This window comes from Myripristis murdjan, chromosome 18, assembly GCF_902150065.1.
Source record: "Myripristis murdjan chromosome 18, fMyrMur1.1, whole genome shotgun sequence".
In the NCBI taxonomy this organism is placed as follows: domain Eukaryota; kingdom Metazoa; phylum Chordata; class Actinopteri; order Holocentriformes; family Holocentridae; genus Myripristis; species Myripristis murdjan.
Genome location: NC_043997.1, coordinates 14179329 through 14251417, shown reverse-complemented (window position 1 = coordinate 14251417; position 72089 = coordinate 14179329).

The following is a 72089-nucleotide window of genomic DNA, read 5'->3' as shown; positions in this document are numbered from 1 at the left end:
TCCCCTCTGTTGGGAAGTTTTTTCCCCTACTCTTCCCAACCTCTGCAACTCAGCAAGCCTGCATACATCTGTGTGTGTGAGTGTGAGTGTGTGTGTGTGTGTGTGTGTGTGTGTGTGCTCTCGCACTTGCCTGACCATGTCAAGCCTCAGCCCATTGATGTTGCTCAGCTTTCTCCACAGCCAAAGGAGCACACAGCTCCTCCAACATCCAACTGTCTGTATCCACTTCAAAGGCAGACGAGGCTAAGACAGCTGAGCTCAAACACCGGCGCAGCCTGGATACAGGCCTGCCTGTGGGTTCTCCCATTCAAAGACCCTGACCTGATTGTGGGTGTCTGTGGGTTTGAGAGAGAAATAGAATGGGCATGCTCAGCATTAACATGTGTGAAAAGCACATACCAGAGAAATAAGGTGTCAACAACATGAAACACATTTTTGAGCGTACTCGGGGTCAGGTGGAGGGCTGGATGAAGGGACAAAGGCAAGAGGACAGTCTGATAGTGTGAAGGTGATCTCCGAGGGGGTGGGGGAGGGGGGTATGAAGGATTCTCTTTCGATGGTGTGCTCGTGAAAAGTCAAAACTACCCCGCCCAGACCATCCCTGCACCTGATTGGATGAACACACAACCTGCTGCGATGTCCTTGCTTTTTGTGTTATAGTTGTCACTTTTAGAAACATGGTGGCTATTCGGAACAAAACACTGGCTTTCACCGCAACTATCCACTAAAATCATGTCAGGTGAGAAACAAGCCTTGCAGTTGCTAAATCTTGCATCATTTTTAATTAACACCTGCGATGCCAATTTTACACAGCTCTTCATGATGCTGATGAGCATCAGCATCAGTGCTTGCTGCCTGTGATTTGAATAAAGTTAATTCCAATTAATTTAATGCAAGTACAGAAATACTGACGTGCTGCACTGCTTGTGGAATGTCATTACAGCGCCTAGCTGTTGCCATGACTGGCAAGTGTGGAAACTGTTTCCCGTATGTAAATGTACCATTATGCCACGTCCAGCGTTGGACAGTGAAAGCATACAATTTGACAGCCGAGACTTTCAGTGTTCTCCATTATTTTCACCAGTTTGTATTTGTAACTTTTGGTAGAGGCACTATGTCGTCATTTGGCCACACAAACGACACCCTTGGGTTCGTTATCCGACTTCATTTTCCAAACATTTTTATTCGTATCTGGACTGTATTTATAAAACCATGCCAGGCACTCTTAAGCTTCTTTGCATATGCTTGTTTAGTGGAGACTTGTGCATTTCAGCTTTCTCACATGTACAGAAATGCTTTAAAAAACACTACCATATGGGCCCATTTTTTTCTTAAATAAAGTTGCATTTTCAAAAATATACATATCCAAGTGGGCCTGGCCTCGTGCACTTGCCACTTTTATCTACCTTGGATGATCCCTGCAGAAAGCCTGTTAACATTCAAAACAATAACAACAAAAAGTCAGTTTTCAAAGCATCTGAACAGTCTCTCTGCAGGAATCACTGGTATTGTTTGGGTTTTTAGTCATGTCATGTACTGCAATGTTTTGTGTAATAGAGCATTTTCTGCTCATATTCTGTATGCATATGCATATCCTTGAAGGGTAGTGTGTGTTTGTGTGTGTGTGTTTGTGCTCATGCCCAGGTGCATCTCCTTCTTTGCTAACAGATGTGCAGTTGTTAGCTTTAACTGGTTTCTTCTTGTCCCTCTGATTGTCCCCAAAGGCTATCAGGAGAGTGTAAGGTGCACATAGTCTCTCTCTCTCTCTCTCTCTCTCTCTCTCTCTCTCTCTCTCTCTCATACACACACACACACACACACACACACATACAGATACCACTGTTTGTACTCAGTGCTTGTGAGGGCATCTTCAGGCGGCCAGAGTCTCTGCTGACACACACCTCCTGACCCACCACATACTGCATCTGCCCTCAGAAACATAGCCAAGCAAAGTGAATTATTATTGGAAGATGCATGTGTATCAACAGCGTTACTCTCCACTTTGCCTTGTTGACATCCAAACAAGCCATTATTGAGTTCTTAATGGGATAAAAGGGAGCAAAATCCAATCAAAATGGCATTTTGAGTTACAGTGGCCCTGTTTCGTCTTACTCCTCCATAATAATTAACATTACGCTAAAGCCCCAGCAGACGAGGACCTTGTAATGAGGATAGTGAAGTAATGATATCCCATTATGACATGCAGATCCCTTGTTGAATGCCATGCCAGTGTTGCTGTGAGGTGGGCTCCTTCTCCAGAATACATACAGGCTGCAGGAGTTGAGTCCTTCATCCTCCTAAAGCTCAATTTAAAAATGTCAATATGACCAAAGGCACCAGTAAACACAATTGGTAATTGAAGTAGTAATCACATCCCACTAAGGGCCAGGTAACGTTCATCGCCGTGCTATTGAAATTGATTTTTGATGTTCAGGGGAGACAATGCCAAGGATATCAGCGCTCATGGGGAAAAAATGCAAGTGTGAGAGGTAGCCATAATGTGAGGTCACTTGGGTAATTCGTACACCAGTTCATTTGATTCTTTTGATGCTCTTTGTTAAGCGGCTAAAGGTGGACTAGAGTGGAGAAAAGCTGTTACTGAAGGAGGACAGCGATAGGAGAGATCAGCCATTTTTACAATGTCCTCTCAAGGGAAGAGCGGGGAAGCGTTGAACACCTGGACAAGACAGGTGTGTCTTGCTACTGGGAGCCTCAACACACACAGTCTGTGTCAGACCAAGGTTGCACAGAGGAGGACCCTAATATGGATCCAAAGAAAACTGACATGAAACTCTGTTGTCCTCTAATACAAGGTAATACAACCCTCCTCCACAAGCCAAGGAATAGGATAGGACCACTAAAATATGTAATTTCCCATTAAACCTATTTTTATTGCCATATTGGGCATATCATGAAACTGTGAGAATCTTAAGTTCTTTCCTGCAGAGAAGGTTATCAGCTGATTTCTCCTAAGGATTAAAAACCCTCACGCCAAAGAGTGGAGCAATCCAATCAGGACACAACCTCAGGTTTTATTTTTCCCGCCCCCATTTGATTGACTCCTCAACAGCAACTGTTATTGTTCGCCATGCTCAATGAACAGTAGTGACAGCATGTGTTTGCTCATTAGCACAGCAGTGGGCAATATAAATCCACTATTTTACTGAGAATTAGTCAACCAATTGAACATTATATCAGAAAAGGTGAGGGCTGGCAAAGCACTTCAAGTTGTTATGAAGAGGTACCTAACATTGGCATCAGCAACTCTCCTACTGCAAGCTTAAAGTGAGTTCTACAGCAATGCCACCCGACCTTGCTGGAATGTATTTCTGTAGAAAATGAAACCCCTAAAACTCCATTTTATTGTAGTTACTGACTTTTAGAAACCATCTAATCAAAATGAAGGTAGTACTCAAGAGTAGAAAAACATGTTTTTAACTGGGTTTACTCCTTTTTAGTGAATTAAATGAAAGAAAATAATCTATAATTTCAAAGGCATAATATACTTACATATGCTTAATATGCGCTTTATGGCTAATCTGTGACTAAATAATTTCAATTGAAACTGTGGTAGTTGGTGTTTGGTCCACTCAGGAGAAGAGACATTGCTGGTTCATGCTGGCAAACATGATTCACGATGGCTTGATCAAAAAGGATAGGTATTACAATCAAATTACACAAATCAACAGACTCCATATCACAGGAATGGTGTGGCTCTGGAGATGCAGCGGTTTCCTGGTAGTCAGAAGGCTCCTGGTTTGATTCCTAGTGTGTTCTTGATCAAGACAGTGAATCCCTAACTGCTCCTGATGGGTAGCTTGACATGTTGCATGGCAGCCACTGCCATCAGTGTGTGAATGTGTGTGTGAATAGGTGAATGTGAGGCAGATATGTAAAGCGCCCTGGACAGTAGACAAGAAAGGAGCTGTGGAAATTCAGTCCAATTACCATTTACCATAACTCCACTGTAGCCATTTTTAGACCATTTCAAGCCGTCTGTTTTTGACAGTGAAGCCTCCTTAGTGAACTGCTCATAGGTGTAATTACATGGTTCATCTTCTTTACTGGGTGGTTATAAGTGCAGGTGTACAGCAGCCCTGCCACTATGGGCACAGTGAGGCACTCAATGGCAAGTGTTAATATGTGACACTATTTAAGATGTTGAACTTTGCTACTAGATTAGTCTCCTCCCCAGCTCTTAAATGAGCTCATATAATTGGTCGTGCCTGCTGCAGCACTTCTATACTTCTACATCAATTATAAATCTATAGAGAAATGCAAAGGATGGGGACAAGAAAGTCCTTTTCGCTGTTTGGTTTACATGGCACGGTGATTTAAACAAGCCACCGGAGGAATTACATTTGATTTAGGAAGCCTGAATGTTTATTGTGGGTTTTTAGTCAGGAATGAACAAAATTAGGTATTCACATTTGAATACAGTCCCGAGTGTTCGGAAATAGAAAAAAAAATTACAATAGACTAGCATGAAAAGTAGAAGTGCCTGCTCACTGTTAATTCTCCATATTGTACTGTCCGACATTTCCAGATTGTTGCATATGCAAACGATTCACAATGCATTTCCATCTCTGGGAGTTTTGACCATGCCCAAGCTCCCCTTTCTGCTTATCCTTTAATAACACGGTTTTCGGCCTTTCACCATGCATGCCACTGCTGATAGCGTTCTGTTGGGTTTTATGTTCTGCGCCTTATCAGGTTGGGGGGATTCCACTGAGAAATGGGGGTATTGTTGGCACTGACCTCCCCAAAAGTCACACAGAAAGGAACTAAATTGAGCGGGGGCACATAGAAAGCTCCAAGGAGACCCCATTTGCAATTCAAAGACAAATTAGCAAATCAAACACTTTGTCATTGCCAAAGGAAATTGATGTTAAAAAATTGAGTGACAAGTGTTAAATATTGAAAACTTCCCTTAATCAACACATTGTCAAGTAAAAGGAAATAGCACTTGAGTGGAGGTAATATTCTGACCTTGGAGGATTTTCAAACGCAACATCATCTGCATTAAGAGAGATCTTGAGGTCATCAATGTCATTTCCAATCTGTGGAATGACTAGTCAGGATAAATCAAATTACAAAGATATCAATGACAACTGCCCTTGTACGACGTCAGCTCTTTCATCCGTATTTAGTTAAGTTTTCTGCAGTAATCAAGTGACAGGGGTCTCACAAAGTTGAAAGTGCTGTGAATGATAAATGAGGAGAATGTTAAGATTCAAGACACGGGTAGACGCTCAACTGTTTAGACAGGACATTGTCAGGCCCATCAGAGAGTATATCATCATGCATCAATCACACCATCTATCATCAGACACACTTAAACACACTTTCCTCCCAAAGGATGGAGGACATCTTCAAAAAAAAATCTTTTAACAGTCTGTTTGAGAGAGCATGCTTTTACGTCTAGTGTGCCTCTGCTGTCTTTATATTGCCGCGTGCGTTGTGTGTGATCGCTCACGTGTAACATCTTCCATGAACCGCCCGCCATCATCTCCACTAGGCTTTGACTGATGATGATGGAAACCCATGACTGTAACTCAGGTTCACCTCAGGATCCCAATCAGCAAAGACACAGACAGTGCAAGGAGTGAGCTATTGAGTAAGAGAGGGTGTGTGAAAGAGAGGGAGAGAGAGACACACACAGACAAAGAGAGAGAGAAAGAGAGAGAGAAAGAGGCAGCAGCTCCTCTTGTTAAATGAGCTCATGTCCACGCGGGCGACCTGTAATTATAGATAAAAGCCCTTTGCATCAGACCATCATCTGCATCATTGACTCCTCTGCTCTCACTTGGACTCTTAAATCACTTATCAAAAAGGAGCTGGCACAATTCCCCAGCTCCTTGTCTATGTTCGCTGCTTCTTACCAGACCTATTTTACATATGCTGAAAATACTTCATATCCACATACTATGAACGCTCCTACACCTTGACTCACCTTGGAAAAGTGTTTTTCGCCCCATCAAAGCCACTAATTTTGTTGAAAGAGTGATAGTATTAATGTCTCCTGGCATCACTCTCTATAATGGCAGAAAGACCCAGAGAGATGAAGATGGTGGGTGGGAAGTGTCTGTCTTTGCAAGTTTGTGTGTGTGTGTGTGTGTGTGTGTGTGTGTGTGTGTGTGTGTGCGGGTGTGCGTGCATGTGTGTGCACCCGCTTCCGCCCACATAACCCTTGCCAGATAATAATACTAGGAACAGGCACAGGCTCAGCAACACTCCTTCGCACCATATAGCACCCACCTCCCTCACCTGTAAACCAGCCCACTGGATCTTGTGTCACAGAAAAAAAAAATGTTTGAAAAGAAGTCTACCGTCTGAAGTGGAGATTGTTGTTACAGGGCCGCGGATCATAGCTGACAACCTGGCTAGCTGATGCGACTAGAGTAGCTATTAGCACATCTAAATGCAGTATTACAACCATTAACTGTTGTTTAGTTCAGTGGTATTTCACAAGATGCTCATTCCCTTGAGACTGTGGCTCAATCTGAGGTAATTGGCGAAGCTTTGATCCCAAGCACGCCAGCTTTGCATAAAAGGACGTCATAAACAAGAAAAGGAAAATTTTAACAGGGAGCAAAATTCAGAAAGGCAAGGGAAATGGAAAATAGATCACAAGTGATGCCTTGATAATACATTTGATTAATCAGTCATTTAACTGTGTCTGTATGCATGCGTTTGCGAGTGTATGGGTGTGTGGGCTTGTGTGTCTATTTTGATGTCTTCTGACAGTGTGTTTCCTTTGTTTCTGAGTGCTTTATCTGTTGTGAACAAATGGGATCCATTTTACTCGCGTGCCTTGTAATTAAACTTCTCGTGGGGGTTACTTAGTAAAACATTAAGTTACCACGAGTCGCCCATTGCTTTGCTGTAGTCTCGTGTGTCTGAGAGCGTTTTGCACAGTGATTTTAAGAAACAAAACAGATACCTTCTCATATCGGCGACTTGGCCTTTTCATGTTGTTTCAAAGACACTGCCTGCGATAAATGCCGGGCTGCATCCTCAAAGGACTTTAAAAGCCAGAGGGGAAAGGTCCAGGGCTTTGATCTGGCATTCTCCAAGTGTTTGTAGAAAGAAACGGGTGTGAGAGAGCATGCACCATTGACGTTATTGATGGGGACCAACCACATAACCCTCTGTGAAGCTGGATGCAAATGGTTAGGCTCCCCCTCAGTGCCTGCATGCTGCAGCCTCTTACTGTAGCAAGCCTCTTTAAGCAGTAAAACGTAACAGAGTGGTGGGCAAGCCGCTGTTTGAAGTGAAACACTCGATCAGCAGAGGGTGATGCTCAATAGAGTATGTGCCTATAACACCAGGGATGCTGTCTGGAATTTAGAGCTGAATGTCATTTAATACTTCAAATTAAATGAGCACTTCCCTCCACTTTACCAGCTAGTATAGAGAATTTTAAAGAAACTATCTGATTAAAATACCAAAAAACACTTACAGTTACCCCTGTGGCAGTCTCTCCATCCAGATGTGTGATTTGGTGAGGTTTCCAGTCTGTTAGGGTTAGGGTTAGGGTTAGTCTCTCCATCCAGATGTGTGACTTGGTGAGGTTTCCAGTCTGTTGTGGCCTTTCCCGTCTCCTCTCACCCCAGTACAAAATGTCTTTGCGCCAGTAGATTGTGGATTTTGCCAACTATCCGTATCGTTGTCTTTGGAAAGAACTGTTGCAGTTTTTTCACATTTACTTTGCCTTTTTGGCAAACTGTTCCTTTAATACCTTTCCTGGCCACCAACAAATATCCATATGCTACTGTTTGTCTGATGTGACATCGATAAATCTTTTTAGAATTACCTAGGCAAACAGTTTGTTGAATCATGAGGTTAATGTCGGATGGTAGCAAAAACAATGGCCCAGGCACATCCAAACAACTCTTTTGGAAGTTCACTAATCACATTGTAATTGCAGACATTGTGCGCACAGCATGAAAGCCCATCACAGAATGCATCATCTCTGCGTTGCATGGCAACAGCTGAGCCCAGGTAGCAGGTGTGAGCATTATTTTTTTCAGGAAGTGTGTAGCCCCGTGCTGGCATCCATAATGGAGCCGATCCTTCAGGGCTGCATGTGGATCTTTCAGCAGCTTCAGTCCTACACGCCGAGGTGCTTTCGCTAACACGGGGGTTAATGAAACCCCTGTGTTAACGAAGAGTTCTTATGTTGGCAGCTGCCAGATGGGAGCTGGGATGGTAGGATGGTTCACATCATAACATGATGTGGCAGGTGTTGTGTGGGGAGGATCCTGAGCACTTAATGTTATTGTAAGTGGGGAGGAAGGGGGTGCAGATAGAATGAGATGAAGCAATGGTTTTCAAATCCCTCTGGGGAGTAAAACTGTTACACACATTTTGCATCTCAAGATGGACTTTACGACTGTGTTTTTGTTTAACATCCTGTTGGTCTACACCCTTTAATACGTTCCTATTGACTTTGCAGTGGCTTTGAAATGCTTTAGTAATAGACCATAACTGTTTATATCCAATTTCTCTGAAATGGGATTCTTTGTCATTTTATTCAGTTTTGCTACACACTAAATTTAAGAGAAGAGCCTGTTCATACAGGGAGAGTCCACAATAACCGGGGTCATCATGTTATTCAAGTCATGGTCACAGTAAAGCCCTTTTCAGACATGCAGCCTGTCCCATTAATAAGCTGAGATAGGGATCTTGAATGAACACCAGCTGGTGTTGAAATATCACCAAATCATTTGTGCCATTTTCATGGTTCCAATACCAGTAACACACCAGTAGTTTTCTGTAATGACCATACACATATGTATGAACATGCCCTGACTCTACAGACAGGCACAACCTTAGATATAAGACCAATCATGCCTTGTAAAATAGCTTTGATATAAAAAAAAAAAAAAAAAAAAAAAAAAAAAACATGTGGAAAGGATATGATGAATGACAGATGTGGAAATAAGTGATCTCTTCAGCATGCAGGCAGATGAAAAGATCTGCCAGCAGAGTCTGTTAAGTTAAGGTGAAATCATAGGCCTGTTTTTGCACTGAAATGTTGCAAAAATGGTCACATGAGCCATTTAAAACACAGGAAGGTAAATACAGAAAAAGTTTTATTTTATAAAAATCATTATCAGATACATTTATTTTCAAGTAAAAAAAAAAACTCACAAATTGGTGTAGATCTTGTGTAAGCAAAACACTGTCACATACCATTAAAACTCTATTTTATTACAGCAGTGTTAAAACAGTTTGCAATATTTTCCTCCAAACAACATATATAATTACATGACAATCCTCCAGTGTTTCACTGACCCTGAAACCAAGTCAGAGCAGTGACAACCGTAGCGAAAGACTCCAACAATAAATACAACATTGTTAGTTCAGGGACACTCCACAGTTCCCTGTACTTATAACATCATGGCTCCATAAAGTGATCAGGTCAGTGTTAAACCGCCTCAGCTCACATTTAACTCTCTCTCAGCCTTTTCCCAGACTCCTCTTCAGGCAAGTTATTTCAGACACCAACTAATTCAATTCTGTGGATCTAATACTGTGTATGAAAGCCACTGCACAGACATAATTTAGCTGTTGCATGTATGAGAGTAATGTATAGCCGCCTCATTCTCCCCACTGTCAATATTTACACGGTAGACAGTGGTCAGCGTTCATCCTAGACCCTCTCTCCTAAGAGCTGCAGAGATTAATTTCCCCAAGGAAATTAGCTACTGATGCGCAGCAGTATAAATTTCTCGTGTATGGTGAATTGAATTACCCAGCCTCCATCAGTATTTACAGAGAAACATATATTTTATGGCCGTGCCAATTATAATATATTTTGAATTATGGAAGGTAGCTTCTTGGGGAGGGGGGAGGGTGCGCTGGTACAATTTATTGCCGGACCTGCCATTACATTGAGAAATGGGCAAGCCATTTGCATTCCATATGCATTTTCAATAACACATTTTATTCTATTTGGATAACACTCTAAATCAGGATTGAAGGGCTTTATGGTAAGGAGGCAGCTCTTTCAATTTGGAGTGGTCTCTAGACAGTAGGATGTGACAGTGACTTTCAGATGAATCTCTAGCATATGACAACCCATGTCTTTACATCTAATAATATGGGTGACTCATGGTCTGCATGCATGTGTGTGTGTGTGTGTGTGTGTGTACTTGTTACCATGGATATTACCATGTGCACAAGGCTGTAGATTAGCATCATATGGAGCAACACTAAGCTAATCTCCAATGCATTTAAATCTATACATAATAGATCAGAAAGTGGTGGTTTCAGTTGTTTGACTGAGTGCGTAAACTAATGGTGCCTACTGTGTATAGGCCCATCTGGACTCCCGTCATCAAAACAGAATAATTTTTTATCAGCATGTGCATGATACATGATACAACAATGCAATGGTTTATTAATAAATAAAGTGTTTTCCAGGAAATAAATGATACAAAAACATCAGGAAAAGTGTATATTGTATATAGGGATTATATACTATATACCCCTCTATGTGCACTATATACATTCAGTATTCGGCTAATTATTCTGAAACCCTATGCTACATGATGAACTTTGGTAAAGTTGACCTGTCAGTCCTGCTGCTCAGTGCCCTTCGCCGGTATTTCCCAGCCACTAATAAGGATACACTCCTCCAATCATATTACAGTAATTACGTTATGCTGTGATCTTAATCGGGAAAATGCAAATGGCTTTTAATGAAATTATTGTTTTCATGATTCACCCCTCTGTAGGGGATCTAATTAGTGGTAACGGGGTGTGTCAGAGGAATGCTCTTCCCTCCCCCCGTGAAGTTGGAGCAGATCCTTCATAGCCATAGACTGGGCTCAGTGCCCGGGCTGACGACTGGTACAACAGTGAATTTTGATGGCTTGAGTCTGCACAAGACACAACTGTAAGATTTTCCACCTTGTGATTGCAATTAATCATCGGAAGGCGAGTTGGAGAATACTTTGCTGTCTTGGAGTGATGTCAAACAATATTCTGTTTGAGTCAACTCAATTAATTTGGGCCATGCTCTCTTGGTCTTTTAAGGGCATGTTTTCTTTTCATGGACAGTGACATCTTGCAGTAATTTCTTACTGGAAATGAGACTAATCCCGACTTTTGACCAACTGCCCAGCAATCAAGTTTTTTATTCATAAAAAAAACAACAATAGTCAAGTTTTAATTCATAAAAAAACAATAATCAAGTTTTTCATTCATAAAAACTAACAATAATCAAGGTTTTCATTCATAAAGAAATAACAAAAATATGTAATAATTTATTCATTTATTTATTCATTTATGTTAAATCTCATTGTCAACATGGAAAATCAATCAACATCAACTACATAAAATAAAATAATATAAAAAACTGAATACAAAAATAAAATGTGCATGTGTTACAACTATTATTTTATTTATCTGTATTTAGTTCTATTAAAAATCAATGATATAACACCCTGACATTACAAGGAGTCAACATGAAATTAAATCAAATTAAACTGAATAAACAAATAGTCAAAATCCCAGTTTTCATATTACTAAACCAAATCAATAAACCAGTGGCGCAAATAGAAGATGTAAAATTGTAAAATCAACATTTTCTGAATTTCTTCTCACAGCTCCTGCTTAAACTTACTAATTGCCCAAAAAGAAAACAAAGAAAAAAGAAAAACAACTAAGGCCAACATCCTTAACTTTGCTGAATTGTGATCACAAACGTGTTGTCAGAGTCGGTAAAGTGCAGATGTACAAGAGAATATGGACAAAATGGTGTACAAAATGTCAAAAGGTCACAGGTTACATTGGAGCAGGAGCAGTCCAGGCCTAATCGGTGTCCTGCTGGAGATCCGGTGCCGCCGCGGCTCCGGCAGCGCTGCTAGTGATGCCACTTGATCTCTCGTCTCATCGCCAAGTTCCAATTTGTGGCGGGCTCCCTTGTGCACACAAAACAGAGCTCTTGCACATATTTGTTGATGTGTCTGGTGAATCGGACGACACAGACATATCAAAGGATTTGCCGTTTTCCCAGAATCCTGCAGCCATCTGCTCCCCCTCCTCAACCAAGATGCTCCAACTGGAACGTCCCAGCCGCTAAAAGCCCTGCATGCAGTGCACGGCATTCATCTGTGATTTATACTCTTTCACAACTGAGACATTGTGTTTGACTTTGAAAAAGATTTTTTTTTCTTTTTCGAGTGCAACTGCATGTTTATTTCATGCATTAGGTTGCTGTATGTGAAGATTGGCATGTTGACTGTAGGCACTTGAAAGGCTGTGAATTGGACAAGAATGTGAGCAATGCATTTGTTAACAGGAATAAGTTACATTTGGTCTCTGTCTCAGAAGGAAAGTATTTTAGTTTTAAATAAGATGGGCAAATGAAACAGAATAAACAGAATAGATAAATAATCTGTGAATCTCCTGAAAAAAAAAAACAGACTATAAAAAAGGTTAATTATTCATTAAATGCAGACAGAAACAGAATGACAGAAACTAATAACCAGCAGAAACTAAATGTCAAGTTAGGTAGGCTGTTGCTTATTATAGCCCATGCTTTTAAAAATGAACATCATTTTATAGCAGTAAAATCTTATTCAGTACTTTAAAGTAAACCATATACCCACCAATGCAGTAAAACAGCATCTAAGATGCCATAAAAATGCCATTATGTTGGTAAACAAGTCCACCACAATAAATTACAAAGTGTGTTGCAGTCACAAAAATACAGACCTATTGTTTAAATTTTAAAAGCTGGCAAAATAACCTATGAACTGGAAGGGAGCATTGTGAATAATTAATATCTCTACACCAAAATATGAACTGCCATGGAGCTAAGCTGCTTGTTCTGTAACATCCACACTTGACCTAAAAATGTTCCTAAAAAGCCTCTGATGGACATGTTAAATCCCCTAATTCTGCGTCCGGGTGACTTTTTCCTCCTTTCTCTGTCTTGTTACACTCCTTATAACTTCAGTGATGTTGGATTGCGTCCAGACCCTTATGACAACAATAGAAACTTGACCACTTCAAAATCTGGCTCACAGATGTCTCAGCGTGTGACCTTGTGTGAGAAGATGATTAAACATAGCCTTGAAGCGCCAACTGTAATGCAGCTTCTGTATGTTCATTTTACAGAGAGAAGCAGAGAATGCTTGTCTCTGTAGTATGTCTTTAGACTGTTTTCTTGGTGCACTTCAGTATAGGGCTGGTATGTTTGAAGGAGACTGTCCTCTGGCAAACAACAGCTACGATGTAATTGTCACTGCCAACATACTTCCATGCATCCTTTCTGTTATCGTCGATCTTAAGCAATAAATCCACTAGAGGGCATCTCAGAGTCAAAAGTTTCTGACAACAACAACATGGCAACGATGCAGGAGGTCGTAATAATGCACCTGCTACAAAGAGACAAAAGCGCAGGCAGCGGTGCAATATTATCAAAAATTTCTTCTTTGTGTCTCGCTCATGGACCGGTCTCTCTTGAACTATTGGCTACACTGCTGCCACGCTTTCCGGTGGTACTGCGCCGTTTCGTTCGTGTCCATCAGCTTTCTGAAAATGTGCACAAATACGGGCGAAATGAATGCAGAGCACAGATATGGGGCTCTGTCCATATCTGTTTTTCATGTTGAGTATAAATGAGGCTTTACAGGGCTGGAGCAGATGACCTATGTGGTCGTTTGGATCGAAGGACTTGATGGAGAGAAAAGAACAGCAGTTTTTTGGATGTTTGCCATGACTTAGTTTGAAATGTTTAACAGGACAATGTGCAGTAATATCAAATTCATCAACACTGTATAAGTCACATACATCACACTGCAAACTACACACATATTTAGGTCTAATTCAACAGCCTCTGCGTGTGTGTGTGTGTGTGTGCAGCCCTTTTGAGTGGGCAGGGTCCAGTCACTGTGTTGCTGTCAACATATGTAAATGTGACTCTTTATTAATGGGAGGGCAGTGGCTCTGCACCAGTGGCTGTCGATGTGTCGATGGGGGCCAAACCTCCCTCGTGTCAGGTCTGATTAGTGGTTTGTGCACCGGGGTCACTTCGGAGCCTCTGCTACTACAGAGGGGCACCCGGTGTTAAATGACAATGCTGCTCACCTTTCTCTGTTGACCTCGCTGAATGCACAAAAGGGGAGAAACGAAGGAGAAAAGAGGGAGATGTTCAAACAAGAGGGGAGGGACAGGGCAACTGGGCTGTGTCGGTGGATAAGAGTCAGAGAAAGATTAGAATATTAACTTGATGGTTATTAGGGCTTGGTGTTGGCAAGGACCTCTCGATACAATATGTATCACAATACATGGGTTATATATTGTAATACTGAACAGTTTTGATTAAAAATGGGTTTAAAATGCAACCTCTACTGCCTAAAACCTTGGCAGACTACTTACATACACAACATATTAAAGGATAAGTCAGGCAATAAATTGACTCAAAACATTTTCATTCCAGTTTCCCATTTCAAGAGAATTAGCACAATGCACTTACTTAACACAGTGCTTTAAAATGGCTATGTTCTCCCCATTCACTAAGGCTATCTGCATTGCTTTGAAATGTATGTGTCATTACACAAAATGAAGTGCATTAGTGATCCAAGTGGCTAGAGAGTCGATACAGTATGTGAGAAATAATCTTGCAATACTCAGCTGTATTGTCATATTTTTTTGGTATTATTTGATAGGGTTTTTTTTAATGTTTATGTGGTCCTTCCTTCATCGTGGGTGTCTGTATCCTTCCTATATCACAGCTTCACATGAAAATGGTTTTAAAAGAGTGAGTAATTTGATTAATAAGTGTGTGAAAGCCAATTTATCCGCATCTGTTTATAGAAATCCAGATTGCATGCTGTTTATGATATTACTGCATGAAAAGGAAAGGGATGTTGGCATTGCGACGTTGTCATTTTCGGGTCTAAAACGGCACCTGGGGCCACGCAGTGTCCCTCCAAATGCTCTGACACCAAGACAATAGCTGACAGCTTGGACGGGGAGTGTGACCATACACAGCTCTGATTGGAGGGCCAATAGAATAATCAAGTGTTTTAGCTCCTGTTCCAGAAGCGCTGTTTGTAACTCCACTCTAATTTACTTTCTTTCAAATGTGTGTGTGTGTGTGTGTGTGTGCGTGTGTGTGTGTGTGTGTGTGTTTTCCCCTAGCCTGTGATGAGTCAGGAAGCTTTTCACTGGAGATGAATGTTTTCCAAGATAGGATTGTTTTTTAATCATTCAGTCTGCTGTGGTTTGGGTTTCTTGGCTTTATCCCACTTTCATAGTTGACCTAGGAAAAAAAAAATCTTTATGAATGCATCAGAAGATCTTAATGTGAACATTTAAGAAGTTAAGCATAAGCCAAATCCAAAGTGCTCAGCGATCGGGAGGCAAAAAAAAAAAAAAAAAAGTGTGAAATTCTACAAAGTTGGACTGCTTTGTTTATTTCAAAAGCTTCCCTCTCTCTGGCAGGGATTTCTGAATGTGATCTTAATCTCTTTATTATCTTTGAAGGCATTTCACCTATAGGACCTTGTGAATAAGCCTAATCTGAGAAAAATAGCGAAATATTGAGTTCTGGCTGTGACTGATAAAACATGCTTTTTTGTTGCTGTGTTCCTTTCTCCCTTTTGAGGACAAACAGTCTCCTTTTAAGCAGCTAAAGAGCGCAAACCTTTAATCATGAGGCAAGGTGACCGCACATTCTGGTTATCAGGCTTTCTCAGCAATGCACCCGCCATGCACGCCCACGCATCTGCACGCACACACACACACGCACACACGCACGCACACCCATATACACTGATACATGCATGCTCAAACATTCACTCACACACTCGCCATAACCACAAATGCACAGCCTCACTCCCACACAGGCAGTGGAAAATGTTCACACAAATGCATATACAGTACCCTGACACACACACACACACACACACACACACACACACACACACACACTGACAGCAACTCCTCTAACAAATGCATGCATACACACACACCTGCCAAAAGCACACGCACACACACACACACACACACACACACACACACACAGGTTCTACATTGTTTTTTGTCAGAAACTTTGACTCTGCATGCCTCTCTTATTATACCACACAGTCACTCTGTCCTCAGCCCCATCCATCCATATACACCAGGAAACATGCAGGCACCTAAGATAATATTTCCTCCTGCACATTGAAATTCTTTAGATGGCAGTTCAATATTTCCCTTTCCTGCTCACTCACAGCATTTCAAAAGATTGTCCCCAAGTTCAGGAAGGGAAGGAAATTGCTTTTAAGGAGAGGTTTGGGGTTGAACATAAACATAGTGACGACTTTGATTTGACATTTTTTTGCCGGTTCTGCATATTTCTCTGTGAGGGAGCAAGCTGCATTTGGTCATAATCTATCTTATCAATTTCCTGTCCATATAAAGATAAAGTAGGGCTTGTAAAATGTTGATGTGTATATACTTTTAATAATCTGTGGAGTCTAGCGGGGACAGGATGACCCTAATAGGGACCATAAACTGCAAGGGTGATTTGTAGCATCATTCTTTGTCCATATTTCATGGCCAGCAGATGTTAGTGCTTTACACTGGCAAAGTATAAAACAATTCTCCTGCCTCCCTCTCTCTGTCTCTCTCCGAGATGTTCCCCACCTGTCATTCCAGCCAAGCAGCTGTAACAGCTGTGTGAAGGGAACTGAATCTGAAAAGTGAGTGGTGCTGAACCGCAACTCCCATCATGCCCCATCCCTCAGGAGGGTGACGCTTAATGGTGACCTCCTCCATACCTGGATTGTTTCTGTAGTTCCAGCACGTTCTCCCACCAGACTCCCACCTCCATATGGCATCTCAGCTTGGTACGGTTCCCCTGGGGAGCCAAAGGGCTCCCAGTTGGCAATTTCTAGACAAGAAAATCATGTTGGTTGAGTGTGCATGGCAGAGATGGAGACTGAAACTTTTTCCGAGACAGTTTGGAAAGCATGAGCTGGCAGCATATGTGTGAAAGAGGTCTGCTTTCTGTGGACAACATAATTTACCCTGAGGTGCCTGGAGGAACAGGGAAGAGAGGCTTTATCAGGATGAGTGAGAATGGGAATTAAAGCTGGGCCAATATGTTTTTTTTTTTTTTTTTTTTTTTAAGACCAAGGCCAGTTTTTTAGTTTTTTTAACTGAAGATTGCTGAGAGCCAATATTGTTTGCCGACATTCATATCCTCAAATTTGAAAATTACTATGCAAAATAAATAAATAAATAAATAAACAAGAAAACTATTTCCTGATTAAATCTCCTCATCATGAAATCTTTGAATAAACAAACTGAATAAAGACAGTACTTCAAATGCTAAATAATAGCAGAGCGGAGAATAGTCTTTTCATATCCTAAAGGGGAAAACATGGGCACATCAGTTTCTGATGTTCAAGAAAAGGCAGATATCGGTTCAATATATCGGTGAACTAACAAATTAGCATAACCTTAATGGAGGTCAGGTGGAGCATGTCCGTATCTATGTTTCTGTGTATGTGTGTTTTTAGTGCATCTGTCTGCATTTGTGCCGACACACAAAAGGGCACTGGATTTCGGAGGGGGTGGTGGGGTATCAGATGGGTGGCAGACTGGTGAAGTTGCTTTTTTTTTATGCTGACAGGGTCAGTAAGCTGTTTATCATTCCTGGCAAAACAAAGCCAGATTGTGAAATTATCAATTCAAATTCTGCTGTGGAGGGAGGAAGGTACAAGAGTGACAAACATGGGAGTCATGGTACTGACACATCAAGCTGCTGAAAAAGAAGAAATGGAGGTCATGAAATTTGCTTTTACTTTCTCCCAGTATGACACAGTGCACCCACTTATTGTATAGTTCTCCCTATTACATTAACATATACATTATAGGTGGGGTCACAGTATACAATGTGCATATGGATAACTGCACCAGAGTCAAACAGGTATAATAGTAATATTACTGATAATAACAATTTTCTCATTCACTCTTTTAAATTACAGACACAGAGCAAAGAGTAAATAAAACCAAGAGCAATGAAAGCAAGGTAAGAAAAAAAAATGAGGAGTCAAAATACTTGGTCCCACCAGCACAAGCTGAACAAAATTACAGAAAATACAAAATTTCTTCACACCCCATATTAAGCTTGCTAATTGAAAAAGGACTGACCTTTAGCAGGCTTTTAAACTAATATAGTTAGTTGCTTGAAGCACTGATTGTTGCTTGATATTTGTGTATGTATTTGTTTTTTCAGGCTACTTGACTATACGAAATACATTGTTTTTAATTGATTGCAATGTCTGTGAAATTTGGAGTACCGCTAAGAACAATAATTAACCAAAACCTAAAACTGCACTGCAGAATTTCTCTCTGAACAGGTCATTTAGTCTCATTTTAGTGGTAAAATCATGTTTTTTTTTTTCTTCAAACAAGTGAAAAAATCTGCCACTGGGATGAGATGGGATGAGCAGAAGGAGGCAGATCCACCCACTAGGATCAAGAAAATGACACTTGATCCAATAAAATTCTGGAAACAAGTTGATTAGTATTGGAAAAAAATGTGGGATTATCTCATCCCACTGGTAGATTTTCTGCCTTATTTGAAGAAAAACAAGATTTTAACACTGAATATGAAGACTAAATGACTTGATGAGCTAGAGATTTTATGCTTTGAGGACCTCCATAATTGTATTACATATCTTTAAAGTGAGAAGTGATTTGAGAGATGATATTGATTCAGGCAACCTAAGCTCCACAGGCAGACAAATCGAAATCTAGGAGCCCTGATGACAAAGGCCTGAACTCCTGTCGTTATTAATCTAGGCTGAAGAATACACGCTGGACTTGAAAAAGAAAGAATAAATGGCTTGAAGATATTCACAATGAAATATGCGGCAGGATCAGCACTTTTACATGTGACTGGTTCCTCCTTACAATTTTTGAGGGTCACCTCATCTAATTATTTTTTACATGTAATCCTTAAAGGGAATCTCATACACTGTACATTCATCATGTGCCAGATCGGACACCTCACAAAAGCGGCAGCACCTGCACACAAAGGAGGCAAGCTTTTTGAAAACTAATCAAATACACAGGGCAGAAAATTCAATCAGTCCTGTGCGCTGAACTGACCTTCACTGAGCATACATCTGCGAACATGCAGTTCATGAAATCAAAATTGGATTCATTTAATACGGTAAAAAAAAAAAAAAAAAAAAAAAACACCTAAGTGTACATTTTAAGCACCATCGCAGCAGTCCATAAACACATGGAGGGATTCCACAGTCTGCCGATGCTTTCATGAAGATCAATTCAGATTGGCTGATCACATCGTAATCCACAGCATAATTATGAGAGATGTGATTTCTCCTCTGCTGCATGTTAATCTCACCCTGCCTGAAATATTTGCTTTCCCTGAAAGGCTTCCCAGGCTTTTCGAGGAAGTGAGATTCGCACAGATGCCAGCGTTCCCTTGCAGTACGCCTGTATGGGTTGGCAGCTTTCCATTGTTCTGGAGAGCGCGAGTTGGGGGGAGGGTAATCACTTGAAATGCTATATTAATAAACTTTATCTGAACATGTTCGTTTTTGGATATCTGTGCATGTGAGAGCTTCTTGGAGAGCATAGACGTGTAATATGTGCAATAAAGGACGTCGACCTGTGCAAACAGTTACAAGTGGATAAGTGTGAGGCTTGGATATTCTTTGCCTCACTCCAGTATTTCCACTCCAACATGCACACAAACACACACACACACACAGGCTTGCATTTGCATTTGAGCTAATCCCAGGGGTGTAATCAACGTGGAAATGCTTGGTATCAGCAGTATGACGGCATGATGCGACGTGGCCGGCATACCAATGAGCGCCGAGCAAAACAAGCCTTCAGAATGGGAACCTTATTAAATAAAAGTGGGAAGGGTCAATACTGGCTATTGATGAGTCCGTGAAGCTTGCACTTCAAAGGCTTTTCCCTTTTCCCCCTTTGCTTTTTTTTTCCCAGCCCAGCAGGGAGAGAAGTCTGCCCAGGCTGTGTCAAACTGGAATCCTTGAATGCTAATGCTGCATCCTTGGGAGGTAACTTTGTTGTGCTCTACAAGGGAACTTCAAAATACTATCACAATCAGTGCATGGGGGCATCCCTGGGGCCGTGGACTTGGGGCAGTTTGGTTGCACACACTGAGACACATGAGTGCAGATGTAAACACACACTCGCACACAGATTCAAACACAAACACCAACCTCTGTACAATGTCTGAGATGTCTGAGGGCCTGAGAATCTGCCGGCATCGACACTCAAAGTCAGTGAGAGAAATACAGAGTGCTACCCTGCAAAATACTTCGATATGAAGAGGCCATTTACTCTCATATTCAAGTATTTAAAATCCTTTTTTTCTGAAACCAAGGTAACAAAATCCTCCAGTGCGATGAAATAATCCCACATGTTTATCGTGTTTCAATTCGATTTTTTTTTTTTTTTTTTTCAGGGAACAAGTATAAGTTGAAAGAAGGCAGAATAAGGCAGATCAACCCCCTAGTATCATGAAAATGCAACTAGTTTCAAGATAATTATGAAAACAAGATAAGCATTGGAAACAAGTGGGATTATCTCATCCTACTAGCAGTTTTTTTCACGTGTTTGATTTCAACACTGAAAATGAGACCTGTTACTGTCAAATGGAGATTTTTTTGGAGCACTACCTGGATGTCTGCAGGAAAATGGGAGATATCTGCTGTCTATATGTGAGCGCTTCACTTCCAAGGGCCGTGGTCGTGATTCATTGAAACGATGTACAGCCCCAAAAGTCCTGCCACGTGGCTTCTGTGCGGCTCCTACTTATCTTGTCGATATGTTGTGACCCAAACCGTGGCACTGACTCAGTCCTTTTGCCATGGTGGCACAACGCTAAAAGGCAGTACCATTATCTATCCTTTCAGAGTCTGAGGAGATGTGGTCTAATCTGAGAAAACTTTAAAGCCTTGCTGATCAAAGATAAGGGGGATATGCGAGATGAAATGCACAATGAGGACAAAGACTGCAAATTTGAAAACTTCTGTTCTCTAATGTGCAGTAATTCAGTGACATTTAAAGGAAGGAAATGCTAAATGATGAAAGCATTGTGCTAAGTGCTGAAGCATGCCATGTGAAGAGAGGGTTAATCTTGGGTATGTCTTGACAGAGGAAGAATTGGAGTCACATTTTTTTCTTTGTACAGGTTTGTGCAGTTCAGTTTTCAGTCTTATGACATGATGACAAATATTCTAGAGTCCCATGAGAGTCAAATGTTAATATCCAACTTAGCATCATCTGAGTTTCATGACTGAGTTTATATAGATTCACTTAACTTCATATCAACCTGCCTATTTTAAGTGCAAATTTTGTATCACTTGTGTTCGGGTTAAGATTAGTTGCAGAGTTGGATGCTACAAATAAAGTGTTCCCGAAAACACCTACGCTGCACGTCTAAATTAAATTACCGCATAGAAGATTTCACAATGAAAATCCTGGGGGACACAATAACATTTGCTGTACCCACTCTTCAGCACTTGTGCCATTAAATTTGAACATTATGATTCTAATTCACCAACAGTGGGCATCTTTTAGGTACAGTTTCTTTCTGGCAACTAACGGCAACAAATGTTTCCAAGAACATTTGCTGACACCTACTTATGAACTGCGGCTCCCTGTGCAAAATGTACTGTAGAACCTGTGAGTCATAAAACAATTTACATTAATCAAACACTTTGATTTCATACACTGTTCCAGGCTGCGTCCTGATGTTCCTCTCTCCCAATTTAGGGTTTATTCAATTAATTAGAGCTCAGATGACAGACTTCAGTGTAACATGACCATGCAAAACCACGGGCAGGAGGGCCCTCTTTCTCTCTGGATGAGCCATACAAAGCCTCATGCATAAGAGATTGGGCAGGTGGAAAACTGTTAGATTATAAAGTGTCTTGTGTGTGATTAGACCATCAGGTTAGACTGGCTTGATTTGTATCTTTTGAGCTTGCATGGCCACAGAAGCTGATTATCTTGTCATGAGAAGGGGCCGCTTGGAAGAATTAGATTTGGTAAGCCTAACCCGATGTCATAAGGCAAATATTCTACAAGATAATTGGAGTAATTTCTGTCCCTCCTAGTGAATGGCTGTGGAGACAGACTTTGCTAAAATCCTGAGTCCATTTACACACAAGAAAATTAAATGTTTGCATGCTGCGTTGAAATTCGCATAACACATGTCATATACAGGGCAAAGAGTCAAAGAGCATCAATGTTTCTCTCTCAAATTGTCACCTTACAGCTCTTACAGTGCTGTGCTGGGTAGCCAGATACACTCAGGTACATTATAATTAATGTTGAAACAGAGCTTATCAGGTTGGATTCCTTGCGAAATCTTGGATTTGTTCCTGGCACACATAAAATATTTTGTGAAACCAGAACACCGTAGCAATGTTTGACAGCCAGCAGGCTCCATAACACTGTTAAAGTAAGGTTTTAAAGCAGCCAACATGCTTTTTTTCCCCTCTTAAATCCAAATATCACAGTGAGAGTTTTGTGAAACCTCACTGGTAAACACATTGGTTGCTGCTGTTTTACCCCACAGGTCTCTGAGTTTATTCTTTTATGAGTCTTCACAACAAAGATAGGTAAAAAAAAAAAAATGGCATTGTTATTGTGAAAAAGAGGTAAAGCAAAGAAGTGCAAGGGTCTCACCACAGGGAGAGACAAGATCTCAGAGAAGACAAAAAAAAAAAAACAATCCTTCAGGGCCATATGGATAAGTTATCCGAGTTTCATTTCAAGCAAGACTCAGCATATCTCAAAGATATTGATTGCTGCTTTGGTAGTTTTGTACTGTGTCGAGACTTAGGGTCCAGTAGCATTCGTGTTGTGCTCTTATTTATGTTTGTGCCAATGGAAACAATCCCCTATTCCACACAGATTTCAGCCTCAGGAAAACTTAAACGGGTAATCGTCACCCTTAAATCATTTTGTTTAGTTGCTCAGTTGCCTCGCTCTCAGAGGAAATTATTCCACTTCCCTGCCCAGCACAGCCAATGGTAAACACTGAACACAGACTTATAATGTATTTTAGTCTCAGTGGAGAATGTGCCCCTGTTGCTGTCCTCAAACTTTTCACATTAGTGCTATTGACTCAAATCTTCTTAGGGGGTACAGTAGGCCTCTAAATCCACTGGCACCTCAATCTCCACAGATTGACGTGGCTCTGGAGTGAGTAACTCCATTGATTTTATTTCACGGGGCATTCGATTCACTAGATCATAACACCCACAACGAGATTGGGTTGGCATGGATTTTCTCCGTCAGGTCAAAGAGGCCCAGGCCATAATTGTTTTTTATTACTTTTTTGCTCTCCAAACATATCCATGTATCATAGTTATGTCTACGGTTCGATATCACACACATCACCCACGTGGATATATATTTTTCTATATTTTTTACTGTACTCTTTGCTGCTGTCTGATATTGAGAAGCTGCTATCTATTTGATTAGCCATGAACCCTCCGCGTATGAGGTGTGTTGGAGGTGTCCGTTGAAAAGTTATTTTTTCTCGCCCTGTACTCAACTGAGGCAGACATCACATCTCAGGAGGGAGAGAGGCTGAAAGGCACCCAGAGCGAACTACGAAGACACTGGCAAGAATTCCATCAGGTGATCTTTTCTCATTCCTCCAAGTTCCCCTCAACTATCAAAACTTTCTGCTGTCTTTCATCCCATCTCAAGGAATCCTAAAGCCAGAGAAAAATAATGCTACCAGTTTGTCGAATTGAAATCTTTGAGGATTTCCAAGAAAAAAGAAGATTTTGATTGAGGATTAATCATCGCCTGTGGTGCAGGCTAGTGGCAGTGCAGCATCACTCACTAGAACAACTTTAGTCTAATTTTCAGTATTAAAATCTTGTTTTTCCTCCAACACAGCCAGTGGGATGAGATAATCCCAATTCTTTCCAATACTAATTATCTTGTTCCCAGAATCTTCCTGAATCAGGAATCATTTTCTTGATACTAGCTGGCCAATCTGCCTTATTCTGCCTCGTATTTATACTTGAAACTCCACTGGTACAAATTAGTATTATTTGATGTTATCACTGGCAAAAAACATGATTTTAAGATTGTATGAGACAAAATGACTTGCTAAGATGTAGATTTTCTTCAGTACTGTATACTGGGGCTGCTGCAACAGAGATTCATTATCGAGATATGTACAAAAGTGTTCACCAGGCACCTCGCGGCACTGGAACAATTGCAACATGTGTGTTATAGGTGGGTGCTGGAGCTTTTTAATTGGGGTTTCCGAAGGGCCACCGTGCAAGCCTGCTCTGAGTTGGGTCGCCACCGAGCGTCTGTCCCGTTTGTGTTTTGTGGTGATGTAGGGAAAGCCGCTGCACAAAGTAGCAGCATTAAGGTCCACAGTGTGTGCCAAATGGTGCACCATGCCAGTTGTTTGGTCTGCTGTGCTGTTCCTCTGTTACTGACACATGAGTAGGGGGCTGCTGTTCATGCATAGCCTAATGTAAACAATCTCAGTTATCGTTAGTTCATTAGCTGGCTTGTAGATTTGATTTTGTGACTGTCCCTTTGTGTTCTCTCTGTGCATGTTGAAGCGCTATCCATGGTCCTGAAGTCTAGTTTTGTCCCTGGCCTGCCTACTTTATCAAAAATATCTATAGCTATATAAACATTTCAGGTACCTTACAAATAAATCTAAATTTTAACCGGTTAATTTAGTCTCAAATTCAGAGTTAAGGTAAAAAATCTGCCAGTGGGATGAGATAATCCAATTTGTTTCTGATTGTTAATCAAAGAAGAAGAGAAGAAGAAGAGAAAAAGAAGTGAATCTACACTGGAAACAAGAGGGTTTACTTCATCACACTGGCAGATTTCTTTCACTTCTTTGAAGAGAATCATGCTTTTAACACTGACTAAATGACATACTTTTGCAGTGATATAACATATTGATTAGTTGACCTTTTGCTTTTGTTTTCCAACCAACACATTTCTAAGCAATGACATATCAGAGCCCTATTCATGGTTCTAGCATTGTCCTTGATCTACTTTCTTTCTCAGTACTTCAATTACTCATGGGCCTCAAATCCAAGAAATTGTTGGTAAAATACAGATGTCTCTGTGAATGTATTTCAGTGTGTGTGTGTGTGTGTGTGTGTGTGTGTGTGTTTGTGTATGCATGTGTATAGATAGATAGATAGATAGATATAGATATATGACATGTGCACTACACATCTCATCTGAGGGAAGGCCTATAGAAAATATTGCACCAAGGCCTCCAATAACTAATTTACACCCCTGATCATTACAGAAAATCACCTGATTATATAGGCTGCCGACTACCCTCTGAATAATACACAGCTTCATTATTATGCACCTTTTATTATGCAGCACTCCATAGTGGCATTACCCAGTTGTCCAAACAGGCTCATTTTTAAAAGTTACACAGCACTGACTTTATGGAAATGTTGAAGTCATGCCCTCCACAAGAAGGGTACCACAGCTTGGTATTTTGGAGGACTGACCCTTAACATATAACATTCAAAACCACATCATTCACATTGGTGTGCCTGCCAAAAACCTGGCCACTGCAGCTTAGCCTTTCCCGTGCTTTAGTGCACCCATGCATACAAACACGGGGACACACATGCACACACACACACGCACATGCACACACACATGCACATACACACACACGGACACACACACACACACCCAAACACAGGTCTCATCAGGTTGTTGAGCAGATTACGGCCATGGCTACACATCTCTTCCTCCATGATTAGCCGTGGATACATTCAGAGACCGCGCCTTGCAGGAGCAGGGTTCTGGCCCTGCCTCGACTGCCAATTATCACCAAAGCAGAGGGCTAATTAAAGTTTGATTAAGTTCAGAGTGTTCTTGAGGATATGCAGAGAGGGGGGGTTGGGAGGGGTCCCACCCAAGATCACACGGTGTCTGTCAGAGGCAGGCGCTGTGAAATTGGATTGTTGGCCGTTATCAACCTTTGACCTCGAGCACCGTGGCACTTGGCGCATTTGGCAGCGAGGAAAAGAAAACTCACTCGGGGAGAAGAGAAAATAGCACTGCTGGACGTCCAATGCACTACCGCCGAGAAAAGTGAGACGCTGTGTCACAGATAACACCATGTTCACTAATGAGGTCCAGGAGGGATTCGATGTATAGAGGGAAATTTGTTCACATTGAGCAGCATCACCAGGGAGATGAAAAATGCACAACCTATACGGTCCACATTCATTTTGACGGCAGTGAGATCTTGAAAAGTTTTAAGTCTATTTGTGAGTTCCCCACTGCTTCTCTACAGGGGAAGGATTGTGCTGCGTAGGAAACTGCATCCCTTTGGGAGCTGAGTTGCAGGTACATGGAACGGGGAAGTATTGCCCCCTTAAGGGGAACAACAGCCCTGCTTGTTCAACGGTCGCCATGGAGGTACATCGGTACAATCCGCCCAACGTCCTCTCCTGGTGATACGCTCAGACTGAACCTGACATACACCACACCGGCAAAGGGGGCTGCATTACTAATTAATGACATGCACTTGCATATTAATGTCACACCTTTTCGTGGCGAGCTAACATATGCATGAGGCAGCTCCGGGTGGTGTTTTTAAAAAAACAGGAAGAAGGTGAGGGCAGTCAGGTGGAAGAGCGGAAGACGACGGATGACGGCGAGGCAGGGAAAACACTCTGACGGCTGGTGGAGAGAAGTCTCCGGGCTCCGAGCTGCGACTTCTGCAGATTTCACTTAGTGGCAGTGGCTTCTGCGAGTTAGCAGAGGTAATTATGATAATGGACATTAATGGCTTTATAACTAAGCACTAATGGCCATGGAGATTGAGCGTGTACATAGTACAGCACCTGACCTTCATATTCAGCTGTGAATTCAATCTAACTCGAGCAGTTCGACTGAATTAGAGGAGTGATATCTCATACCTTGGCACCGGGTTTTGCGTTGAGAGCCTCTAGCTTGAATCTTTTAAGCTTTGTCTCACAGGCTCCAAAGCTCGACTTGTAAGGGAAGAAGCACATTGTTCCAGGTTTACATTTCCACTCGCTCTCATCTGACTGACTCATGCTTTTCCCTGTTTTAGAAGATTAGCTCTCATGCCTTCTTTCTCCCAAGAACTCCTCCCTTTCCTTCTCCCTCTATTTCTTCCTCAAAAAAAAATATCCAGTTTCAGCACTTCTCAAGCTCATTCCTCCCCCTTCTGCTTTCTCTTCTCATCTCACTACTCTACTCTTGGCTGGGGGTTAAGGGATGAAGGGCTGTCTGATTGGGTGTCTGCACATCAACCTGAGTGCCAAGCTTTCTTCCTCTTTTTCCACAGACTTGGATCCTTTATTTTAATCCTTTCCTTTTCCAGTGAAATTTTGGCCTTCTTCACAGTTTTTCTTGGCTTTAACATGTGTACTCCCTATACATGATTTTTTTTTTTCTTCTGCTGTGTCCTGCTGCACCTCTACTTGTATCCACTCCTCGGTTTTTCTGCTCGATGTTGTGCTGGCACCTCCATTTATCAATGTCAATCACAGCTTTTAAAACTCAGTGGGGTAGCATGCATCGATTACCTCTAAAAAGGAAAAAAAAAAAAAACATGATGCAAATTTCACATCAAGGTCGATAATGGAATAATAAGTGTAAACCACGACCTCTTAATGAATATGTTAATATTACCCTCAGCCCCTGAGGTCAGGCTAGTTAGGGGATACATGAGCACAAAGCAAAGCCTTTGTGTTGACCCGTTTATTTCACTTGCAAATGCCCGGCAAACCAAGATGCTGCGTCGTTCTCAGAATGCAACGAATGAAATTTACTTTCTCAATTCCATGTATATTCAATTATGATGGTTACAGATAGTGAACAGAAATGATAGTCAACAGAAATGCAAAATATGGCACTGACTGCCATGTGTTTGAGTAATTCAGTAAGTCGGTGTGGGAAGGGCTAGGTAGTGCAGTTGCTTAATTGGGAATTGAGGAGACTAGATTTATCAGGATTTCGAAGACATTAAATCAACTTAGAGTAGCAACTAATATGACAATTTGCATGGAAAAAGAACGGCCCCCTCCTCTTCCTCCAGCCCATATCAACTTCTCCTTTTAGCCTACTCCATCCTGGTTATACAATCATCCTTTTCAGAAAAGAGAAAGAGAAAAGTAATTTCGGACACAGGCTTAGAGAAAAAACATGATGAGAGAATTCCAATTTACCTGATTCTCATTCTTCTTTTTCCCCTGAAAACAGAAGCTATTATGGCAGGGAGGCTGTCATGCAGAAAATAAGTGTGTCTATGTAATTATACGCATAAGCCCCCTCACTAAAAACCGCACCGATCCAACCACAAAAAGGATTCAAGTTTCTGAGCCACTATAGTTACACAACCTTTTCAGAATTACTGGTGCTGTGCAGTTATGTTTGACTTGTGATATGGAAGGCATACGTTTTTCTGTATGTACTGTGGCACTTTTGGCTTGTGATGTAACCAAGGTACGATGTAAACACATTCAAAACAGGTCGACGCACAATCGTTTTCTCTCCATCTCTTCAGTGTTATCCAGTGTAAGTGTGCACACAAGTAGGGCCACTGTGTGTGTGGTCTGTGTATGATAAACACACTCAATGCTTTGATTTTAGGATGAAAATCAGCAGTGCAGGGTCGTCACTGCCAGTCCTGCTACCTGGATAAAAACATGGTTGACAAGAATACAAAGTTGTAGGCCAGAGCTACTCGATTACAGATTCATTTGGGCCAGATTTTAAAACCAGGAGCATAATTAAAACCTTTTTTCTTTTTTTTTTTTTTAGCTTTGGAAGTGACACATTTTAGACAAGCTCCAATGAATGTAGCCATGTTAATTGTCTCACTTTTGAAATAAAAAAGAAATATATATTTTTGGTTACATATCTTAGCCAGGCCCAACATAAAAATGAGCACTCACTGCAAATTAAACATTGGTTTGGTGTTTAGAGCTTGTGGTAAAATAAATATAAATAGTATTTGCCAGTCCAGGCGGGGTTAAACTGACTGTTTCTGTCTGTTTTACAAGTCAGGGTTGACAGAGACACATTTCAGAAGAGCACACCTATGGTTTCTTTTTTTCCCCCCACATCTTTTTATTTTCACAATGTGTACAATGGCCAGCACCATTATGTAAACAGTGAAATATAGCAGTACACCATGCCTCTCCCTCCCACACCACTCCCCAGTAAATAAAACAACCAAGACAACAAACATACATGCATGAGTGAAATCAGAGAGTAAATAATAATAAATTTTAAGCTCATGAAAATATACTTGCATGTATACTAACCGGCAGACACTCAAAATTCCTAAATAACTGTAAATAAACAAATAAATAAAACACTAAGCCCAAAAAACAGTGACAGAGTTATAAGAAAAAAGTGTCATAATATGCTGATAATATGGTTTATGCTGTCTTTCCCTTCAGGCTCAGGTTTTCCACTTTCCCAGTCTGTTATTGACCACCTCTGAATTTTTTTTTCAAAGTAGGAAAATAATGGAAACTTAAGGTCTTGAAAAATGTGTCCTCGGTTGTGTTTTTCTAAAGTTAATTTCTGTAATGTTACAAATTCTGAAGTTGAGAAACATCTTAAAGGTTTGGGGGGGGATTCATTTTTCCAAAATAAAAGACTGCATTTAGTTTTATTCAGTATTTACAACAGTACATCACCGTGTATACATTCACACTGGTCTGCTGCTGAGTCAGCTAAAAGAAAAAAAAAAAAAAAAAAAAAGGGCATCCATTCAAGATGGGGGGTATTGTCCATTGGGGAAATTTGGAGGGAGGAAGCCTTTTGGGGAGAAGACGTGAGGTTGAACTATGTCTGGTTAAAAATGATAAGCATAAGCCTATCAATATTTTAATATAGCCTGTGTTAAAAAAAAAAAAAAAAAATCCTTCAAGTGTTTTCCCATATTTTTCCTAGCCAGTATGGAGATTCAGATGCACAACCCTCTGATCTCATGCTCGCTTCTCTAACCTCTGGGCTTCCACCTTCCCCATCTGCAGCTGACAGGGGCAACCGTGTATTGTGCCTCGGCAGGTATTGCAGCGTCTGTGTGTGAGTGTGGATGTAGCGGCTGCTCTATACAGCAGCTCCCCTGGGAACCCGGTGGTGGATATGAAAGCCCTGCCTGGTGTTTTGTAGCGACTTTTGATCTGCCTGTCTAGTGACAACAGTCAGGGAGAAATTGGTCATCTGGTACATTTGTAGTTAACCAGCATGAGAGCACAGTCGAGCAGCACGTTAGTCGGCGCTATCTTGTGTAGCTGATCAAAAGGCTGCTCTTATTTTATCTGCGATACATTTTCTGCACCATTTTCCCCTGTCAGCGAATGGCGGGCAGTTTCATCAGCCTTAAGTCTCTCGTGCTTTTACGCTACACGGGTGAGCATCTTTGCTCACTCAATGGCATGCCGTTGCCTTAATAGGCATTTTTTTCCTAGCACATTGTGAAAAAAATGAGACCACAAGGAAGAAACCGAAGGGTAGTGAATGTGACTGTATTACACATCAAGAGGCACACTTCAGGAGAGCGAGAGAAGGGCAAATGTGACATAAAGGAAAGAAGTCATACGACTGAGTTGTCTTTTTTAAAACAATCAGAGGGAGAAATGAAGAAAGCAGCAACGTTTTATGAGCGAGATAGACCAAGTGAAGAGAAAGAAAGAGAGAGAGAGCGAGGGGGAGAGAGCGATTGCCCCAGCTGGCGCAGTCTGCTGGGAGCAGGTAGTGTATGTGGGTCAGCACATTGCATCATCAGCATTTCTCCCAACCTGCCTGAGCAAATGAAGAAGGGGCCAACCTGCTCGACGAGCTGCATTATTAAGAGTTTCTGCTCTGCTCTGCCTCTGCACTCACATGTCTACTGTACTCTTTCACACATACAGTGCACACACATACACACAGACATGCACTCACACCCACACACACACACACACACTCAAACATACGCACGCATGTTTAAAAAAAACTTTATCTTCCTCGCTCTCTGGCACACACATGTATGTACAACCCTTCAGGCTTGCTCTGATCAATATACGCGCCCCGCTTTCATTAGAAGAAATGATGAGTTATGCTGGTGCTTCTATCTGTCTCTCGCACAGGAATCTTTCATTATGATTACGTGAACAACAGTTATAATAACGACTTCCTGTGCCAAGGCCTTTTAAAGGTCCCACTTTTTACACTGGAAAAATCAAGCTGTACTCCTTTTTAGTTGTCAGACGTCACACAGAACACTGTGGGAACTGTGCAGCTGTGGGAGATTGGAGTTTCCTGTTACTGCACAATAATTTGACGCCCCTGTATGACACTGAAGAAAGTGAATTGACAGCCGTGCTAATGCAGAATAAACATAAAATAACATAAAATGCATAAAGGCCCACGACAAGTTTTTGCCACTTCTTCACTTAAACTGCCCTCAGTTCTCCAGAAGCACATCTTTGGTTGCACTTGAGAAGCAAACACTGGCCCTATTTTTAACTGTGTACTGTATGTATTGATGATTTTGCAGGTCTGTGTGTAATGCTTGCATTTTAATTGCATATTTGTGGCATCAGGGAATAAATGCAATTAACTCAATGTGGGTGGACTTCAATCACAAAGATGCACTGTAGTGAGAAAAAGGTTGTTAGAAGGTAATTATTACTTTGTGATTGTTCATTATACTGCACTCAGTGAGTGTGTGTGTGTATGTGTGTGTGTGTGTTTGAGAGAGAGAGAGAGTGAGTGGGTGTATGCGCGTGCATGCTCGGACACATGTCCATGCACTATGTGTACTTATTTATGAAAATATGTGTGTGCACATGTGCATGGGGGTGTGTATGTAAGCAATATTGTAAATTTCATTATAGAAGTGGAATTCTGCTGAAAGGGGCATCTTTTGCTGTTAACAATGTTGTTAAACTGTCTGTTATTTCTCTTTGATAAACTAACACCAAAATGGTATGCTTACTATTGTAGAGTTCAGCCGGCCAGCTGTAGGGACCAGGTAAAAAACATAAGTGAGTCAAATTAATTTCCAGAAACTGTTATCAGTAGAAACGAGATCAACGGAGGCCTTGAGAGAATAATGGTTTAACAAGCACAGAGGTATGTTAAATGAAAAGGACTGCTGTTTTGTAATGCATGCTGTCTAATGCATTTAAATCTCTCCAGGCAGGCTTGTTTGGTAGTGAGGTTTGAGTCATTAGCCGCGTGTTTTCGAAGTCCAACACCGACCCATTAGGGTGTCCTTTATTGAAGTGGTTGTTCCTATACTTAATTTTCTACTCCTTGCGTTGCTCTTTTTCCTGTTTCTTCTACTTCACAAAGTGTTACAAAAATGAGTCATTCTTTGTGAAATGTGAAATGAATAGTGCCTATGTAGGAACATCTATTTTTCACAATTTCAGCTGTAAAAAATGAGCCTCTTAGCACCATGGCTCATAAATATGAAGTCTTCAGCTGCCCTTTAGCAGGGATCTGAACCCATGACCCCTCTGGTCACTAGGGAAGTACCCCTCTATCCTTTACACATGACTCAACCTCATAACTCTCCATCATATCCCTGCTCCATGGCACCCGTCTTTCCCCTCCTGCTTCTTCCAAACGGGAAGTCCCATTCTGAGCCTGGGGGCTGGAGTGGATCCATCACCCTTACTGTGGAGGATGAGGAATGGGCTGCCGTGCATCACCCTAATGGTCTCAGCCGTCAGAGGTGGGATGAGCCAGGTCTCCCCCCGCCCAGGCTAAGTGCTCAGGGAGGTGATGGAGGACCATTCTGTGCAAATGCATGACATGGTTAATGCTCCCCACCACATCAGAGACTGGCCATCATTCTCCACCTGGATGACAGACAGGCAGAGATTGTGAGGAGTTGTCTTATCAAATCTTGGGCGATCAGACCACTCTCACCTCCCGTGCCACTGCCAAGACTGTTTGCTGGAAGAGTTCTGCAAGCTGTAATGCCCAGCTTCATTAGTTTAAGTGTAGATAGAGTCAAACAATCAGCTGATGTGAGCTGGCTTTGAGATCAGCTGCTATCAGCTGATATGAGCTGAGCTTGAGCGTTGTGGCCCGCCTGAACTTACGCTAAACTTATGCTCAATTTATGTTTGGTTGGTTATATTGTGTCTGTCTCTTTTGTAAGGAATTGGTAGCTTTTTTAGGAAACACGACCGCTTAGAAGGGTCTCTTTACAATAGGAAATGTAGGACATATCCCAGGTAGGCTCCTTGTCTTGGCAAACTTTTAAAGGATGGCCTTCTTATGGCCATAAGCCATAAGAAGACCTTGTTGGGGTTTAACTGTCAATAATACCCAGGTAGTTATACATAATCCCATTTATTGCTTGGCAGTTTATGAAAAAAGCAATAATTTGGCAAAAATATTCATTTTGAAAATATTTTCTTAGTTAGGGATTCCATTTGTGTCCATAACAACTAGGTCTGGATGCTTACACGTTTTAGTCACATTAACATTTCGGCCAGCCAGCTAGAATCAAATGTTCCCCATATAAATGAAAAGTAATATGCATCTGTATGCATATATTCAGCAGGTGATGTTTTTAGCCAAGTTCTTTAATGGTACTAATAGGCCGGACTCTCTGCGTGAAATGATATATTTAGCCTATACCTGAAGATTGAAATTCATGCACCTTCCAGTTCAATAAAATAAAGTTCATGGACTGGCTTGTTCAAGTTTGATAAATTACAGATAAAAAATATTTCTGATTTTTGTAATAAACAGTGCAGTTTTAAAATTGGCAGACATATAGTCAGAGGAGTCACAGAAATTCATATGCAGAATTCAGAGGAATTAAACCAACAGGACTGATGCAATAAAATGATGAAAGGAAAAATTGTACTAAAATACCTACAGTTATAGAAGAATTGATTGCAAAGAAGCTGTTATCGGTTATGTCTGTGCAAGGCCAGAGGAGGGAGTCTTCCATGCGGTGCGTCAGAGTGAACATAGTAAGCATAGTCTTCATTGATTTTCTCTCTTTTCAGGTACAAAACACACTTTAAAAGTTATAATCATCGGTCAGCTAAGCTTGTGAATGCTTTGGACTCAGTTGAACATGAACTCAGGTGAAAAGAGACTCAGGAGAAGCAATAGGTAGCGAGCAATGGCGATATAACACGTACATTATGTGACCACAATAAGTTCAAAGTGCATGAGCCACAGGTTTTGGATGAAAAATACATATTGTGTGGCATGTAGCAGAAAACCTTGAGCAAATTCCTGCATAAACAGACAATATTATTACGACATTGTATATTTTGTATTTTATATTGCTTATTATTCATGTTAGCTATGGAGCAATGGAGATTCATAGATTGTATTTGAATTGATGTCCAGATTTTTTATTCTTGCACAAACCATATTGGTTCTCGAACTGATATGTATGTATATGTATATGTTGACTTATGCACAAGAGTTGATGGGATAATGGGATAATGTTTACTGTTTGTTTACTGGTGAAGGCATGATGAGATTCATTGGCTTGTCCACAAATGCGTATTTTGTGTTTACAGGACTTTGAAGGCTTCATGAATTAAAGTGATTTTTGTTCGATTGCAACTAGGATGGAATGTAATGGCAATAGATAATCATCACAAAAATCATTATTGTTCCATCATTAATATGTTTGTTTTTGGTTATTGAAGCATATTCTCCAATAAAGATGCAATAGAGTGCACATCGTGAGGATTGTCTTTATTAATTCTCGCCGTTTTTAGGATACAACACATTGCAGTGATAAACAATTAACCAATTAGAGTTGAGTGTTCTGCAGAGTTGTGTAATAAATAACTGGAGCTCCTACTGGGCATGATACTTCCTCTGAACCTACTCAATATTGCATATCCTGTATGTTTAATATTCTAATAGGATTTAAGTAGCAGTCACTCAGAATAATGGTCTTTTTCTTTGCATATGTGAACTGATATTAACATATAGCTTATAGGTTAACTGATATGCATAAAAGAATGAAAAAATGGTATATCTGACTCAAAACTGTACCAGCAAAAAACAGATTTATTTGCAAAATTCATAATTCATGAAGTATGTTTGCATGATGAAATTCACACAGCTAGCCTTAATTTATTATTCAGAAATGTGAAAGTGTGTTTAATATTTAAATGATTTTCAAGACAGCTTGTGATCATAGTTCCCAAAATAACGAGATGCTGAATATTCTCTTTAACTTAAAACATACAAGGGTTTCACTTTTGTTCACCAGCAACAACTAAGACAAGGCCTGTGCATTCTGCTGAAATAAACCCGTGCTACCTGAGAAGTGAGCACAGTCAATAAAGCGTGGGTATTAATATGCATCTTAGCACTTCAGTTTCATTTTCAGTGTATGTTTATCCTTCCATGAGATATTGTTTCAAACTATCAGTACATACCCGCTATCTGATCCTATTTTTAGCCAAGCATATTTCTGTGTAGGAATTGGTTTTGCCTGTTCCCCAGCTGGACAAAGTAATTTTTTCAGCAGGTGAGCTTCAACAGTGATCAGATATACATATTCATTTGGAGCACTGGGCATATATTATGTGCTCTCTGCTGTCTTGTCATTACGCGTGACACGCTGAGCTGATAACGCTCTGTGACCGCTTGATGTGACACTGGCCTTTCGCGTGGCTCGTTGCATGCCTGCCCCCAAGCCCCCGAGTATATTTATCAAGCAGATATCACAGACACCCAACAGTGAACTCTGTGGGTCCTCGTTGTTATGTAACCACAGCAGGCTCCACTCTGACACATGTCAAAGTGGTTGAAAATGAAGATCTGATTCACTCAACTACCTCTCCGGCCCCCCTCCCTCCTTCCATCCCTCGCACCCTCCTTCTCCTCCCTCTCTCTGCCTGAGATCAATCTATCGCTTGGGCCATCTTCGCACCGTGGTGCAGCGGGCACTCGCCACATGACGGAGAGCGCGACAGATCTCGAGACAAGGCGGCAATTTGACAACCTAATTCTGGTTTCGTGTTTGCGGTGAAATTGAAAGATGAGTCTTGGGGACAAACAGAGAACAGGGACTGTGGCGCCAAAGTGTCAAGTGCACTAATTTAATTTAAAGTTAAACCCTTTTGAGTATGATTGTGGCCAAAAAGAAACTGCAGTATAACTCATGTTGTGTGCACATTACACCAACAACAAGGCCACATTACACTTGTCAAGATGAAAAATAGCCCCTCTTTTGTCTAAACAAATGGTAACCTCACAGCTAGTCTCTTCATTGCTACACTAATATGTGGCTCAGTAGTAGGACCTAAAAAACTAATGTTCGTCATTCTGCTGGAGAGGAATATTCCTCATTGTGTTCAAGTTTTGCACGAGGCATTTGCTGTCAGTTGCGTTTGGGTTTCAAATCTATTGAGGACATGAAGCAAGGGGCTTGAATAAAAAATGTGAAACTGAACATGTACTGTAGTAGGAGATATCTCCAGCCAATTAATACAGACTGCACCGAAGTTGAAAATTATGAATCCCAAAGCACACTTCATTCTGAAACACAGATAAAACTGAAAAGGGGAAAAACAAGCTTTCGGGCTAAGCAGATGGAATCAAAGATGAGAAAAAGTCTGCAAAGTTCTCCCTTGGTGTCATCCATGTCCTTTGACAAAAGTATGTCTGTTGTGAGCTTGTGGCCCACCAGCACTTACATCGTCGGGGGAAATTAAAGCTCGCCAAACAGATTAGATGTCACTGTGCTGAAAACGCAATTTTTCATCTTTACCCGCCACTAATCTCAAAGGGGCAGAAAAGCGATCTTTAAGGACGGGATAAAACAAGTGAACAAGGGAGAGGAGTGGGAGCGGAGGAAGAAATGCGTGTCAGCAGAGTATTAGGTGAGCTACGGCACAAAAACTACAGTTGTTTTCCCAGTCGAAAGGGTGTCTGTCATGGTGGCTATTAGAGGACAGCGGAGTCCTTGCAGCTTATAGCCTGGATGTGACATACAGTATAGGTTCTGTGTGTGGGAGATGAGGTTTATCAGAAGGGAGGGATAACACACACTGTCCAGCCAGATCTTCAGGGAGGCAGTGGAAATATGGCTCACCCTAGATAAGGCTCACTGTCACTTGGCTTTGATGGCTATTAGCCCTGGTGTCCTGCTTGGTTCTCCAGCCAGCTCCCCGTGTCACCATGCTGTGATCGAGTGGAGGCGCTCGTCCGGCCTGGGAGAGTAGATGCATATTGATTTTTCTGTTTTATATACGGCGCGTCTAATAGAGCGGCTCCCCAGGCCCATCTGCTGAGTAAATACTAGAGCGCTGTGGCATGTAAAGCAGAAAAAATCAGGTAAATGGGGGGATAAAATAAATGTAAGTTGTGCTTTGCGCTATGGAAGTGATGCGGTGAGGACAAGCTTGGCTGTGTTTGTGTTTTCTTTCAAGCCACATTTGTTGACTGCGTAATTTAGGCCATGGTTTATGTCCTTTGTTGCTTTGCAAAGCACCCTGATGTGTTCTGTTTAAAGGCTTTATAAATAAGTTCGACCTTGACTTTGACTGCAGCTCTCTGTTCCATCCGGTTATAGTATTCCATTATCGCTCCCCACACATGACGGATTTATGCATGCAAAAGGTTTGACTTGACTCGGATTCACCTGTATATTCTGGTGAAGAGGAATGTCTCTCTGGCATAATGTGTGGTTGACCTTCATGTCAGATATGCTTGGTTGGATCATCCAGCTATACAAACTGCAGTGGAATGAGGGGACCAAACAAGTATAACACCTGTTTTGGAGACAGAACAAATACACAGCCCACTTCTGTGAACCCCCTCATTGCTGTGGCCGCTGAAGCACAGGCCAGTGAGCACATTAATCAGTCCAGAGACTACATCCATCTGTCGCATGGGCACAGCTCTCTGCATGCAGGACCCACGAGCTGTTGGCACTGCCTCCGCCTGTGTTGTCTCCCATTACTTCTGCCCATTTTGACTGTGTTACCTATCAGGCGGGCTGGTGAGAGAGCGACAAACTTGGAGGGTTGTTGGCTTTACTTGCAGTGGGAGGCTTGCTTGGCTTTTGGAGCCAAGGATGAAAGGGGCTATTGATGTATCTGCACTATGTTGTGGTAAAGCTTGATGCTGAATCAAACCAAATCATATGGAAATGTAATATATGTACACATAGGATAGCATATAAGCCCATAACTTTGGCACATTTTCATGTATGGACATATTTTTGTAAGATATATTTCACAATACATTCCTCCCCAACTTTTTGAGTCACCATCCTACACTGTTCATATATGTATATTAGGCAAGTATGGGTTTTCTTCATATGTGCACATTTATATGTTGCACATATAGTCTATGGGACTCATACATATCACTATACCCAGTGGGGTAAAAATGTTTGGTTCATATATGACTATATATGTGACATATATGACAACATTTCCTGATATATAGATATTTAGTTTCCAAATGGGTCATCATGCTGTTACTGACCTAACTGAATTCAATCCCACAACTGTGAAAGAAATATATAGATGTATATACATTAACAGATATTTTGCATGAGTTAACATGGCCACATGGACAAAACAGAATCTCTTGTGCTTTGCAGTTGCTATTTTCAAAAAAACAGCACCAATATCAGGATAGCTTTAAATGCACAAAAATGTTGTTTTATGTTGTTGATGCAAAAAAAAAAAAATCTCAAGTTCTTTTTATTTCTAAGCTAGTGTCATTTTCCCCACAGCTATAGCAGCTACAGATTTGACAAGCACAACTTGAGAGCATGCCGTCCCAGAGCTTCTGAATACATAAATATAGACTCCGCCTATAACTCCTTAGTGTAAAATGTTGCGAAAGTCCATGAAATTGAATCACTGCAAACCTCCGCAGCATTTGTCAATATCTGAGCCTCGCCCCTGCTTCCCCCAGATGAATCTCTTCCTGACAAACTCCTGATTTCCTTTCTACATTGGACCTCCAGTGCAAGAAGATACATGCAATTGAGATGCAAGGCTTGTATATTGCCCTTTTTACATGAATGCCAGGGTGCATGTAACACTTATATATATATATACAAACACATAGGCACTTGCAAATAAATTGAGTAAGATTTCTTATCCATGCAAGGATAAGCAGGTATTATAAGGAGAAACAGCATGTGAAAACATTAAAAGGTCATGTAGAAAATAGGTAGCTGTATTGGCACGACTAATAAATAGGGGGAACCTTTGGTAAGTTATGTCAAATAAACAGACTGAATACCCACACAAGAAGTAGAAATCTGAGTAATGAAACAATCTATTTTTTACTCAAGGACAATATACGTTTATTCTGGTAAAATTAGACATTTCAGATACACCTTGTTTGCTTGTTTGGATTATTTCATGTGCATGATGAAAAAATATCACATTCCAGCAGTCAAGCCTCACAATTAATTCCCACAGTAATTTAGGCTTTATTTTTATGCAGGAATTGATTAAGACTCATACTTTGGCCATTGATCTCCATCTGAAGTGCCCCTGAAATAACAGTAACATGTTTTTTTTATATATATATACACCTCTTGCTACCATTTTTCAAAACCCATACAACCATACACAATATTGTTTCAATACAAATATATATAACTTAGTGTGCTGGCTGCTCCCTGATGAGCCTCCAGCCTGGGAGCTTGAAGAGAACAGCACTGCTGCTTTCAGACAGAGGAGTATCAGGCATGAGAGCAGGACCTGCGCCTCTATAGCCAGCTGTGGCCTAAATATATCCTACTTTCCTTTCTTTTTTGGGGTGTTTGAATCTCGAAGACATTTTGGTCCATTTTGGGAAGGAGAGCCACAGCGTGTGAGGCAGTAGTTAAAGTCAGATCCATAGCTCCCATTTTCTTTTTGTTCCGCCTAATGGATTAGACTGTGCACATGCCTTATGAAAAAAAAAATGCATCCCCATCAAGAAAATGTGCACCCACGTCGTTTTGCACTTGTGTACTATATATCATGCAATCACCATGGCATTTTATACACACAAATGAATTCTTCATTACCACACTTTTTCCAGGGCAGCCACTCCAGGGTTCCATTAAGTTGAAATCTGAAGAATATAAATAATTCTGTTTGCTATTTGTAACTCACCCCGCATGGCATTTTAAGGCCACAGGTAGCTCTTTTAGTGGAAGGCTGTGCAAAAGCTCGGGGCATGTATTAACCCGTTGCTTTCTCCAAGTTGCTTACAAGTAAGCAGCAATTTACACTGTGCATTGATTGAATCTTCTTCTTTGAACCATGTCTCATGCCAGTATACTAATAATGAAATGGCTTGAAGTCATGCTCCAAAAGAAAAAAAGAAACAAACAAGCAAAATGAATAAATAAATAAATAAATAAACATTAACCTTCATAGCCTATACAGCCAGCGCACATTAAGGCATGCAGAGCCGAGCTACATGTTCTGTACTGTACATGTGGGAGAGCATTAGCATAAAACTCACTCATCTCTCATAAAGTGTGTCTGTGAAGTTGTATGTGAGGCTGTTAGAGCACCTTAAGGGGGAAAGAGGGAGGTCCTGAGAGGGAGGATATATGTATGTGTGTATAGGGTAGATATGGGCTGAACAATCATGTGGTTATCAGCGGGATGGGGAGGGGTGTGGAGGGTTGGGGGAATCAAGGGGTGCAGCCATCAACCCCCACCTGTCAGAAATCCTCTGCTTGGATCCCCCAGACTCGAGGGATTTCTGAGAGCCTCTCTGTGGACGCCCAGATCGATACCCATCCAATCACTCCACTCTGAAATATGTAAAACTCGCACACGGTGGCCGGTGAGGAGAGGATGGATCAGGCTGTGTGTGATTGTAGCCCGAGCTTGTTTTTCTCCCAAGCCTCTGAATGTCAAAAGGTGGAACCAGGTTTTTTTGCTGTTGTTTAATTAGGGAATGCTTATCATAGGCGCATGGCACACTACTGCAGGGTGACAACACCCCAGTGTTGTAAAATTAATTATATCACTAATGTGGACCCTGTGCATGTGAAATAGCTGAACTCTCCCCAAATAGCTCATTAATCTTCAGACAGCCACTCCTGGGCTAGGTGAAGTGGTCTTGAATTTCAATGCCCACCCTTGCTGGTGTAACCTTTTCCCTCTCTCTCTGTCTCTCGCTCCGCCAGCTGAGGGGGAACGGGAGCATCGGAGAGAGAATAATATTGTCTGCAGGGGTATCTCTAGCACTTCTCTATTCTGAGTCATATAATTATACACACCTACACAGTTTGCCTACACACGCAGATACACACTGGCTAAAATGGAGCACCTGAGAAGTGTTGATGTACCCGGTGATTATTCAAAGAAAAAAAAAATCCTCTAATGCACTGACACTGAAACAAATCAGTCCAAATCAAATTATCCAGCTAATAAAGATGTCTTCATTAGAAAGAGCAATCTCATTCCCAGAAGCCATTTCTTGGTCATTTAAAATCAACCAAGCCGAAGTGATAACATCATTAGCTGCCACAAAAAAATATGCAGGAGCTCCAGCACACATGCATATATCGAACTGTCGGTGCATTTAATGGCTGCTTAAAATATAGGTTACTATTTATTAGCTACTCAAATTTTCACCAGTGCTTAAAGAACAAAAACACCAAAGTGCCTAAGATCTTGTGGTCTGGTGGTGTCCCTTATTAAACAGTCCTGTGGGGTACAAGGTGCTTCATAACATCAGTTCCTACCCTAGGCCAGGCACAATGTCACGACCAGTGATTGTGCAAGGATCTGTGAGGTGATTTAAAGGAATCGGCCAGTCAAAATAGGATATAACATTCAAAAAATGCGTTTTGTGTGTGAACAATAGAAATGAGGAATCATAGTGTTTTCATCAAGTTAGAAAAAGGTATATTAACATATAAGCATGCGTCTTGTTTTGTGTGTGTTGCCATGTTGCTTCATCATGTGTCTACAGTGGCTCAGACAGGACAAACCAACCCAAAGTAGACTTTGTGACAAACATGTTTTTCTCTTGCAACTGGCTGACAGAAGTTGGAGGCGCTAAGGTGTTGGTTGGTAGTGAATTGCTACCTGAAGAAGTAGAGAAGATTGTTTTGCTTCTGGTTGTGTCGATGGCTGATAATGATACTGCATACTGCAGCAGGAGCATGTGAGCCTCACGACAATGAAGACAAAAGGGAATGGGACAGACAACGGCAGAAAATGAATAAATATCAGTGCAGATTTTATTTGATTGAAATCACTGAAGACGGCCAAAGGTTTTCAGAGCAACGCACAATTTGTTTGTTCTCTCCTAGACGGGTAATGAGCCATTATAATTCTTCTCTGTTTTTAGTTGTTGCTGTGTTAGATTTTTATGTAGCGGCCCATTATGTGGGGCATAAAATATTACAGTGACTGCATTTTAACCCTGAGTAATGACAATGCCACAGTGACCTCACTGATATGAAAAGTTGTTGAAAAGTTTTGTTTTGTTTGATATGCAATTATTACTCATTTTGAGCTGGTGAGCTACTGCAAAAACGTTTTCTAATACTGATGCTCAAAAGACTCTAATAGCTACAAAGAGCACCATGGACAGCACCATGGATTTACCAATTCACAGCACAGGAAGGCTACATTTCAGGACCATGGACAGGGCCGTAGACTAACTTGTACAAACCTCAGTCAGATACAGGATCAATGAGTCAGGCGGACTAGAGTAATGTAGCACACGTTAGTTTGCTACATTAAAGATTTTTTAGGTTGAATGCGGTTGTTAAAATAAACTTTTCCTATACTGACCTGCAGCAGTTTGTCTCCTTGCAGTAGCACCATTCAGTTCTCTAATGAGAAACTTCTGCCACCTGTATGTGACATACAGAGTCCACTCTGACTGGCTACCATTTGTACTGTGAGATTTTCATTCCACCACAAGACTTCCAACCGCAGAAATGCAAGCCTCTTATAAACATCAGTGTATAATTATACAACATCTTAATGGCCTGGGGTACACTAATACACTCTCTCTGCTACTAGAGGGTTGCGAGTATGGTAACAAGGGGGATGCATTTTTATCATTTTGCCATCAAGGGGGATTCCCACCCATTCCCCTCAAAATTGCATACTGCATATAATAGAAATGAATACATGCATCAGTAAATTCATCCAATACTAGTATTTAATATTGGTAAAGTAAAAGTTTTATCTATCTAGCTATTAGATAGATAGATAGATAGATAGATAGACAGATAGATAGATTATGCATTTAGACTTGAAGATTTGTAGGTCGGTAGAATGTGCACAGTCGATCTAAGCATGAAAAAACAATATGCCACAAACTAGTCTCACTGAAATTTTGTCTCAAAGTATTCATGTATTTATCGCTCTATCTGTTTACTCATTAGCAGCTCATTTCCAGAAGCTTCTTATCACAATCAGTTTACATCCATTAATCTGCACGGATCTGATGTCAGCAGAGCTCACAATCTGTCATTCCAGTTATGAATTCCTTGCCTTGTCGTTTTGTCTGTGTGTCTGTTTGTGTATGTGCTACATGTAGTACATGATTTGGTGTGTGACTGGATTAGTGGTGTGTGTGAGTTTTCCGCTGATTGTATTTGGATGTGCATGTTTTTGGGGGTGGGGGGCAGGGTTCATCCCTCATGATTCCCCTCTTATCTTTCATCTCGCTGTGCTGGTTTTTGTTATTAACTTCACGTACAGTGAACTCCCTATCAGCAGCACGGAGGATCTTTCAGCAGGGTGGTGAATCAGTGGAAAATGCTGTTTCCTTCATTACTGCCTATTAGGGTGGTGTCTTTTTGAGGCAAATTGGAGGTGAACGATGTGAGAAATGTTCAGAGAGAAATGTTGTCTAATTGGTTCTAAGGGTCTACATGGCGGGCCCACCGGACCAACTGTGAGACCGAGTTTCCCGAGTTGGAGCAAACAAGCTCGGATGGGAAGTCACAGTGTAGTTTTGAAGCGTTTACCATTTCAGAAATGTGACGTCATCGTGATGTCTGGACAAACAGTTAATGTAAATCATTATACTCTACATCTGTATGTGTGTGTGCCTGAAGCTGGGGCCCCAGGAGATCAAAATGGACAAGTGTTATGTTTGCCAGAAAATTTCATTAATTCAGTTTTTTAGCACTATCAATACAGTAACCTACGTTGCACTTTGTGTCACAAACCACCAGGGATAGCGCATACCACATTAGAAGTAACACAAACGAGTAAATGAGTAAAGTACTCTTACTCTTATACTCAAGTACTACATTATTTTCTGGGGATTGTACTTACTTACTCTTACTTGAGTCATTTTTATTACCAGAAATCTACTCTTTTCCTCATTACATTTGACCAAATAGATTGTGTTACAACTGTGTCCCCCTTCATGATGGTTTTAAGAGAAAGCTAATGATTTTCATTTAGGGATTTTCATACAGTGAGGTGATAGACACATTGAAGAGGAAGGCTGCACTGCAGTCAGTGACCTTCTCAACTTCAAGTAAAGCTGCTCAGCTATAGCAGCTATGGCAGCAATGGAAGGTCAAACAACCGAATCAGAGGCTGTGGAGAGCAACTCTTGGCCTCACTTAGATTAGTTAACAGTCTATGAATAGTCTGTACACAAAACAAAAATTATGTTGAATTGCTTCTTTTTGAATCACATTTCCTTGTTTTATCACATGGCATAAAAATAGACCAAACTAAAAAATATAACTAGTACTCATTACGAGGTTCTATTACAAAGTAACATTCACATACTCATACTCATACCATTCTGTACTCTACCCATCTCTAAAAAGCACAGCTGGTACAGTGCATTGCACATTTTATTAACACACACACACTCATTCACACACTCGCCCACACACTTCTACAGGGTCACTTTTGACTCTGTCCCAGCCTCCCCCACAAACCTGTGTTATTTTCAGTGACTGACAATATATCTTGATATAGTCCAAAACAAATACACCAAAGGAAGTGAGGGTTCCTTCATATAAATGGCTTTCATAAACTGAAGTGATCAATTTCTACAACTGTAAAACCGGTGAGGGTGAAATGGTTGGAAAAAGCCCATCCTTCGATACTCTTACATTGATGATATGTATTTTAAATTTAATATGTTAACTGTTGAAACGTGCTAATTGCTTTGTTGCCTTCTTGGCCAAGAGATTAAAAGACGTTTTTAATCTCAGTGAGGCCTTCTAGGTTAAATGAGGGTTAAATTAAAAATAAACCAATAAATCTATTATGTTCAGTGTGCTCCAGGAGCTATTTTGTGGTGAAGAACTTTTTGTTGTTTGTGCTTTTGCTCAACTTGCCTTGTCAGCTTCTACTTCAACTAATAGCTACCTGTCTGCAAACAATGAACATGCTTGGACTTGTTCACATATGTTGGTGGAAAGAGCAAGATTATAATACAGTATCTACAGAGGAGCATATCTATGTTACCAAGGTCTTATGTTCCTTCAATGTAGTTTCATACCATTTTCAAGCATCATTTCAGATATTATTTACTCAACAATTCTACACTAGTTTTAATGGACGTTATGGGCATTATTCTTCTTTTCACATTGAGGGAACAAAGGATTGTGTTGCTGTGGTTTAATGTTATGTACATATGTGGCTAATGCTGCTCATACCAAGGCTAATGCTTGAATGTAGTATCTTTGGAAGCAGCTGGATCATAAACACCATTTCAGATATTATTTACTGATAAAGGAGACTCTGTATTTTTGTTAACATAACAGATCTGGAAATTATTCTTATTTTAATGTTGAGTGAACACGGGTCTATTTTCAGTTTGGAAAAAAAAAATCATTGAGGGAGCTTTTTTCAGTTTGAAAAAGTTACACTGAGGGAATATATTTCCTTCGGTACATAGGGCCTGGGAACATACAGTTTGGGAACGTAGAACTTGCAAACATAAGACCTGTTAATATAGAATTTTGGGAACATAAGGTTTGCGAACATAAAGCCTGGAAAAATAGGATTTTTGGAACATAAGGTTTGCAGACATAGGGCTTTAGAAACATAGATTTAGAGGTGAGAAGTGGGCACATCTATTAAAATGTATATAAGTGCAGATTCAAACCTTGAATTCACTGAGAAAATAGAGGGAAAGATCCACACACTGTATCAGTAGCTCCTAATAATTTGCTATTACATTATTGGGGGCTACCTATGCAGTGTGCAGATTTCTGTCTATCTTTTTCCTCAGGAACATAGAACCTTGGGAACATATGGATTGGATACATGGGACCTTGGGAAGATGGGGCCTGGGCATATAGGACCTTGGGAACATATAACCTTGGGACCATGGGGCCTGGGAATATATGACTTTGGGAACACAGGACCAAGGGAACATAGAGTCTTGGGAACATACAACCTTGGGAGTATAGAGTCCTGAGAACATAGGAAGAACATAGGACCTTGGGAAGATAGGATTTTGGGGGACATGTGGCTTCAAGGCATAATCGGGGTGTGGAGGGTGTTCAGTTTAGTGACCACAGGATTACACCCCTGCTTTTTGCACATTTTCTGGTCCTGTTGGCCTCATCAGGCTGTGACCTTCAGCATGCACAGGGTCAGTTCGCAGCTGAGTACAAAGTGGTTGGGATGAGGATCAGCACCTCTAAGTCTGAGGTCATGGTCCTCTGACGAAAAAGTTGGTTTGCCCTCTCTGAATTGGGAGTGAGCTACTGCCTCAAGTGGAGGAGTTCAAGTCTCTCAGGGTCTTGGTCATGAGTGAGGGTAGAGTGGAACAGGAGATTGGCAGGCAGATCAGGGCCGCGACAGTGGTTATGTGGTTGCTGTACCAGACTGTCATGGTGAAGATGGAGTTAAGCCAGAAGGCAGGGCTTTCAGTTTACAAGTTGATCTTTCTTCTAATCCTCATATATAGTCACAAGCTCTGGGTAGAGACCAAAAGAATGAGATTGAGGATACAAGTAGTAGAAATGAGCAGGGTGTCCGGGCACACCTTTCAGGATAGGGTGAGGAACTCGAACACGCTGGGGGGATTAAGTTACCGGCTGGCCAGGGCACACCATGGGCTGACCTCCTCAGCCTGCTGCCACCGCGAGCCGGTTCCAGGTAGGCAGCAGAAAATGAAATGCAGATGAAGATGAAGAAACGGCCTGGAAATGTAGGATCTTGAAATCATAGGGCTTTGGAACATAAGCTGGACCCCATCCACAGCAATAAGCAAGAGCAAGAGAGTGAGAGTTTTTCCATGCTGCTCTTAATCTATATAATATTTCCATGACCTCATTGCTGCGGCTAGTTATTGACTCCATCTTTGTTTTGCTTGTTCTTCTTCCCCTGGAACACAAGACCCAGGCGTATTGCCGTCCTCCAGCTTTGAAAAGTTCAAACTTTTTTACTGCTGTGAATAATTTCTGGAAACCTTGAAAAAAAAAACCCAGTCTTGGTTTGAGAGGGTCACGTGCATGTGATTATGAAATCTGCATGCACCCGCTTTTCTTTCCGATTTCATGACTGTAAAGCCGCACTGACCTTGGTGTGAAACAGCTATCTGACAGTGGAATTTCCCTTTAAATCACCTAGTTGCAGGTCAGCAGATCAGCCCTCTTATTCATTTTTACACATACAAGCCCAGGTTTTATATCACGTGGCTTTGAAATAACTCGACTCTGAGCAACGTGACAAATACAGTACAGTAAGAGCCACCCAGGCCAAATCCATCTGCCTTATTGGTATTTACTGTTTCCTCTCTCCATCTGCTCAGCACATCAGAACCCGATGTCTTCTGTCTCAGCCACACTATTTTTACCTGCTCCTAGATACTGTCTCCCTGCATGTGACGTCAACAAAGAAAGAGGAAGAGACAGACAGAGGAAGAGAGCGCTGTTATCATTAATCTGCAGTGGAGGTTAGCGAGCTCTTTGCTGTCATTCTCCAGGAAAGCAATTAGTATGTAATAGCAGAGTATTGAAAAGTATGAGACATGCTTTATGCTGCTGTGAGTTTACTCATTATGAATGGTGGTGCTGGGGGTGCACAGTGTTCGATGTTTAGCGTGGCGCTGGTCTCTGATGGGAGCGTTGTTTGTGTAACAGCATGATATATAGTGGTAAACACCATCTAACACACCCCTTAAATCTCATGCCTCTGTCATGACAACAATAGGATTTAATGACAGCAAGTGGTTATGTTGCATTACATTTTCTCCCCAATCCCAGCTCATGCTCTCTATACGTGTGTGTGTTGCATGCATGTAAAGGTGTGGTTTCGTGTGTATGCCCTCATCGCTGTCTTTTAGTTTGTGTGTAGTTATTTATGTTGTGCATATATGTATGTATGTATGTGTGTATATATATATATATATATATATATATATATATATATATATATATATATATATGTATACATATATATGTGTGTGTGTGTGTGTGTGTGTGTAGATATAGACATGAGTGTATCTAATATATGTAGATATAGATATGAGTGTGTAACTGTACTTTCAAGCACTGTATGCATGCATGCTTACATCCTTTTCTTTAGTTTGTATGTATAAAACCATCTTTTTGTGTGTGAGTGTGTGTTTGTGTGTGTGTGTGTGTGTGTGTGTGTCTGTGTATGTGTGTTTTACCTCTGCAGGCACCACAGTGCTCCCTGCCTGTTCGCAGCGTTAATGCTCAACCTTGTCCAAGGTTAATCTGTCACTCTTGCTGTATATTTGCATTCATTCTTATCTGCACCTCACCACTCAACTGACTGTCTATCTGCCCCAGCCGCTGCTCAAACTTAATCGTCTTTGTACATTATAGATGAGCCTCCAACAAAGTAGACACACAAGCACAAAGAGAGCCTCCCTCCCCGTCCCTGAAACTCCTCTTTCCTTTAGAAACCACCTCCTAACCCCACCCACAACACACACTCCCAGACTGTCGGTATTTACTTTGTATTTAACATCTTAGCAAGCAATTTAGCTGACTGCTTCTAAAAAAGTAATAAATCTGTCACTGTGCTGGGACTGGTGTCAGAACCACAGGTTTATATCTCACCAGGTGACACTGACTTTGTGCTTTGCGCAGGGAATGTATCGCAGGGCAACAAGCTAACCACAGCCTTCACTTTCACTTAGCAAACAACAGGTTAGCTTTTAATTAATAGGACAGGACTGTTCCTCCATTTGGAATGCTGAGCAAAACCAACCCAGAGGCAAAAGTGTGAAAATATGTACTGTGTTATATAGTTTTTTCCCATAATGAGAAAGCGAACATGTGCCTGGCATAACAGTTGCCTTATTAAAGTGTGTGTGAATAACTTTGCTGTGGTGTATTTTATAACTGGTTATGGTATGCAAATGATTGCTGCAGCAATTCCAAAGCTGACAATAAACTTAAGCAAAGTAGTATGAGTTATGCAATTAGCATGTTTTTGATGTATGAAACGTGAGGGCTTAAGTGTGAAGCAGTTTCCAGGAGTTCTTAGCATCTATCCATTTAATTACTGAAGAAATTGTTGAAATTGCAATAAGTTGTAGTTACAGTTCTGTATGTGCATTGGATGTCAGTTGAAAGTAAATGTAAATGCTGCTGACATAAACTTAACTGACCCTTTAACTATTCTCCTTAATAATTAAAATATCTAACAGACTATACCTATAGTTACAGTTAATTCACAGTGCACCTTCCAACAGGTTGTTTTGCTTGCAAATTTGTGTGAATACCTTGCAAAGCATGCTAGATAAGATTAATGCTACCTAATTCTATCCTGCTCTGTTTTTCTCTTTTGATGAGTGCTTTACTCACCCATAATGCATGGATACAACCATTTATTTATTTGCTTGTTTGTTTTGAGATTTAATTTGTAGTTGATTTAAAAATTAATTTGCTTCAGCTGTTAAAGAGCTTAGCTTTATTTAGTCTGGCACTCATACATTCAAGGTCTACTCAACTCTGTTAAATAGTATATGCAAAATGCCTTCATGCAAACATCCGGTGTAATCCAATTCTGGAGAATTTTTTTTCTTTAACGCTTTACATACAGAATAGGCCTAAGTCTTTACTCTTTATGAGCAGTCAACTTCCTCAGTCTAATTCATCTGGGGTGTGAATGTTATTTCTCAGGAATACTGACTTTGTTGTGCTGAACTGTGTGTACAGAACACAGCCTAAAAAGCAATATTTTAATCTGGTTGGAGATTTTTTTATTTTGTAACCCTGTCAGAGGTGTTTCCTTGCTTTTTGCATGCTGGGATGGGCTCCATCCCCCCCGACTGTGAATAGGAATAAGCTGCAAAATAAATGGATGGATGGATTTTAACTTTTTAGCATGGGTGCCTACAGGAGCAGCTCAGGGGCTCATTCTCCAACATCACTCCAGCTATCCCGGGTGATCAGCTGTCACCACGACATTCAGATTTTTTTTCCACCAGCTGTCAACATCGACATTGGCACTTGGAAACGGGCAAATTTTATTTAAGTTAGAGCCAGAACACTGAATGAATGAATATCAAGCCTAATTTCTCTTGTTTGTGTGTGTCTTAAAAGTATAACTTTTAGACTAGGCTGTTAAAATTAAAGTTTAAAATAAACCACTGCTGCCTACAGATCCCCAGAGCCAATTGTTATGGTGGACCATCCACTACTTGTAAAAAAGGTACCGGTACATGAACAAAAAAATGCAAATGTTCTGCCACAGTGGAATATCACTTGAAGTTAATGATATTTGGAGCTGTCACTCATCTGGAGACTTAAAACAGACTTGTACTTTTTTTCTCATCTAAAGGTTTCAGCTAATACTGAAACCCACTGAGACTTGAAGTCACCATGAGTCAACCATGAGTTCACCTTTGTACTGTACACGTATGAAAGTGGAGCCCTGCCAGTGGACTGTTGTACAACTGACTGAGCGGTGTTGACATGTCTGTGGGGACATAGGGGCCAGGAGTTGAGTCCCTCAAGTGGACATTGACTGATTGACTGACTGACAGGCTTTGTGCATGTGTTTCTGCAACTGTATGTGTGTGTGTGTCCATGCAACTGGGCTCACTGGCATTGACTGTTGGGTCTCATCTCTCTCTTTTTCTTCTAACCCTACCCCTCTCTCTTTCCCTCTTTCCCTGTGCTGGTGACATCTTGACAGATTAAATCGCTGTGTGCTCTAGTTCTTGGTTGGCCACACTGGTGAACCGTGGGGACGCTGCTGTGAATCAATACGAGAATATACTGTCTCTCGAACAGACAACAGCCGCCCACTTTCGCACGACACAGACATAGAGCACACATGCTTGAATGTACACATCCCTACCCCTCGCTGCACACACAGCCACCCAAACACCACATACATGCCGATGCAGCACATAAACTCAAGTTCAACTTAGTTTTGTTGATATAAGTCATAGGTAGGTCCTAGCTACCATATGACGGCCTTTATATTATACGATAGAAAAACGTAGCCTAATTTAAATATGACATCAACCTTTAGCTATAGTAGGTATCGGTGAACCTTAAAAATACGTGGGACAAAGTTTTTGGTTGACACTTTATATTTAAGTTACATGTTTTTTATTGTATCATGACGCTATGATGAATACTAACATTAGAGGTTTTTTAACAGACGCAAATGGATGACCAGATATGCTTAGAAATATGGCCAGATGTCTCTTTTCAATTTTCACTATCCATTGTTGTTGTTGTTTTTTATCCAGTGGGGAAGTAGTGAAATGATAATATTGTGTCAGACTCTCAACATTTAACTCAGCAGTACGACGCTGCCCTTTTGTTGACAGAATATGAATAGCAAAAGGCAAGGTGAATTGCAAGGACACAACACCACTAACCTTAGACCACTACAGCATGCAGCATATAAGGAAAAATGTCTTTTTAAAAAAAAAAAATTGAAAAAATGAAAGAAATGGAATGGAATGGAAGAAACGTGAGAGAGGGATCTCCCACCAAGATGGCTGAATGTGCAAGAGCTAAACAAACAGTCAAAAGAACAGTATCATGGCTTGTTGACAGGCTCATTGATTATTACCTGACTAAACACTAATTTCATCAGGCGCTGATATTTCTGGCCTTCAGACCTCTTCTTGTGATCTATACTCACTTACAGAAATAAGTATGAGGTGCCGAAATGTGCGATAGACAGATCTAAATGGCATTTGGCCAGGTCAGCGGTTGCACAAAGACAATACAAGGTCTAAATCAAATGGCTGGTGTTGGTGCAAAGAATGCCAAATATTGAAGTGTAGCTCTGTGTAGATCCTTTTCAGTCTACTTATGCAGAACAGGTATAGTTTGTCTTGCAAGTCTTCTTCCTTGCTGCTGGTTTGTAAAGCAATTACAAAGTTTTTTTTTTTTTTTTTTTTCAGTTTTATTACAAGTTTCCCCTTGATTATCATATTAAGCTGTCTAAGGGGCATTATGGGGAATTATAAGTGCATAAACATGTTTTCCTTGGGACACCATTCTTTTTACAGGTCTGTGGGCAACTGACAAATGATATTCATAGTTATGCTTAGTTATAATGGCACTGACTCATAAACTCTAGGAGAGGTTAATGGAATTAAAGAGGTCTCATGTTAGATTTTCCTTTTCTCTGGGAAGCTACAAACTGAAAAATGAAGGAAATAAACAACACTTTGGCTGCTACGTGAATTCTCTGTGTACGGGTGCTGAACCAGTTCTCCATGAGACAAACACTTTGCAGGCCTTTGCAGCTGTGATTTGGACCTAGGAGCTGGGAGCGAGTGACTTGTAAAGACATTTCAGCTACAAAGGCTAACAAGCGCTGTTCTTGAACTGGAAAACTCATGACAAAGCAGAGATATTATTATTACAGTATTTTGCATGATGATATATTACCTTTTCGCAAAGCATCTGCTGAATTTTTTAACCTAGCATACTATTCTTTTGTGAAAATTTGACATTTTTAGGGAGATACAACATTTTGACATAATTGTTTGCGTCAAATACATGCCACCGTTACTGAAGGGTGCAGTAGGGGTGGGGGGTGTGCTTGTGTAGGCATTTGTGAAAATAATTTCTGTGTCAATGCAATTCCTATTTGTTGCCAATGGAGGCTGATAAAGACTCTCTCACTTCCATTCACACATGTACCCATGCACACAGCTCTCACCAGGTTTTATGTTTATTTTTATGCAGATGAGTATGGATATATGCTTCAACAGACTTTGTTCATCCCTCTCATCTATCTCCATCTTGATATGTGTTGCATTCATTTATGATCATGCCAATAAATCACATCAGCTATGGAGTGTGTGAATGCCTAATGCATGCGGAATGTGATATATTGCACGCATATAAATAGACAAAAAGTCAAACCAGTGGCAGACAAACCTCTTCCAGTGCCTTCTCTGAGCAATCAGTCTGGATGCTCATACACATACACACCAACACACACAGGCACGTAAACACTTACAAGTGTTTCACCTTGGAATAATCTGAGAAATGGTAACACCACTGTGATTTAGAGTGGTTCGCATTTCTGAAGGTTTCAAACAAATCATTGCCATGCCCTTTATTGATGTTGAAAATAACCCCAAATGCATTTCTGTATACAGTAAGTGACTGCTTATTGTGTCGTGATGACAGTCAAGTTCCCAGCTTTCTCCTGGTGTCTCACCTACGTGTAGCACAATAAAGGATGGATTTGTTTGGATATGTAGCCAAGGCTTGACCTGCAAATGTCTCCCTGTAACCCTACATTTCTTGCGGCTAATATCATCTGACAGATCCAGTTCAGGACGTTATGCTAAATAGCACTGAAGTATCTAGTGTTCCTTTGACTTAATACACATTTTGCATATTATATAATAATCTCTCCAGTGCTCCACTTTCCAGTGTGAATGAATGCCTGCCAGTCCTCATACGGCTCTGTGTGATCATGGTATTTGCTGGTTTTGTATCATATACATTTTTGTAATCAAACAATAAAGTTTGCTAGCACAATGTACCGAAGCATATCTGTCTACTTAATGGAGAAATGTTGGACAGAGGATGGCCCTGACTGTTGTCTCTTTATTGATTCTGCTAGGGTGCCTCAATGTGATTAAGGGGAATTAAACTCAAGCCTGCTGACGCAAATCATGGCCGGAGGTAATATAATGTCCAGATGAAGTGGAGAGATCCATCCCAATGGGGAGGTGGCCCTCTCTGACCCTGCGTGGGCTCAGGCAATTAGCATTGGCAAAGTGCAACTCAATAACAAAATCTCCAAAATGGAGGAAGTGCTTGCATGGCTAATCCCCTCTGCCGCTGAGAGGCCCCAAGCCCCTTTTTAGGCGGCCATTGAGAATGCAGGTCATGGACACAGGGAAAACCAAGCCAAGCTGCCATCAGTCTAGATATTGGAGATGGCTGGATAGCCTCCAAGTGGAGAATTATGTTAATGTTTGTTCTGATAATAAAATGCGGGTGAATACATTAATATGGCAGTAGACAAGACATGGTTTTTCACCATATGTTGTTTGGAAGGGCAAAGCAGAGAGGCCATTCACTGTTTGAATCTACTCTGTGTGCTTTGGTCCTGTACACCTGTTTTGCTTCAAAAGATGGGCTGTGTTTGACTACCTACTGAAAGTTTTTCCCATGTGTCCTTGGCCTGTGTTTTTGCTTTGCATGAGTGACTATATGCATGCTGAGAGAGTGCATTCTCAAGCGCACCTCCAACTGCACCGATAGATGGATACACAGATACATAGATAGATACATCCATAAATAGGTGCTTTATTCCCAGTGTATCTCCACACGTAACATGTGTATGCAGTTACCCCCTCCCTTCCTGCATTTGTTTAGTGTGTCCACCTAATTAGCCTGCTATTAGCTCTAAACGTGTGCGTTGGATGTGGAAAATGCCAGGACCATGCGTTGGTGCTTGTAATAATGAATGTTTCATGCAGGTTGGACCCAAGCGATCCATAAATTCTGATTAGAGTATAATTGCTATGGCAGATATACATTTAAACAAGTTTATTATTAGTCAGATCAGGAGCAGACCAAGCTTGTTTTTGTCTATTTACAAGAACCTCAAGTGTTAATGCTGCAATTTATGAAGATGCTGGAGTGATTCCTCTGCATATAAGCACATGTCTTAATGTATCATTTTAACCAATTACCCAAGTGGTCTTCAATTGCACATCTTCACTGTTGCTGCTGCTGTTGCCTGTGTTGGCACTGTGTCTGAATATGGCAGAGGAGGGATAGTTTTCTGCAGGTCTTGCAGAGTTCAGAGTGTCAGGTAGATAAATACGTGGGCTGACCAGATCTCTCTCTCTCTCTCTCTCTCTCTCTCTCTCTCTCTGTCTCAACCCTGGCCAGCACTGGTTTCCATTTCTCCTGGTCACTGCTGAATGACTGCAGATTACATCGGCTACTCTCTGATGTCTACAGGGACGAGGCCATCAGGCTGAAATGACACGGGGGGTTGACAGCCAGACCCCTCTCCGACACCCACCGACACAACTCCTATTCACAGCAGCTGGCCCCATGACACTAATCTGATTCTAGTCTGTAAAGGGCCTGTAATGCGCCCACCACTCCACTAAAAAAGGAAATGACCAACCGGCCAGGCCATTCTTGCAGGACTTGCAGGTATTACAGAGGAACCTGATGAATAGTTGTCCTCTTTGCTCCTGGAGCTTAGGTCTCACCACCAGGAAGATGCATGGATAGTCTTTTTTTCCTTACGAAATGCACACACTCTTGATTCAGTGGCTATTTATAAAAATATCTTCATTATTTTGCCAATTCATCTTGTTTGTTATCAGGAAACCTCAGGCCTCAGCAAATTAGGTGTGAATCCTGCTGTGCCAAGTGATATATTTTCTTCAAGTTTCAAAATGTATCATATCATCTCTAAAATGTCTGGTGCTATTTTTAAATTGTTGTGTTTTTCTGAAAATGGACTGTGGATCAGAGGTTTTCACTGGGCAGAAGTCTGCACTGCTATGCCTGGCAAGCTCTCGCGCCAGATTTGTCTTATTCAAAAGGAAGACCTCTGCCTGCAACGGCAAAGACGCTCCCTGATCCCCGTTGGTATTGTCCTCATCATTGCCATGACTTTGTTTTGGCTGACATGTTTTGACTGGCTAATAGCATAAACCATCAGGGAATGTTGGCCATCCTTTGAAAAGAACTCGCCCTCCGTCCAATGTAGCTGCGGGGCATGCAAGGTGAAGATGAATCGGGTCGGCTCACTTGTTTTGAGAGGAGAGACAGACCCCTAATTGGATATCATCTCACTCTCTTTCCCTAATTAGCACTGCATTGCTTTATGAACTGATATTAAGATGCGGGAGAAATAGTAATTAGCTAAAGGTTATTACCAGCCAGGGGCACTTGGACACGGAGCATGCTGGGCTGGTGCAGTGTTTGCACATGAGTTTGTTTATTTTGGCTTATTGGTACACTCATAGGTAAAGAGTTACCAAAGTTAATCTTTTTAAGCGACGAGTGCTTGTTTATTTATCACAATTTATCCCTGACATTGTTTTTTTTTTCATAGAAATAAATCCTAAAGAAGAGTGCCTCAACTTAACACACGATAGCAGTTTAGGGATATATCAGGCTACTATCTGCCTTAGTATTAGATATCAACATCCCCAGGCCTTTTCTCCAATATAAAAGGTTATTCACTAAAAAATATTGTATTTAATTCTTTTAATTCTGCATTTTTAACATTCTCTTAATTTTGTTTATTCTAAGATTTCTTTAGAAAAGATTTGCTCTTTTTTTTTTTTTTTTTTTTTTTCAAATTTCCGGAGATTTAGGAGTTAGAGTGGTCATCTGCCAATTGGGAGGTTCCTGATCCTCCTCCAGAGAATATGTCAAAGTGTCCTTGAGCAAAACATTGAACCCCTAACCGCTCCTGATGGGCAGCTTGGCACCTCTGCCATGTAAAGCGCATTGAGTGGTCAGTAGACTCGAAAAGCGCTAGAGAAATGCAGTCCGTTTACCATTTGCAGTTGTTGCTGATGTTCTCAAAAACACTTCCTTCTTGACTTTGTGTGTGTTGCAAACTGGACACGTTTCCCACAGCAACAATGGCATTCCAAAATATGAGTGTATCCCACTAATGTTACCCCGAGGTGAGCTGGCCTCTTTTTGGCCTCATTTTCTCTGATTCCCTGCTTTGTTCTCCCAGTCATTGCTCCTGCTCCTCATTCATTCTCTGGCTTGCTCGACCACCACTGCTCTCTCTCACTCTCTCCTTCTCTCTCTCTCCCTCTCTATCTCCCTTTCTTGCATGCTCTGCTTGCTTGTGCTATCTCTCTTTTTCTCTCATGAGGGCATGTTTGTTGTCAATAAAACTAGTTATGTCATTTTTGTTTGATTTTCTGATCAAAGAGTGAAGATTTTAAGACGATATTTAAAGTTATTGTGCACAAGCTGGGCAGGATTTGGAAGGATCATGTCAATGGGCATCAGAAGCTCATGCGCAATGCATCCTGGTATGTTTAGGTACTACCAGCGCAGCTCCATCAATCAAGAGATTTCTCCATCAGTGTAACACAGTGAGGAATTTTTTGCTTCACTTGACTACAAGACTGATTGAACATCTGCATAAACAGTGGTGAAATTTCCCTTTAAAGACTTAGACATGACTGTTTTACCCATAGCAGCATCATCTATCACACTGTCAAAGTGCAGGAATTCTGGCTTTGATGCTAGGTTGCAACGCACCCTGAGAGGAAAAACTGCAGTGATTACAGCTGACACTGATTATCACTTGCATTCAGTCACAGAGCAAACACAGCACTCCCCTGCTGGACTACACTAACCCTGAGGTCATAACATTGTGGTCTACTGACCGCACATATCATAAAGTAGAACATGGAAGACAGTAGAGTTTTTTTCAGAGCGTAATTACTATGCAACAGTCTGTTATGGTTAGTGAGGCAGACACAGTCTCAGTGTCGAAATCCAGGCTACAAAAAAAACAACAACATCTGTTTAGTCCAAACTGCCGACATACACAAACAAAATTATTTGTATATCCTGTATATTTGTGTGTGTGTGTGCGTGTGTCTGTGTGAGTTTGTGTGTGTATGTGTGTGTGTGTGTGTGAGAGAGAGAGAGAGAGAGAGCATTCAGAAATAATGATTTGATATTAATTATCAAAGTTCAAAATACATGCAAATACAGTTTGTCTTTGTACTTGTACCTATAGGACTGTCAATTAGTCAGTTTGTCTTTTTGTCAGTCTTCCTCTCTCTCTGTTGCTGTTTTCCATGGTGTGGGCTTTAATGCTCTGCTCATTGCATGCAGTTTTCTAATCATCCAAAAGAGGACAGTGTGGAACATGTTGTCATCTCCCGGGAGTGAGAGAGAAACTTGGAGACTGAGAGTGTCGGCAGCGTCCTGGGCAGTAACATGGGCAAAACGAGCCGCTGCGAAAGCTATATTTTGCTTTAGTGTCACGTGACTGGACATGAATGATCAGGACATCTCACTCCCCTGCTCAGTTCATTATCTAAACACATAATTTTTTTTTTCTTGTTCACAGAGAGTCATTGTCTTTGGTTTTCCTTTCCTCCTTTTTTGCCAAATGAGCATATGCTATTCAGTGTTTGAAATGGGTTACATCTAGCAACAAGCTAAGCATTACATCATCGCCTCACAACCCATCCCAGGTTTTGCTCTGTTTTGTTTAAGCCCCGACTCAGCCTCCCCTGCTCCCTGCACTCCTCACATGCAGTCTGAACGGACAGTGCACTGCAATGAGATATTATTACAATAGCATGTCACTCTGGCCTGCATATTCAGCAGGCAGAAAATGACTAGGAGGTGCAGGTAGACAGGAGAAAAAAAGGGGAGTGGGGTTGAAAAAAAGGAGATGCAGGAGGGAGAGAGAGGTTGATAGCTGAAGACAAAGTAGCGAGAAGGGAGCGGGGAGAGGGAGACGCAGGGCAGAGGAGGAAGCGAAACGACAGCTGTGTGAAGCACACAGGAAGAGGCAGCAGCCAGGGGAGAGATGTTGCGCGGCGGGGACATGAGCTGTTCTGACACGTGGGTAGCGAGGCGAATAGGGCCGACACAATGGAGGGAGGCAGGGAGCACTGGGAGGCATTATGATTTACAGTAGCGCTGTAGCCAGTTCAGGTTTGCTATGTCTCTGTGGCCAGAAGCTCATTAGGGGGTGTATTCATACAGCTGCATAGATCTACTGTTCTAGTTAACTCTTGGTGTCCAATGTACACAAACACACTGGAATTTATTGAAACGTGTAAAGGGGTGGTAAAACAAGTAAAAAAAAAAAATGTATTATGTCTTTTTAATGCCATATGAGAAGGATGGTCCCATTGTTACGACTTGCAAGTGTTTCATTTAGAAACTGGGCTGTAAAGTAAACTCATGTTACAATGCTTCTAGTCTATATCAAAAGGTAAGATGATTAAACCATTGATTTAACTAAAAATATCTTCACTTTAATGGGTGCTGTTTACAAGTTGGGAGATGGTACTTGTGGTAAATACCAGATGGCTCATTGCTCCTGAGTGCTATCTACATCAGCCATCAAGATCTACAGTCAATAACTGTAATAAAATGTGTTGAGGCCTGCATTCTCTACATAACAGTAATGCATTCCAGCGAGTATTAGTTCCACTTGTAGGATAACAATACTGTCTGGATGTTGGTAAGGCCAGCAAACTGTCCAGCAAAGTATAAATATCCTACTTGTTGGAAGTGAAGCAGCTACGGACTTCCCTTGTGCGGCAACAATATGTTAGATAAATGTTTAACACTGGTGAAGAGCTCACTGGATAAAAACACACACTTTAGAGGTTGATAGTTGTTGAGTTGATGTGATATGACTTTTCCACCAAAAAGTTCTGGTTCTCAATCCGGTTTGGTTCATGATTTTTGGAACCAAAGTGCTATGAGTGGATCATCAATGGTGGGTGCGCACAACAGAAGTAAATGACAGTGCATGACCAGAGTGTCACTGTGACCCCACCAGAGTATGTGCGAAACGTATGGTATATAATATTTTTTTTATTTGCAGGTGTGTATGCAAGTGTGAGGGAATCTCTGTTTAGTGTTGGCAAAAAACATCCTAAGCACTATTTTTAACCAGACGACAAAGTTTGGTTCGTACCTCAGAGCTAGTTTTTTCTGGTTCCAGCTGAGAGCCACCTTTTCCATTCACTAAACAATGGTGGAAATGCAAAAATAATGCAAAATTTGGTGTGCAAACTGCAACAAAACCTGTTGTTTGTTGGTGGAAAAGACATATGGGAGTGTCCATAACTGAGACCATTGGATTATAGCACTTTGTTAGCCCTCGTTTAATGTGATACAACATCACATTGGTAAAATAATACCCAGGAACAGCAGAAAAGTGGTGTGCCGTGCTTCTGTTACAACCGTTTGATGAGCCTGGTGGAGGATAACAAGTGCAGCTGCAGAGTCAGTCAAACGGGATCAGGAGAAATAAATATTGAGGTGAGGTGTCATGTTCTGATTGGATCACTTCATTCTAATCCTCAGCAAATTTGCTTGTTTGATACAACCAATAGGCCTCTGTCTGAGAGGAGAAAGAAAAGACTTAGGATTCTTGCAGTTTCAAGATATTTTTGCACCCAATGACAACAGAGATAAACATTTTAAAAGTGCGCCATGCAGAATTGCATAGGGAAATTGAAATGAGAACCCTTTAGACTCACAAAAAAATTGATGGGTGAGTGTGCATGGTACTTATTGTTGGACAGACTAATCAATTATATGCTTATTCCACATTTTTGTCATGTGACTCTAAAGGGCCCTCAGTTCAGTCATACCTAGGCAATTTTGAAATGCACCTTTAATGAGAAATTGTATATTTTACCTTCTTCTTAGCTCTTTGAGAGTGGAAGTCCTTCGGGAGGATCCAGTGCACTGTCTTGGGATGGGAGTTCACAATAAATTTATTTTTTATTTTGGGTTAGGATTAAATTTGTGAGAGTGAGTGTCTCTTTTTCTCCCATTTAGTTGATATCTCATTTTGTAGTGTGGCAAGCGAGACAGTCAGGCAGTGACGGGTGAACAGAGTCACTAAAAAATATCCACTCCCTGACTTTCTCACATAACTAACACGGGCTCACACATGCACATACACAATGTTCACATTCTTGGGGGGAAAAAAAAGGGTTCACTGAACATTCATACATGCATGAAGTGACACCCTGAGACAAACACACATGGCAAGTAAATTGGTAGCCTGCCAACCGCCTCAAGTAGGAGATTACTACTGATCAAGCCTTGAATATCACTGGTGATCTTGGCAGGCAAGTCATGTGTTCATAATTCGACAACATGCTGTAATCACTGCCTTTTCAAAGACTAATCAAGCAATTAAAAACATCTCTTGCAAAATGATAGTGTAGCTATGGCAACACCAACCTCCATGACCCAAGCTTGTGCTGATGGACTTTGGAGTCGTCTCAGAGAAATCAATGTGTCTGCAATCTGAGGTTTCTATACAGCCCCCCTGTGTTCAGCCGTGGTATTGAGTTATTGGTCCCCATTAATTACTGGGAGTGCGACCTGGAGCTAAAGAACTAGACAGGATCTTTACTTTGTTTAATGGGTTTTCTGGCCAAGGTACATCTGAGCAGCTTAAAAGTTGCCTGACATCTGTATGAATGCTGATTATACTTTGAAAAAAATATTGTTCTGTCATGTGGGGAGTGATACTTATGAACACAGAGGAAACATTGACTAGCTCTGATATAAGCCTGCCAAAACTGGATGCACTATCAGCTTTAAAACACATTTCATGGCACATTTTATTCTCAAAACTAAAAATAATCCGGACTGTGACTCCAAACTGTTTCCTCTTTAACCCGACACACTGTTTTACTGCCTTGTCACTGCTGACATAAGTGTTGCACAAAGACCTCATGAAAGCTAATTTGATGGCTGAATCAGTATTCAGGCGTGTCGCATGGCGGCCATGGTTTTGTTTGGGTGCTGTCAATATGTAATAAACCCATGTAAACATAAGCAGTGGTTGGCTGCTTCAGGCAACATTTAATGAGAGGATAGCAAGGGGAATGTGAGGTTGTGTGTGGGATTCAGAGCTAATGCAGGGAAAAACAGTATCTACAGTGAAAATGCATACATGTATGGGAAACTTTGTTTGCATTTTTGCAGTTAAAGGTGCACCATGTAAAACAGCATTTAAGCGAGGACCGCAAAAAATGTGGAATAAGCAGAAATTTTAATGATTATACCCCCATGGCTTTCAACATTGGCTTTCCTCAAATTATGTGCATATTCCAAGTTTTTTCAAAAGTAAAGAGCAGCACATACATCAGGTATTCCACATGTTTTGTCTGCTGGGATGAAACAGTCCTTCCTTGAATCAACCCTCAGTTTTGCATAGAGCACTTTTAATCACCTTTAACTCACATTTGGTCAAAATCTAACTGAAACCGAATACAACTATAACCAATTATTAAAATTTTTATTCCCGACAGAGCTAGAAAATTTTGGATGGACATATCCTGAAGTGATCAAAGTCTTATGGAATAGTCCTTTCACTGTGACAGATACAGTAAAAACTGCATTTATACATATTATTTATTAGTTATTAGCAAGATATTGGCATGGATAGATAAGGATAGGTATAAGATAAAACTGCTTCAGAACTGAATAAAGAGTTCAATATGAGGGCTAACTTTGAAATGCAAATTTTTTTCATGTAATGTGATGACTTCCATCTGACTTTGTTTTGCATAACATTGTATTTTCTATTTCTATACATACTGTATGGGAATATTGTATATAAAACTGTTTGCTGTATTTAGTCTCTCTGCATATTGTATCTCCTGCACTATGATATATTAAATTATTGCTGGGTTTGGGACTTCTGTTCCTTGTGGTATTGTTTCTTTTGCATAACTAGGCTATACAGATGTTTTGGGCTTTTTTTTAAATACATATGGCTAATTAAGAGAATATCCTGCATGACTCTTTGACACTATATTTTTTGTGATCTTTGCATGCTAAGTATGCCTTAGAGAAACCTTGCACATAAAAGAAACTCTGCGTGGCTCTAAGTGTATGGAGGCTTCTTTTCTTTTCTTTTTCTTTTCTTTCTTCTTGAGCTTACTACAAAAAAGTAAGCTCAAATAGTGAGTAGTAGCAGAGAAATATTTCATTTTCACTGGCATTTAAAAAACTAAATAGTTAAAGAGATTTGGACAAAAGAGTGCATACTTCTTTTCCATTCTTACCCTGTAAGTAAGAATTGACTCCTTTTCCTGATTATAAAATCAGAGTATCTGCAAAATGTTTTGAAAGAATTAAAGGCTATTCAACTGTAACTGGCTGTTTCATGTTTCTTTTTTCTTGTTTTTAAGCATAGATGTACAAATGACACTGAGGTGTGTGTGTGTATTTCCATTTTACACACACTCATCTCTCCCTACTGAATAAATTGGCAATAAACCATGGCGCAAATAAATCTATTTCCAGCTCTGTTTTGATTTTGATCCAGAGTGTAAGGGAACTGTCACTCCCTGCTCCACATCACCTCTGTCTTTCACCTCATCTGTATTCATTGACGTGAACCAGTCTGCAGTCTCACAATACCTCTGTCCTCTAAGCACAGTCTGTTCTCGGAGTAAATGACACCTGCTAGAGCAACATAAATACATTTGAATGGACCATTGACAGCACCGAGGCATTAGGCACTGTGGATAGCCTTGAATTGAAAGGCTAGCAACAAACTCGGGTGCATGGAACGCCAATTCCAACCTCTCAGATCCGCAGGAAATTAGATGTTTACGGTAAATGGGGCTCTTAGTAGCACCCGCAGTGTTCAATATTGACTCAATGAATCGGAGTTGTAAATATGTTGAGTAGCGTCAGCTTTCCACTCTTCAAAGCAACCAGTTCCACATGAACAGCGGAGCAGCTGCAAGGAAAAGAGAGGAAGGTCGAGTGACATTTTTTAGCATTAGGCCTAATTGACAACGAAGTGACGCAGGCGTCTGTGTTTTATGTTTTCATCATTACTCCGGTTCACATTCCCAAAAAACATTTCAGAGTCATAACGCTGATAAAACTTGTTAACTAAATCCACCATTGAGCCGTGCTGTATCAATCAATTGATCGATCTATCTATCAAATTGTATTTCCAAAGCACATTTTATGAACAAAGTATATCCCAGTGTGTTTTCCAGAAGAGCGGTTAAAAGAAGAAAGCATGTATACACACAAATACACTCTATGTGCATAGACACCATAAATACACATATGCAGTTGTGCACAAAGTGGATATACCATAAAAATTGAGTTTCCCATTGAAATTGTAATCCCAATGAATTTCTGGGATATACTTATTGACATGTAGATATACTGTGTATACAGTACATACACATAGGCCTACATAAATACACACATAAAATTAAACGAGATGGGAATTCTGAATGAAAGTGTTTGCATTATCGCACATGTACATTTTACAGCGTGCTAAATTCTTCGGGGCCATTGAAATATAAAAGTTGACATGTATGCACAACTGCACTACAGGCATGAACTCAAACATTACTGCATCTCAAAGGCACAGGAGAGCAATTCTTGACTTCAGAGTTTATAACCTGTCAGTGGCAAATTTTGAAGGCTAAAGTGATAAAGCTGGTTTCAATAGAATGTGTCAAAGCTCTCCTTGAGGCGGTGAAACAGTTTGGCAATTACGTAGCTCGAGCTCTTAAAAGGTATACTGCAACAAAAACGTCTGTCTGTTGAGTCAAAGCAGCATGACAGGGTCTCTGATATTATGAGTTTCTGTTCCTGAAAGAACTTAGGAAATGTGAATAGTTGGTGAAAACTCTGAAGAGGAACCTTACTGTCACCTGTTTTACAATATGGCATCCCCCCTGTGAGCACCCTCTGCCTTGATCAGCACACACACTGAACTCTGGCTCTGCAGGCGAGAGAGATACCGCTTACCACTTCCACTCATTGACTTTTTAATACGGTGTTATGCCCGCTATTGCTTTAATTTCAATCTTCTTCATTTCTGTGCAGGAGGAAGAGACGTGAAAAGGGAGGCACTAGGATCCATTTCCAGTTTTAATTAGTTGGCTTTTGTAACTCTAACAGACGCACATTCAGACCAACATTATCCTTCAAAACTTTAATTAACAACCGCCTCTTGGTTTCACCACATCAAAAGGTTGGGCTAAAGCAAAAGAGTGTGTCATTGTGCCCGTGTGCGCCGGTGTGTGTTGTGGGGTAAATGTGTCTGACGAGTGTGTGGGGCTCCAAGAGCAAAGGTGCAGAGGTGTGCAAATTTTCGTGCTCAGCATATGTCAGATGTCTGTCACATGTCAGATGTATGTATGGCATTTATGTCATCCCAGAATTGGACAGAGACACAGCAGGGGGGCTACACCAATCACTATAAACTGTCGGGCATGTTTGATTTTCACTCCCTTTCTGCCTATAGTTGAGGATAATTGCCCCTCATGTTGTCAGGACTGTAACAGAAGGAAATGAACATACTTTACAGGATTATACCATAATCTGAGTGCAGCAGAGAAGCTGTGCATATTGCCAATGATCAATCTGCTTCTCATAGGGAGGAATAATTCCATTTACTTGCAATGGAACAAGTTTGAATCATGGTTTATTCTACATTGTTATGACTCTCAGTACTCACTTTCCTATCAGTTTTCACTTTGTCATTTAAAAACCTCACACAATAAGCAAAAGTTGACGACCCATAGCGCTCAGTAATGAGATCTGTGACAGCTCTGCACATTTTTTTTTTTTTTTTAAAACTCTTTACCACAGCGTAGGCCCTAAATAGATATGCATTTCATTTTTGGAAGCAACTGTGTTTTAACTTCATCTGCAAGGAGCTCAGCAATCAGCACAGGGCTCCATTCTTTCCATTACTGCAGAAGCAAACACGGCTTGAAATAGTCACTTTCCATCTGGGCTCATCATTCCACCCCCTGAATGAATGTGAAGGATATAGAAATGTGTTACATTGTCTCCGATCAGTTCACAGTGACAGCTGCTCTGAAGAACAGTCAGGGGCCAATTTAAAGATTGACACTCGCCAGAGATGCTATGGATTTGAGAGGGGAAAAAAAAGGAGAAAAACATGATGTGAACAGCACTGGTTGTTATTTCCTAGTTGAGCTGTGGTGCTAGGACTCTAACCAGATAAGAAAGTTGTGGCTGTGGCTGATAGCTCATTGTATTTTGGTCTCATTGAGCGGCGGTCATTACAGTATATGAGCATGGTGCGTCATTAGGCTGATGACATAAAGGTTTGGCAAATGGTGTGAGTATTAAGATGCCAGATAATTAACTACATAAAAGCTGATTAGGCCTACATTTTGTATTTACTTAATTCTTGTGTTTTTTTTTTTTTCTTTTGTCAGTCCGTGGGTGTTACTGATCAGTTAAAGTAAATATGTATAGTCGGTTGATCAATAGATGAATCAGTTGACAAATCCAATAGTAACTGATCAATCAGTCAAGAAATGTGCAAATCAGAGAAGAAATGGATAAAACACTATGAATGAATCAACAATTTGATGAAAAATGAAATAATACCTAAAGCCAAAATAAAATGGTGAAAGAATAATTAATGTAGTAATTAATTATTTTACTGATAAATAAAAAATATAAAGAAGAAAACATATATATAGACCTTCATATATACGTTATACTTATAGCTTGATGACTGATTATTAGATTTTTGATTTGTTGATTGTTTTTCAACTATTAATTAATCTGTTTTTCACTGGCTAATTGCTTTTTCTATTTTTTTTCATTTGTCAGTTGCTTTATTTATTGCTCTTTGGGGAGGTGGGGCGGTTGCACATGGGAAAAGCTTGTCTTCAGCACTTTCTGCCCAAAAACCTAGGTTAGAAAACTTAAGTTAGGGAGCATTTATGACACAAAGACCTTCAAGGCAAAGTTCTCCCACAACCGAGACAACTTGCACCAAGCTGGCTCAACCTGCAAAGTCGGAAGTCCCGCCTACACAACCAATCACATCGACGGGGAAATTTAAAAAAAAAAAAAAAAAAAAAAAAAAAAAAAAAAAATGCACCTGGCGTAATTAACGGGGAATGAAACGGTAGCCCAAGCCGTGCAGCACACATAGTGAGTCTGTTTGAACTGTCATTTAGTCACAAGTGTTGGACATGTTAATTCCTGGTGAAAGCATAAGTCTACAGCTATCAAACATAGCTAAATTGCCCCATGTCATATCGTCGTGTTGCGTTTGCGCGGCCGGTGACAGCAGCTTGTTAGGCCGGGCTACTTCCCGCAGGTACCGCGCACCTCCCTTCCGGTCACTCCGCTCGCCTCCACGACCAACTTTATTATTATTACATTATTTTTCAACCGTGTGTCTGATAGGGAATTGTTAAAATAATTTTTCCACCAGTGTTTGACTGTGTCAAGACTGCCATTAGTGCTGTCCCCAGTGTTTTTATAGCTGTTTCTGCTGTGCGTAATGGCCATGAACCGTTCAATGTGCTTGGCAGTAGTGTGCACTTGTCTAGCTAGCATCACAGCTAGCTACCACACTGTGGATAATGGACAATGGACAAAGGTTAAAGGTAGTTAAAGTTGACTAAAGGACAGTGGACATCAGGAGTTAAAGTGGGCTATAGGCGCCAGTAATTTCTGTTAAGCTGGACCAAAATGCCTCTGTGAAGGTGAAGGAGGAGAGCAGATTGATGGTAAAGTTGCTGGAGCTGTTGACCCACAGCCACCTGAGGAGGCACAGGGTGCACTGGACCTGCACGCCCTGGCACCGTCCCATCAGCAGCCCTCACACTTGCTTCAGCTCCAGTGGCCCGGATATTGATTGACCCACTCAAGCCATTTTGACTGAAGTCTCCAAGGAGGGCCACAAACACAACTTGGGTAGCTTGTGCCACAGCAGCAGGGGGTGGTTGGAGTACAGTGCCAAGGCTGATGCAGCATTTTGCTTCGAAGAATCACTCATGAGGAGATTTAACCCACAGTGCAGTCTTCACTAGAAACTCTACTAATGGGTGAGTCGACTATTCTGTTCTATTCTATTCTTGATCAGTGAAACAACTGTGGATGGCCGCTGTGCCACAAGGGTAGTGGTTGCCGCACCACTCAATTTGTGTATGTGAGTGAGGGAAAGAGCTATCTCTGTTGTGATTTGTCAAAGTGGATCTTTATTGAATTTTTTCCCTCTACCCCCTATTCCTGGCAAGCCCCGATAGTCCGTCACAAGTCCCAAGTCACCCTAGCACTAACCGTGTGGGTGCATCTAGCCCAAAACTCTGGTGTGATTCATCATAGCGCTGACCTTAAAGGGCCATACCAGTGATTTTGCATGTTTTGTGTAGTATCTACAAAGTGTATTTCCTTCGCCTTTCTGCCAGTCTTTTCCCGAGGCAAGCAGATGTATTTTAGTACTCCAGTGCCAGTTGGATTCCACTATGATATGAAAATGAACTTTCAGAGACTTCAAACTTTCTTCACACCAGTACCCTATCAGCGTAATAAAGACATCAACATTAGCTTTCCCAAAAGCAGCAGCACTGTTGTGTTTTGATGACTTGAAATGGGCCAGAGCGATGTGAACAGATCTGAAAGCCTTCCTGGTGGTGCATTCAGGGGGCGTCTGACAACAGTAGACAATGGTAATTTTCCACAACAGCATCGTATTCATGAGCTGTGTTGTCAATAACCTAACTCAGAAGAGGAAAAGCATCAATGCCATGGAGATATTGAGAATATCTTTTTAATGTTTTTTAATCAAAGAGGCTATGAAAATTGTGTGGTAAATTTGTTCATCTGTTTCTCATATCTTAAAAGTATGGAAATGCACTGCTCCTTTCTGACTGCAGAAGTACTTGATTGCAGGATATGTCAAAAATATTTATACCAGGAGACTTATGTTGACAAGAGCTGCATAAACTTTGGAAATGATGTTGGGTTATGAGTTTGACTAAGAGCTCTCAAGAGAAGATGATACATTTGCTCTCTGTGGAACAACTGTTTCCATGTTGGCAGGACATCCACCCCGCTACGTTACTGTGGTCTTGTAAATTGTCTCTCTGCCGTAAAATATTCCCTGGGGAAATGTTTGCTTTACACAGCAAATTTCCAGTTCTGTGGTTTATGAATGGTGATGACTTTGTTAGCCGTGGAAGCAGGACATCATAAGGTACGTCTTTCAAACAATACTTCATATTTTAAAATCAAGGGATTTTGATTGTATATTGTGAAATCCTGAGTACCCCTGCATGGTTTGCACAGCGGTTTGTTGGAATGTAAATGGTAAATTGTAGCAAATTGGCCAAATATTCATAATCACTGGTATGGTCCTTTTTAACCATACTTAACTCTTGCCCAAAATGAACCTTCTCTAATCTATCCTGTCTGGCAGGAATAAGGATTGGGAAAAAACATTTGCTGATGGCACATGCCTATTCTGTTTGGGAAGTGGCTGTATGATGTTGCTTAGAATGAGGCTCCATATGTTTTGAGCACATTACATTTTTTTTTTTTTTTTAACAGCCTGTGCCACTGCTGTTTGGATGTTGATTGTGGTTCTATGGTGGTCTTATTGTTCATTCAGTCTTAATGGATACCTTAATACCTTAAAGTAGGCCTTCAGCAGGGCTGTACAGAATCTGTTGTTCAGGGATTGTGAGAGATGGTGTGTTGTGTTTTCACTTGACTATTTTGTACTGGAAGACCTGACCGGAAGTGAAGCCATCATCACCAATTCCAGTGCTCAAAGGAATGTTCCCCCAAATTTGAACTATCACAAATTAATATCTGGAAATAATGAACTCTCCTCTTTTATTTACCCCAAGGGTGCTGGATAATTTTAATCTTCACTTTTGCCGAGCAGTGGAGATTGTCTTCATTAGGACATATCCAGCTGACCAAAAGAAAATGTTTGACCTTTCTGATTTTTTTTTCTCCAAAATTATATGTCCTCCTCTCTCTACATTTACCCTAGCTTCCTAATTAACCTTACGCAGCCTAAATCACTTGCAGAAAAGTAAAGTGAGAGACACAGATCTACAGATTAATAAAATAATTGATAATGCATGCAGAAGGTACATCACCAACCAATGCATAGCACCTTTAATGATGGATGGTGAAACATAGAAAGATCTGGATAGACAGATGTTTGAAAAATTCACACTTAGCCTTTCTTGACGAAAAAGCAGCGCCACTGGACCACAAGATGTTTAAGTGCATTTCTCAAAGGAACACAGTATTTGTTGGGGGAGGACTGACAAATGAGTATTTCTACCCCCTTGGCTACCATGATGCCAACACATTTTTTTCAGAGTTTCACACAGACTGACTAAATGGAGGCGGCATGTTTTTTTTTTTTTTTCTTAAAACCTCCAGGACTGAACTATTTAAAAAGAAATCTCATAATTGGCTTATTGCACATCTTTTGTTGAGTGCAGTCCCATAGCAGCTGGCCTCCAGTGAGGCGTTGAGTCATGATGTTGATGCCATTGCTCGAAGACATCCCTATTTGTATAATGGAGCACATACTTAGAAGAATCCCATTGATTGTCCATGGTGGTCCTTTACTGCCAGGTTGTGACTATTGTCCTTGTTCCTGCCTTAGAAAATGGAGCAAAAAAGTCTTTTCACTGGTTTACACCACCTTGACAACTATTAATACAGTAACATTCTGAAAAAAAAGAAAAATGTGTTAAAACTGTCTCATGAGAAACACATTGAGAATTTTGCACCATTTTTAATTTAACCTGAGTTCTTTTTTTGAACACAGGCATATTTCTGAGCAATGTGAATAACTAGCAAAGGTCTCCTCTCTGTCCAACATATTGTAGGAAGGCCCGCTCTCTCTCTCTATGGGCTCCCCCACCCCTCGGCCCCCAGCGCAACTGCACTGCCTGCCCTGTCTATATTTACACCATTGGCCTTTGATCACGGTGACATAAATGAATGAAATGAGGAGGAAATGGGGAGAGAATGCGATTGGGACAAATCGGCTCTAAAATTGAACATGACAAGGCTCTGATTGTAATCTCCATGTGGACTTTTGGGGGATGGAGTGTCTATGATGACAGAGAATATGAATGAATGTGATACTCATTTGAGAAGGGAAAGGTGGAGGGATGCTGACCTGAAGGCCCTCATTTCACTACAGAGTTTCCCTTATCATACGCATACATCTGGGCAATTTGTGCAGAGTATCATAAAATAATTTTAAATTATTGCTATAAAATTCATGTAATGCAAATCTAGTGTTGCCAACTGTCTGATAAAATAGTGAACCATTCTTTTATTGTAAGGTTGCACCGTATCTGCACTGCAAGACACTCTTTCTCACCCTCTCCCTCTCTCTCTCACCAACGGCCGACTGTGCTGTGTGTGTGTTTTTGTGCCATGCGTAATGATGCGTTTTGATTGTGCATAAAAGTGCTATTATTGCTAGACAGTGCTATTTCCTTTCAATATTGTATTAGTGGCGATGTCGTGCTTTCTTCCACTCTGCACCCCGTATTGACCAGGTCAGTAGCCTACCTCAGTGTGTGCTGTGGTGCGGTGTGTCCTCATCTCTCCTCTCATTATCATCACATTTTACTGTACTGTCTAATACCATCAGAGCATACAGTACTAAATTGTAGCAAACCCATGATGTTTGAAGTAACGAATAGCCTATAGGCTGCAAAATGAAGAGAAATAAATTAATTCAGTATCTTTTTATTGGATACCAACCTTTTACCTGCATTTACCCATGTATTGTTAAAAAAAAAACTGTCTAGAGGAAACACTGCTGTGATTAGACTTTAGAGAGCTTAGCTGAATGTGTGCCAGTAATGAATGAGCAGGGAAAAGAAAGAAGAAACAAAGTAAAAAAAAAAAAATTAAATAGATGCTTAGTATCTTGTTAAGAAGGAAATCAAGTCTTTGAAGGCTAGTCTGTGTTGATGTTAACTAAAGGGGCCCATTTTTATTCAATTAATCTTTATTTATCTAATTGAATTTAATTTATTTATTTGTCTAATTAAATTTATCTTTAAGCATGTGGCTGCATTTTCAGCCTGGTCCAAAAGAGGAA